The 60,601-nt window shown below is 40.2% G+C and overlaps 1 protein-coding gene across 3 annotated transcripts; it reads left to right on the top strand.

Annotated features, from left to right (window-relative positions):
* The first annotated feature begins 4,846 nt into the window (after window positions 1-4,846).
* Window positions 4,847-53,942, top strand: PXYLP1 (2-phosphoxylose phosphatase 1). 3 transcript variants are annotated; one of them, XM_065074162.1, is made up of 6 exons: window positions 4,847-4,983; window positions 18,614-18,745; window positions 38,613-38,774; window positions 39,694-39,820; window positions 48,898-49,037; window positions 51,606-53,942. In XM_065074162.1, exons 2-6 carry the CDS (start codon window positions 18,667-18,669, stop codon window positions 52,535-52,537), a joined length of 1,440 nt encoding a protein of 479 aa, XP_064930234.1. In that variant the 5' UTR covers window positions 4,847-4,983; window positions 18,614-18,666; the 3' UTR covers window positions 52,538-53,942. The 3 variants fall into 3 exon arrangements, with proteins under 3 accessions (XP_064930234.1, XP_064930235.1, XP_064930236.1); XM_065074163.1 differs by lacking the exon at window positions 4,847-4,983 and adding an exon at window positions 5,162-5,229; XM_065074164.1 differs by lacking the exons at window positions 4,847-4,983; window positions 18,614-18,745 and adding an exon at window positions 33,049-33,320.
* Window positions 53,943-60,601: the final 6,659 nt, after the last annotated feature.

Raw genomic sequence — 60,601 nt, 5'->3', positions numbered from 1 at the left:
TAAGTGTTCAGAGTAACACCTGGATAAAAATCTATGAAGACAGTAACTGATTGCCGATGTAACCAATGCTCATTAAATACTCTTAGCTGGTAACGAAAGCTAGAGCTTGAGTCCCTTGTTTATGCTCTAAAATGAGTGTAGGATCTTATTTAAAACTGCTTTGAAATGTGACTTATGAACAGGAGCTCTTTGATCAGAACTGATATATGATGTGTCATAAGGCATTGTGCCAAAAAAAAGCCCTTCTTTTCCAGTGGCACTGAGTGACATGGAACTACGGTTCTCATGTTGTGTCTTATGCTAGCATGTCCATACTCAAGAAATTTGTCTGTAAAGGCTACTGCCTAACCTCTGCAAAGTGGAAACAGGTGCTGGGTTTTCTGTTGGGGAGAAATCAGCAATGTGTGATATGGGTATTTTCTTAGCATACTTATAAAGTCTATTTATATTGCACACATTCCTCCATGAGTGTAGTCCCACACAGACTTCCTCTTTCAAAATCTTCAGCCCCAAATTTAGTTTGTGGTTTCTGCTGTTCTCAGTAACTTCTACATAAAGAAGTAACAACAAGCTGTTTTCTTCAAAATATGACACCCTGTTTGCACATTTAGAAAAAACACAATTGGAATGTGATGTGTAATATTGTCATTTGGTGATACCTATTGCATGAATACTAAGGCTACCTTGGTAGGTAGCCGACCTCATTGCTGCTGAATGACTTAATTAACCAGTCTTTGCTATTCTGACATGCACTGGCAATCCTCTTGTGACCATGTAGGGTCTTGTTGGAATAAAATGTGGACCTGCTGGGATGAAATGCCTGTATTTTAATCCCATGGTTGGTACGCATTCGTCTGTGTGACAGTGGGGCTTGGAAAAGGAAGGAGGAGGAAGTAATGGACCAAAGTAACTGTTCAAGCTATATTTGTTCAGAGGCCCTAATTTATTTATTTTTTTAAATCTTCCATCTAAATCAGATGATTTTCCAAATGAAAGAGTTTTATATGCCTGTTTATACTTGAGCACATAGTCATGTGCAAACAGCAGTCTTCTGTTCACTCTGAAAAATAAACAGGGTTTTTTATGATGCTATTCAGAAGAAAGGGAAATATTGGCAAGTTCAGCTAGATAAGGTATCTTCTGCTGTGCTCTTTAATATCACCTAGAAACAATGTAGAATTTGTAATTATTATTTGGGGTTTAATCAACTAGTGAAAGAGTAGAGGAAAAAGAATGGAATATGTCGTAATATTCCTAGTATATACTTTAATTGTTGGTTGCTTGATTACTGCTGAAACTGATGGCTGAGTGTGATGATATTCTTAGGAAGTTAAGCCTGAGAGCAAGAGGTGAAAACATAGTATTTAACATGTACAAGATACACTGCAAAATAGCATATTTAAGGGTTGAATTGAGTGACTCCCTGCAGAGATAATTTAAATGCTGTAAAGCCATGTACGTAGAAATGCCGACAAATAAGATAATAGGCATCCTCTGAAGAAAACAGAAGCTGCTGTAATGTAATATAAGAGTTATAGAAATCTGTGTGAGTGGCTGTGGCACTGTGTCCAGACCAATGGTTATGACCTTATTAAAATATTCCAAAAGATCCGATGAGACTCAGAGTGAGGTAATTTAATGGGTAACAATATGGTAATCCCAGAGGCTTATAGAAATTTAATGTTGAAATAAACACAAGTGATCAAGGCATCCAAAGCTATAAAACCAGGGCTGACTTTGGCAGGCATTGCATAGATATGCCACGTGACACTTGGAATGACGCAGGAACATGCACAGAGCAACTGAAAGAAGTGACGTGAGACTTCAGGTATGTGGTGGCAAAAAGCAGGCATAAATAATGGTTTTCAAAGGGGTTTCCTTCCAGAGCTGTCAGCAGTTTCCTTAAATACTTAACAGCAGTAGGACTGAGGCACAAAGCATCTCAGGCAGTAATTAGCAAACTGAAAACAGTGCTTGCAAAGAATGGCATGTTGTCACAAGTGACCTTTTGCTAGATAGAGAGTAAGGACTCTCTAAAGCATTCAGGCATGTAGCTGAGAAATGTGGCCAAAGTCGAACAATGGAACTGAAAGAATGATTCAGGTGGCTGAAACTCTTGTGTTCCTAAAAGAAGAAAAAAATACACCAACCCACAAATGTGTAGGGCCTGAAACCGTCAGGGTGAAGTAACCATAGAACTGAAATACCATATTCAAATATTACCTTGTATAAAATATTATCGTAGTTCTAATGTACAATATCTCAGAAGTGCCTGAAACCCTCCTTAATGAGCCAAACTGACTGCAAACTTGTCTGTAGAGCAGTGACTTGCCTCTTTCTCCACTCACTCATGCTCAGGTACTTGTACTCCATTGCTGCCACAGCCTTCAGGAGCTGGGGTCTAGCTAGTATTTGGGGTAAGGTTTTTAGGCTTACTTCCTGATTCTCATTTCTTGCAGAACTGTTGACTAATGAGAAATCTGAATTATTTTATGCTGTGAAATGTAATTGGTGTGTACTTAGTGTGTTAGAATTTGTCTGCTGGACAGCCCTGAACCAACACACACCTTCTCCCAAGAATCTGATTCAGAAACTCTGGCAAACAGAAGAATGTGTTGTTGTTGTGACTCAGTGGCTAGAAATGGAGAGATTAAAATAAACACCTAACAGATGAGATATACGTAATTCTCAAAAAAAAAAAAAAGTAGGCTTAAGACCAGGAGCTCAGAAATCTAGGTAAACCATAACATTAGAACTGTCCTCCCTGGGTGACAGGGCTGTGTTTCACCGTGATCTGTCCTCTAAAATGCAGATTGCCAGTTTACTTCTTGGGATGGAGGTCAGACAGAGGAACACTACAGTGTTTTGACCACATGTAACTGTAGATTTTCTCAGTAGCAGCTGGTGGATGTTTGTGAGCAAGCTTAGAGCTTTAGCATCTGCACATGCTCAGGCCTAATGTTTGGTTAATGCAACAGGATTTTTGTTAGTTCATAGCTGACTCACTCTACAGTAAGGACACCCCTCCAATACTTGCTGGAAGAGCAAATTCTGATGATACAAAGCAGTGCTAGCACTATGAGAAGGCCATTTGATTTGTAATGGTGTGTGTAGAAGAAGGATCCAATTGACAAAAATACCAAGTGAGGTGATGTGGTGAGACTCTGCGTAACTCCAAGTCTTCTCCAAAGACAGCTGTTGCAGTTGCTCTGCCCTGCAAGTATTCTGTTGGTCTCCACTAATTTCATCTTTCAAATCTGCAGAGAAATTTTCAGGCTACTAACAAGTTTTGAGTACATAGTCTTGTATTATAAATATCACGACTTTATCTCTAACAAAGTTGATTTCTTTTGTCACATAGACAACTTTATTTTCCAAAGCAAAAACATTCTGTGAAGAAAATTAAATCCTTTTATCACACGGAGAACAGATTGACAGTTCTTGAATCCCAAATCCTTTGTGAATTGCACTTTGTTCTGGATGCAGGTGGAATGTAACTGCCCTGGCAAGCATTTACTATCATGGTAAATTATTTTTTTTCTATATGAAGGCAATTTTTCTGTGAAGTAGGTATTCTGCATTCTAGATAGGGCAAGGCCAGATTTCTTTAAGCTAATGTTGGGCATTATGCAATCTTAAAATGCCCGGAAGTGACATAGCAAAGGGCAGACAGAAGTCCCACTGATCCACATCTAGCATCCCATAGTTTGTCTACTCTCCTGCAAACCATGCTTTTTCAGATGTTCAGCACTGATTTTCTAAGAAATAAGAAAACCGTTATGATGGATTAGCTCTAATCTGATATGATGCTGGTGGCTGTGTATTTGATGTGCAGCTGCCATTTGCCAGGCCAGGCACCGCGCTGCTGAGCATCTCTGGGTGTGGTTTGTCAAGAGCAGCAGTCGATAAAGGCTCCAGTCTTCTGACTGGCAGCTGGATGACTGTTTCCCATGCTGCTCTGTGGTCCGTTGGTTAAAACTAGATTAATTCCTACTTCTTATCCCTAAAGGAAAGAAGATGGAGGACCTGAGCACGTTTACAGGTGAAATCGTACCAGTCAGGCAAAAGTACCAGTCTAACTAGAAAAACATACCCAACCATTTTACTGGGTATGTTGGCTCTGTGGCTGGGCAGTATCAAAGCAAGCAAATTTGGCTTCGTGCTGCTATTTACAGGGCAGTGACCACTGGTCACCGTGACCAGAGAGTAGAGGCCATGCAGAGAAGTCGCTTCGCTGGTAGAGCAGCGTGACAACACAGTTAGAAGCTGGCAGAAGTATCCAGCTTCTATGACGGGAAAAGCTGATGAGCTGAGAGCTTCTTTGTTGGCAACAAATCCTGGCAAATGATTTGCAAGTTATGAAATCACTTCACTTGCACCAGCTATACAAAGGAATATGATTATTTTATCCTTTTAAAATTGAAATTTGTAGAATTCGTCTTTAGCAAGGACTTGAAATTGACATCTTTTACGAAGGGCTATGACAACTTCCAGCTGTACTTCTCAGTATACGCGGGGAACTGCTGGCCACCCACTCCAAGGCTGGAAGGAGCAGGAAGGTGAAAAGCGGGACTCTGATGTGGGGGACTCGGACACGGTGGCCGCTGTTGGTCACGGAGTCTCTCGCTGGTCTCCCACAACTGCGGTTAGGAAAGCAGCGGTCGGCAGAGGGTGAAGCCGCCCGGGGATCGCATGTGCCGCGGGCAGCAGCGAGCGAGCGAGCTCTGCCCCCGCTCCCCGGGCCCGGCTGCGGGAAGGGGGACCGGGCAGCCTGTTCCGTACCGGGGCAGGGAGCGGCGGCGCGGGCCGGGCCGGGGGCAGCACCGCCCCGCGGGGCGGCAGTTACGGCCGGGCGGGGCGGGGCGGCCGCTCGGGGGCGGTGCTGGCGGGACTCGGGCGCTCGGCGGGCTGCCGAGCCGGAGCCGTGGCGTGGCGGCGGGCAGTGGCCCCGGCCCGGCGGAGGTGCTGAGCGCGGCAGGGCAGGTAAGGGGGTGCGGCGGGCGGGGTTGTCCCCCCGGCCGGGCAGGCGGGAGGGCGCTCTGTTTGCGCTGCCGGGGAGCGCTCGGGCTGGTGCCCCAGCGCGACCCGGCTGGATCTGCGGCGCTTCCCTCCCCCCGTTAAATACTCGGCGGCTCCGGCAGGCGGTCGCTGTCGACGCCCGGGGGGGGACGGGGTGCGGCCCGGGCGTTTACGGCGCGGCGGGAGAGGCTGTTTCGAAGGCCGGGAAAGGTCCGTGCGCTCCCGCCTGCCCGGCGCACCGGGGAGACCCGGGGCAGCGGCGGTCTCGGCCGCGTTGGCTGAAGCGGCCAGGCGGGAGGGCTCGGCGGGCGGCGAACTGCCCCCGCACCCAGCCTGGCCGCTCCGTGAGGCCTCGGCGGGAGGAACTTCGCCTGCAGCATGGTACCCGCGGGCACACACCCGGGGCTTGGTACTCACGGGCTTGCTCCGGTGTGTGTGAGCGGTCCGTGCAGTCCGGCGTGGGGGCGGGGGTGCACGCATCGTGCACGGCGAGAGCCCCAAATGGGCTCTTCAGTCTCTCAAAGCCTCTGTGGTGACAGACGTGGTGTTTACCAGCCTTGGCTGGCAGATAGAACAGCGCTGTTGCGGAGCTGCTCTGCTTCTCCACTGGACTGACACTTTGTCATCTATTGTTGGCTGACCTACTGTGGCTGGAGTGGAGTAACTTACCTGAATTGCTCTTTTTTTTTTTCTTTTGATGTCCGTTATCCTTAGAGTAGCTGATAGCAGTCCCTTTCATTGTATATACTTTAATCTGAATATTTTTAGAGCCTTGAACAGACTTCTTAGTGTATTTCTGCATGGCAGGTTCCTGAAGAATAATGCTGAACCTTTTGACGAGCACGGACTTTTCATTGGAAATGTGTTCTGACATGGAGGTTGTCATGGCCTTCATGCAGAATGTTGCACTTAAAAAAAATATTACAATATGTGAAAGTATTTCAAAAATATATATATATACGCTAGGATGTAAGGGATTAAACTATGTATTTGTAATACTGTAACCTGAATTTCTGGACAGATCACTTTACATAAAGGCTGGAACAATGGAAATTACAGGGTTGGAAGAGTGTGTGTGATGACCTTATAAGCCTTTATTTTGTCTGGCACTGTAGTCTGAGATGAGCATCTGGTTCAGACCTTAAATTTTCTCTTTTACAAGTTTTACAAATGTAGTTTCATGTTGATGAAAAGACTACAGATTAAGTGGCTCTATCCTTGACTAACTGCAAAAGCTGTCACATATAATAAGTTATTGTGCCAGTATTACAATAGTAATGGGATATTAAATGAACACATTTTGGCAGTAAGTAGCTGTAATACTTATGCCCTGTTTTGACGTCTGTGGAAGGAGGATTAGTTCAGACAGAATTTGTAGTGGGAGGGTGTGAGTGGGATGAAAGCAAAAGCTGCTTAATTTTAATCTTCTGAAAAAGGTAACTAAAAGTAGTGCACATGGTTAAAACACATATGCTCCTCTCTCTAATGGCTTTTAATTGTAGTCTCTTAAATATTTTATGTAAACTCAGTAGTGCTGAAACATTAATTTTTATAAGATTCAATACATATGAGCTCCCCGTTCTGCAAAAACCCCAAAATATTGAGGAATAGCAGGGTCTCATGTGAAGGGCTGACAACAACAGAGCTGTAAAGCTGCATTGGTGTAACTGACCCCTGTGTCTGTACCTGTGAACTCACACAGAGGTGCAGCTCTGCTTAGACTTCAGGCGTTTAGTGATACTGTTTCCCTTTCATAATGGTGAGATTGCTTTTCTCTGTCAGCCTTCATTTGTCTTTTGGGCTTTTTTTTTTAGTTTAAAAAGTGGGCATCTTGGAATTAATGCACACAAAAAGCAATGCTTCAGGGTGTGCAAAAGTACTCTCCCCCATGGAATTTGCTTTCTGCAGTGGTTTTACAATAGAGTGTACATTAAGCATCCTGTGAGGTTTCTTATGTAGGTCTTTGTTCATTTTCAAAATCTCATAGGAGACCTTTGAAACTAAACTTTGGTTGAATTTTACTGGGTGCTTTTTCTGCTGAAGTTGCAGAATATATTTTTAATTTATTTATTTATTTGTTATAAAAGGCTTGTATCTTAAGTGTATCTGTGTTTTATTGCCTGAAAGATGAATTCATGTGGTCCTAAGTTTGGCTTTTATCTGGATTTATGGTCAGTTCTAGTTGCGTATTCTCTTACTCTCCCTAAGGTTTTTATTCTCTTTTAACTAATGAAGAAACATTGGCAATTAGTATGCAAAAAACCACAATGAGATATCTATTGCTCACAAACATACATCAAATGAATGTAGGAATTAAATGTTAAGCCACCTGCTAATGTATGCTTTATGATTTAGATGGGATTAGATTGGTTTATGATGGATGCTACAAAGGAGGTGGTGCTACCTTAACTGTTGGGACGGGTGGAGACTTCAAGTCTCCCTCTACCAAAAATCAGTGAGGGTTTCTCTCAAGGAGTATTGGAAAGTGCATGTGAAACATGCAGCTATTGCTTGAGGTTTTAAAGGGATTGTTTGGTGACGGAAGTATGGGAGGATTAAAGAAGATGGAGTTTGTTATAGGTAATACAAGAAGGTTGTGGGAGTTACTGGTAGATGCACGAGATAGTTACTGAGAAGACACATGACAAGACAGGATGGCAGCTCAGCTGGGCTGGCAGGCACTTGACTGGCACACACAAGGGCTGCCAGACAGCAGCCTCAACAGTGAGGAAAGATTTGCATAAAAAGAACCTCAGGGGTCCAAATGCTGGACAAACAGGGTGGTTTGGGTCAGGACTGTTCCTGCAGGGAGTTGCATCCGGGGAGTGTTTGAACGTAGCCTGGGATCTTGGCTCGCTGGGAGGGGGAGTCAGTAAGCGACCTGTGCCTTGATTCACATTCAGAAGGTTGTATTTAAAAATACTCTAGCTTGAGTGGCAAATTATATATAAAAATGAAAACTTACATTGTGTAGCAAAAGGGGAAGAAATGCCAAATGCCCGAGAGGAGACTTTAAATGTAGATTTCATGCAAGACTTCTGCTTGCATGGCATTTAGTGCTGTGGTAATTTTACTGGAATTGTGTTAAAATATTGCAGTACTGATAAAAATATTGTGCTTTAAAATAAGTTTTTTTTTTTTTTTTTTTGAAATGCTTTCTAGAATTCTTTCCATAGTGAATGCAGGCCAATATATGGTATAAATTACACAGAAGTAGAAATAGTAATTGAAACAGTTGATTGTAAAGCTGCATATAGGATGCTGATGACTGAGGGCTTATGTAGCAGCTCTCCAGAAAGATATTTGAAATGTACAGATCGTGACATGCTTCATGTTCTGTTAACATCAGGCTGCGCTTTGTTAAAACCCAAACAGACTCCCCTTAAGCAGCATTTGGCTTTGCAAACCCTTTAGGGTAGAAAGTTTTAGAAACGTTATTGTCTGAAAATCATATCGGAGGATACATGGGTCTTGACTTATATCTGCACAGAGCATGTGAGGTTCGCCCATGCGACTCCCTTTGTGGCACTGGGTTTAGGTTAGAACTCAAAATTAATGTTCTTGTTTGTCTTGAAAGTATGAGGTGGTCTCTGGTTACCGCTGGATGAGACATGCTCTTGCTCAGTGAAGAAATAAAGAGTGGGAAGGTGTACTGTGAGAATCAGTGTTTATGATTCATTTTTAAGAAATCTGATAATGTCATTTTACTGTGTTCAGAAAATGCCTGAATCACAAATGTAATGGTTCATCATAAGCAGCAAAAAAGAGCAATTTTTTCTTTGTGCAAGATGATAATAAGAACATTTGCCAGGAGCACTAAAAAGGTGGATGGTAAGTCTGTGATTATGCACCAAGTGGTTCTGATCACAGGCAAAGGATTCAGAGCTAGACGGACAGACTATTTTTGTATTGATTAGAGAGATAAACGTGACATTGAAAAGCTAGATAGCTGTCCTATTTCTTAAAAAGAACTGATGTTTGGAAGCTGAAACAATTAGGCTGATTTGTTTGTGCCACATGGCGAAGACTTTGTTCGGAAATGCTATTTGGAAATACTAGTCAGTGACTGTTTTCCAGATGTTTCATCCAGAGTTTCTACAGCCACCTGAAACTTTTCATGTACCAAGAATGAAGTCAGTCTCCCACGGAAAGTTTTCATGTGATTCATGGCTTCCCTTGTAAAAATAAGAAAATTAAACACCGTAACTTTTTCTCAATGTCTGCTATGATAAATTCCACAATTACTTACGCAGTGGAAGATACCGTACTTTGTTTTCCTAATGCCGATAGTCTTTGGTGGTGGAAAGAGAGATGGTGTGAATACCTGGTTTACTCTGTTGTTAATGATGACTTTGAAAGGACAAAGCGAAGCTGACACTGGACCTTGCACTTTGCCATATTTTTCATGCTTTGTTCATCTTCCTCACATCTATGGTTATGATGTGGGTTCACGGATTGCCCCTGAAGCAGCAGTCTGACCACAGGCTTGCCTTTCTGTCTGTGAAGACTTTTTGGTGCCCTCATGAGGAGCTCCTGTGGGGCCGATAAGTTGTGAAAACAACTTTGTGGAACTAAGCAACAAAAATGTGGACAAAGGGCCTGTCAAATGAAGCATTAGGACATCGTGTAATGCCAGCACTGGTTGCCTAAACCCATTCTTATTTTTCCTTTGGAAGAAATAACTCTTCTGCTTGCACCTTCATGTTCAGGTTGTCTCAGACTGTAGCATGGTGTGTTTCCAGAGGTGACCTTGTGCTGCTGCCAGGAGGGCCGAGGGAAGAACCAGACGTGCCCTTCTGCCAGCAGCACGATGGTGTCCCCGCTCTGCTGCCTGTGTTAGTCCCCATTCAGCTCTGCAGAGCTGGGACAGTTGGCAGCTGTACGGAGTGTCGTGGGGGAGAAAGGGTGGCAGAAAATGCTGACTGTCTGCTATTGCATCTGTGTAATCACTATTCTAGGGTTAGATTGCAGGAAGATGACAAGATTGCTGAATAAAGTCTGTTTAGCCTTTTTTTTTTTTAAATTCAGTATGACCTGCCAGCTGCCGGCGCTGCAATGGGTGACAGTGTAACCTGCGGAGAGAAACAAAAGCCTTCCGTTTGGAAGACGGGACACAGAAGTGTGTCTAACCTGTGATTTGGAATCTCTGTGATTGTATAGAGGCAGTTGATTACTGAAGAGTTGGGTGACCTGGCAGATGATGGCAGAATGGAACAAATCTCGTAGCTGGGCCATAGGAGAAAAAATATTTGAGGATGAGGGTCAAAATATAGCTGGAGCACAAGGATAAAATAGAAATGTAATTGGTAATGAAATAAACGTCAGCCCAGCCATCCCTTTTGTACAAACAATTCTAACATCAGGTTGTTGCACTGCCATTTTTCACACGTGTAACATGGTAAAATGGTGTTTAACTTCATGGAAAGCTCCCAGTAATGCCCGGATTACCTGAAAACATAGCTTTTTACATCTGGTAAGCAGAAGGTGTAGCTAGCTGATGGTTACAGGTGGAATAATGGGTGAGTTGCTGGGGATCTCAGTGCATTCAGATTCTGGCAGTTTTCCAGAGGGTGAGGGATAAAGTACCAGCTGAGCAGGGATGCAAGATGGGACGGTGAGTAGGCTGAAGAGACTGGCGTAATTAAGTCAGCAAGCTCTTAACAGCTTGACTGGAATCTCCCTAGATCCATTCGATTTGAATACCGTGAGCAAATCAAGGTGTGTGAACCCCTGAGAGCGGTGGGTGTGTGACCTTTCAGCATTAGAATACATACGTGTGCAGGCAGGTTATAAACAGACCCAGGATAAGATCATCTGGAATTAAAAGAATAAAGGCAGATTTAGGAGCTCACGTCCTATTCTCAAATCCATCTAACCTGAGTGGAAGGGCAGACGTGCAGAGGAAAATATTGTCCTTCATACTAACATAATCTCAAACGTTGAATAGGATACATTTGACCTAGTGTGGGAAGATAAACATTTTCCTACACTTGTGAGCTTCTTCACTGATGTCTTTATTGAATGTGGCTTCACTGGTTGACGGCAAATAGCTTTGATGGCGTCTCCACAATGTTTGCGTTCAAAGTTAGTGCCAGGAGAAGGTGTTTGCAGCAGAATGCAGCCCCTGACACTGGGACAGAGGGAGCAGGTGCCTGTTCAGAGGCATGCTCTAGGCTCTGTATTGGAAATGCACGCGGAGGGGAGTGTTACAGTAGGAGAGGGAGTTCTTCAAATAATTAAAACTGTAAGAAGTAATAACAATTCAAGCACGTGAACTGCTTTGCCTTTGTGTGCTTTTTGGAGCTGTGATGTTATCTGATCAGCCACTGGCTGTGATCTGTCTGTGATGAGAATCTATGCTGATGCAATTACAAGCAGATGGCATAGCGTTTAAAAATTGTAAGTTTAAAATAATTACATTCTGGTGCTGTTTTTTAAGAATTGTTTAATTGTCTGTATGTTCTGGAATGGTTTTGCTGCCAATTAACATTCAGTTCTGGCCTGGAGCCATCAAAATCATAAGGTTTCTTTCAAGTTTCATAATAATGTTAAAAAAGAGTTGCTCAGTTTCCTTTAGGAAGTAAAAGCACTTCCTTGTTTTTGTTTTTACTTTTCGCTGCAGTTCAGGAACATGTATGACACATCATTGCCACAGGGAAAGGAGGAGGAATAAGGTGACATTCCTCAAGTGGATGATGAAGAGTTGGGCTCGTGACAGATTTTCCTAGATATTAAAATTTTGTTTCCACAGGGCCTCCAAAATGATGTTACATCACATTAACTACAACATTAATGCACTAAACATAACTTGGATATAGATGTCTCGATATAGAAGTCTCTACATGACTGTGTTTATTTCCTGATTTTAAGTGTTTCATAGACTTGTAGGTTCCAATTTAAATAATAGAAATGCATTCGAGAGGATGGGGACTGAGAAAAATCAAATGCAAACCTGAACTATGTAAAAACTTGTTCTGCTCGCATCTCTTGGCTGCTGATCTCTGAAAGAAGGTAATTCATAATGTTGGGGATTTGAGTAGGACAGAATTGAAAAGCTGGAAACTGTCCTTTGAAGGATGTAAGCCGAAATTGTAAGCTGAAGACTGTTTTCCCAGAATTTCCAGTGTAAAACTGTATGACAGTCCTGCTCAAACCTGAAAGCTGGATAAGAGAATGTTTAAAATGTTCACTGTGTTATCTGCTTGCACACCTTGAGATTGAAAAGCTAAGATCTCCAAGTCAAGTGGACCTTTTGTTGTGAGAACCGCGGATTATCTTCAAGGTGCAGTGACATTTCAGTGTGGCTAATGGCCTCTTCATCACTTCTGGATGCTAAGTAACTCTTCACCTTTACTTATTCAATCCAGCATTAAATTTGCTGCGCAGTGAAAATAATGAGCGCCATAGAGAGGGACAAAATTGTTTGAGGAAGAACTCAGTTTGATCCCCTGGCTTCAATGAAGTGAGAGCTTGTGTTGGCTGCTTTGACAGACTGGGCAATACCGCCGTGCCATTTTCAGTAGCTATTGCACATCTCAAGAGCAGCTGCGCCACTATGGGGATTTTGGAACTGAGCAGATAAAGAAGAAACTTGGAATAGGAGAAAAGAGAAATGTAGATGTAGATATTTTAATGTTCCAAATACCAAAATATATTAAACTTGGGCAACTTAGCTGTGTGGTTTGTTGTTGTGTGTGTTTTTGTTTTTATGTTTGTTTTGTTTGTTTGTTTTAAATCAGATGCTTACTGCTAAAATGTTAAGTAATTTGAAAATAAAAATATCTTCAGTTTTACATATCAAGATGTAGCTATGCTCTGTTGGATAGCTGCTGCGTCCTCCTGTTTCCATGCACAATTACTGTGGAGTGGTACATGTTGCCTTTTTACCATGGCTTTCCTTACCTTCACATGCTCTTTTCTATGAGGCCGCTGACCTGTTTGTACTTTCAGTCAAGTTCTGTGTTTCCTGTGGCTGCTGACTTCCAGATGAAGTCATGGGCTGGGTTAACATGAGTGACATTACTGAGCAGGTTTTATTTAATTTTTTCAGTGATGAGCTGGTTTTACTTTTTCAGAAATGCAATTTTTTTACGCCAGGTGATGTGACCTATTTCTCATAAAAGCTTTTCTAAAAAAAATGGAATGCTTTTTTCTTTCTGATGGGAAAACGAAGACTTATGATTAACAATATCGCAGATGCTAGCTTTGTTACTTTGTGGTGCTATGCAAAATGTAACTGTGGTGTTGCAGGAATCATATGTCCAGTTCAAATTGCTGACACTACAGTCACCTGCAGGGGTTTTGTGAGGGTGCTGACTGGAGAATTGGTTCTGCTGCGTGTTCCCGTTTCCTCTCTGTTCTGCTACTGCCCTTAGATCTTTGTAGTGATGGTTCATTTGGTCATCACCGCAAGATCCCAGCCACTCTTTTTCATTCCTGCAGGGAAAAAAAAGCAAATCTTTTGAAGCACCAAAGAAAAGGTTTGGCAGGCACCACTTGGTGACATGACTATTTGCTGCAATTTCCTATTCAAGAATATGAAGTTCTTCAGCTGTGGGACAATGTCGGGGTGCTGGACTTGTGGGTTTTAATAGATGAAGAATGTACTACCTGGTAGGCTGCTGCCAAAGGGCTGGGGAATAATTGATGAAGCATCATGAGTTAAAATGGAAGTAAAGGCAGAAGTCTTCATTATAATTGTATCGGGAGCCATCACCTTCATTTCAGATGCCTTCAAAACAGGTTTTGTCAGAAAATAAGCCTGCAGATGTAGATGAAAGATAAAAGGTGGATCAAGAAGCAATTAAACTTTTCTGCAGTATAGAGACATCCGACTAGTAAGTGGGTCCTTGTGTTCTTCCATGGCTTTTTCTAAAAGTATCTATGAGTGTTACTGCATATCAGCCTTATGTTGCCTGTAGGCTTTTTGCTTTCCCTCCTATATTCTATAAGATTGCTACAAAATATAGCTCTATCTTTCTTGGGCGTATAATTAGGTACAGACTTAATGCCACTTTCCTTTTACAGCAAAGTCACATTTCTCTTTGCTGTTTCTTTGCGACCACTTTTGCTCACTTATATTTCGGTAGACAGTGTCATTTTGATGTACCACATCAGATAAATACAGTCATTTTATTGAGGCAGACTTTGAAAAGTACTATTGATTATTTATGGAGACATGCTATTTTAATCAAGTAAATTCATTTAAGCTGTCGTGGTGAGTCAGTGTAACAGTGTGCTTCTGCTTCATGCTAGATCCAGGTTTGTATTCTAGATGGATACAGGTGGCTTAGAGGATCTAGCAGTATCAGACAGCTTGCACAGAAGTTTAGCAGCAGTGGTTTAGTGTCGTGTCTGCCCTCACAGGCGCTTTGAAAGCATCGATGTCAAGTTATTTTTAGCATCTGACTTAATCAAAAGAAATATCTTAGCTACTCAACCCTGCAAAAAATATCTTTCTATTTTGCCCAAGAGGAAGGGATGCTGGGGGAGGTTCCACGTGCAGCACCAGCCAGCACTTCCCAGCTAGTTCTGAACAAAAAGCGGGTTAGTCACGCCAGCTGCTCTGCTGGGAGCTGTGTGCTCAGGCTGGGCTCTTTGCAGACGTGCTGCTCTCCCAGCATTTCTAGGTAGCTGCTGATTTTTGTAGTGAAATGGCCTAAACTAGATAATGTGACTTGACCAAATTTTCAACTTGGCTAGTCTCCTGACTCCCTGGCCTGGCCGTCAGTCGTAAGACTATTTTTGATCCTTGTGCGAGCGTGCAAGAGCCAAGCACCTTCCACCAGCACGTGCGGGCACCGTCTGGTGAGATCAGGTCAGAGCTGAGGGTGCTCTAAATGCTGTGAGGCATTCTGGTGTGTTTTGATGAGTTGAGGCTTTTGGATCATGTTTAAAAGAAAAAGGTAAATTCTGTGGGTAGGTAGGTAGGCTGCAAAAGGTGGTACAGAAGTAGCCTTTTAATTACATGCACTTTGATAGAGGATGCTGTATTAGTGGCTATCCTTCAGAGTATCTAGACTGGTTATGTGTGTCACGCTTATAATTAGTGTTGCCAAAATAAATTTGGGGTTTGTAGGTCGTCTTTATGAAGTTCTGCATTCATAGAATCATTTAGGTTGGAAAGGATCTTCAAGATAATCAAGTTTAACCATTAATCTAACACTGTCAAGTCCACTGCTAAACCATGTCTCTCAATGCCACATGTACATGTTTTTTAAACCCCTCCAGGGATGGTGATTCCACCACTTTCCTGGGCAGCCCGTTCCAATGCCTGACAACCCTTTCTGTGAAGAAATTTTTCCTAATAACCAGTCTAACCCTCCCCTGGTGCAGCCTGGGGTTGTTTTGGTCTTGAGCACAAGACTTCTCAGGGATGAGCATAAATCGCTGCTTTCCTGGCATGTGTCGGAAGCTGCTACCAGAACGCTGCTGCTCCCAGCACTGAGTTCCACCTCTTCTGCAGTGGTGTGGTGCTTACTCACCTTTACAAGCAATAAGTACTTAAACTATTTACTTATCTCCAGAGCAAAGGACTCAGGCCCCTGCGTGGAGACGAGCAAGGCAGTGATATCGGTTGCTGATACAACTGACCTTGGAGTGCTGAGCCCTTGCAGCGTGGCGATGGCGAGGCCAGGCCCTGACCCGCACTCTGCCCTGTGCCCAGAGCAAACAGATAAGATCAATGTTCTCTACATGTCACATCGCAGCAGATGCTCTGTGATGCCGCAGCTTCTTGCTACGTGGTAGTATATTCTGAAGACCCCAAATGTGTTCTGCTAGGTGGTTTGTTTTTTGATGTGTCTGCATATAAAAATATTTTTGTGTGGAGATAAGGTTGGTTAACTTTTTATTCTCCCAACCTCAATTTTATCATTTTTAGCTTAGCGATGCTCGCTTCAGTGAGTGCTCACGCTCCTCCTTGCACTCCCTTGGCTGTGTATGTGCTGGCCCAGTGCGGTTTGCCTGGGAGCAGCTGCTGTGCCAGCCCAGGGGAGCAGCGGCTGCCGCGCTCCCTTGGACGCACGTTCACCGGGTTCCCGCAGCTTGGTATCGAGTAAGAACTGATGAGAAATTGCATTTACAGGGTCTTATTTAACAGCTACTCAACAGGGCTGTTCCTATCCCTCATAAGCTGTAACACAGCAACTTTGAATTTGTTTGCAGGTTAAAGTATATTTAAAAAGAATAGTCTTCCTACGTTGTTTATAATTCATTGAATATTGCATTTAAAACAAAATGTTTTAAAACTTGTGATCTTGCAATTAAGGTTTAAAACTCATTAAGCTTTTTCTCTAAAACATTTTGCTAATATGAAGTGTGTATGCTGTCCTCTTTTCCAATCTTGTAGTATTTCCTTTTTTATGGCAACTTTTTAAATGCAGCAACAATATTAATGAGTGTAGTCTTTGCACAAGACCTCTTATTCCTGAGAGCTTTTTAATAGATTTTACCTCATCCTCCCTGCTAAGTCTAATTTTGCTTTTTCCTGTGGTTCCCCTTCTGTTCTTCCATCTGTTTGGTTTAACTGCTTTATTATCTCCCAGTGTCTTGTATACACTAATCCTTATACCTTCTACCCTTCAAAGCTTTGTTTAGTTTCAGTGGTTTAGTTTAGTTTAGTTTCAGCATACCTTTCAATAGGATGTTCCAGGATGAACTATGATTTTTGTGAAACAGACTGTTAAAATAATTCCTTCTGCCTTGTGTCTCTTTCTTTAAAATAAAACAAAACCAAAAAAAACCAAACAAAACACACACACAAATGAAAAAAAAAAACCTCATGCAAAACCAACAAAAAACCACAAAAACACAAAAAGCCCAACAAAAAACCCCAAACCAAATCAAACCAAAAAAACCAAACCCCATAGCCTTTATTTTTATTACTGCTTGCACATGTCGTTTGTGGTGCTGTTGGCATTTTGGAAAAATACTGTAATGGCTCTGGTTTCTTGCTTCTCAGAATCTCTAGTTCTTTCCATTTTCCCATAGTTTCCAAAAGCTGTAAAGGTAGTTATCCAAGTAAAATGAGATGGGAAGACCTCAGCCCTGCAAAATGTACGTGCATAATACATTTCACTTGCTGCAAGCCCCGCTGCCTCTGTTTCTGGAGCATCACTGCTTACGCTGTGGGTCCCACTGCTTCGTGCTGTGGAGGTCACCTCGGGCCAACTCCTCCATCCCACAACTCTTCTTAAGACTAACCACAATACATGAAATAAGTTCAGTGATTCACGAGACATTTTCAAATACTGATGGCAAAATGAATTAGGGAAAAAAAGCTCTGAATTTTGAGATTGTGATTTTACGTGGTTTATTAGTGCTCAGAGATGGAGATTAACATCTTGCTAAGATGCTTAGTTTTTGGAATGCAGAAGAGTTTTGATAAACAAATTCACATTAATTATATGTGTATGCAAGCCTTGAAAGCAGGAAAGAAGCAAGAGAGATCTTTCCTTGACCAAATAAGTGCCAGGACAAAAAGAAACAGTGGTGGGCGAAAGAAGTTATTTTCTGTCAATGTGTTTGAATGTGCCATCATAAACAGAGCTCAGTTCAAAGGATCTGGGAATGTCAGAAGATTTCTTTCAAGGCTAACCAGTTTCCTGCAACACGCTGTCGGTGCTGGGAAAAGGGCTCTCTTGCATATAAGAATGGCTGGTTGTTTAAAAAAATAAGTGTGTGTGTGTGAGAACATCTCCCATCCCTTACATAGAGCCATTTTCCAGTGGAAAATGGACATCTTTGAAAACAGGGGACTTCAGCAAATTTGGTGCACTTTCAGATGTCATTTTGCAGGGAAGAGTGTGATTTTACTAATGGTGCGTGCTTCTTGTTTGGCTGTTTTCAGGAGAGGGTTGTGGTTTATTTTTGGTCTTCATCTTTTGCAATGAGTTATTTGAGTTTTGAAGTTTTATTAAATACTATTAACTTGAAATATATTGTTCTGGTCTTCATCACAGTAGTTGTTTAAAAATATTGTTACACAGAGTTATCCCAGGTGTTAATCTTAAATCAATATACTTTTCCATTTTCTGCGTAGTGGTGTTGGTAATTTTTCTTACTCTTTATTCTCTTAAACTAGAGTTGTGAACTTGTATCAGTGAAAGGGCGACCAGTTGAGAAACTTTTTTTTAACCTATATCTAAAAGTGTGTGTGTATGTGAACCTTTTAAAGACCTTACGGCATTATTTTTTTGGCTAGGGATAATTTACCAAATTGTTCTTGAGAGCCCCTAAATAATAATATTTGTGTTGTGATTTGCTTTGCACAGGGGCAAGAGGCTTTTGTTAAAGAACTGTTGACCATGTTCTGACATGAGCATTAACCCTGTGTTAGCAGGAGAAAACTTAATTTTATGCTAAATGGCTTTTTTTAATTTTTTTTTTTTAATTAGAAAGTTCAGTCTTGTGGAAATGTAGTTAGTCTCATAACAAGGGTGAAGAGAACTTACCGATACCATTGTTGCCAATTTGAATTGCTCGTGTTTGCCTTTAAGAAATAACTTGACAGTGTCAAAATACTTGAATTTTCTTTCCTATAGTTGATGCTTCAACATCTGAAATATATTTGCCAATGTTTTGTTGTTTGCAGGAACCATTGATATATGAAGATGAAACCATGAAGAGAAAGCAGAACGAATAATAATGCTTTTCCGAAACCGCTTTCTGTTCTTGCTGGCTTTGGCAGCCTTATTAGCCTTTTTGAGCCTCAGTCTACAATTCTGTAAGTGTCCCCCTCTTTTGTTTTCTATATGTAGTGGCCTACATGTGTGTTTTAAAATAGCCATGCTTACATGTTTTTGAAGCATTCTTTCTGTGTTGTGTTGTTTGTTTTTTTTTTTTTTTCAAAAATAGGAAAATAAATGTAAGAATAAAATGTTTTATGTGTCATAGAGGAATTATGCAATCTAGAGACTTTTTCAAATCAGGCTATCTCAGAAAAAATCTTGATTTACTAGTGCAATTAAGTAATTGAATGTGATTGAATCTTTCCATGGAAATAGACGAAACACATTTGAGTAAGAACTGCTGCAATTCCTATTTTATGTGGCATGAGAACAGACAGGATTGAGAAACCTGCTGTGAAAGGGTTGAGCATTGGAATGTCTTATTTGTACCCTCACATTAGGAAACTTTAAAAAGTTCAGTTGGCTCATCACACTTGGCTGGTTTGTTTAAGAAAAGATAAATTATGCTGTGCTTCCACTCAGTTGATCATGGGTCAGTCCAGAGGCCAGTTACGTACTGATGGCAAAGGCAGAGGGTTGTACTGAGCGCAGGTCAGTGTGTGCTGCCATGTAAGCCTGGTGCCATATGGCTGCTTATTGCCTCCGTCCTGCACATAAAGGGGTGTTTAGTGTAAATAGAATACGTACTAATGCACACCGATGTAAGTAGTTGCTGTTAGAAGGCAAGGAAAAACACATATCTGTAGTACAGGATAACAATCTTTGTACAGAAGAGGTGGGAGAATACAGGAAAGGGAAAGAAGCTTTGTGGTTTTGTGTTATTTTCTGTATGTTTAAACTTGTCTGCATGTAACACAGGGACCTGTGGCTCTGAATTGCTTTTTTTCAGCCTCCTATGGGTACATGCCAGTGGTTCTGTTTCTTTTTGTCCTGGCATGTTTTTGCTCAAGGAAAGATCTCTCTTGCTTCTTTCCTCTTTTCGATAATGAAAAGTCTTACATAGACATACAATTAATGTGTATTTGTTTATTGTTTGGCCCGTTAGGCTCTTTATGGCTCTGCCCTTGATGTTATGTGGTTGGTTTTGAATTGTGTATAGGGTGAAGGTCCTAGAGGAACTTCAGCTGAAATATGAAACTGAATTGTTGACAAAAATGAACTTTATAGAGATGAGGAGGTGGGCATATAGGAGAGTGAATCACATTTCATCAAAAGAGGAAGTTATTTTCCACTTAATTAGAAGATAACATTTGTGCGAGAGGAATTCCAGGAGGCAGAGATGTTTGAGGGGACCTTTAAAAAGCACTTAAGCTCCAGCAGGCAGCCGTTATGAAGCTTAGTGTCAATACCAAAATACATATAGAAATTTTTATCAAATAAGAACTGCAATACAGACCAGCAGGAACCAAGTATTTGAAGACATACCGGTAACCTGATATTTTAACTTCTACCAGCCTCAGCTTTTAGAGAGATTAGTTCAGACTTGGAACAAAAAACCTCCAAAGCAAACACCAAACTCTCTTCTTCTATCATCACATACAACTATTATGGAAACAAGCTGGACTTTGGAGAATTTAAAAACCAAACTGAAGTCTTAAAGCCAAAACCAATATTTCTGCTCCAACTGTAAAACAATCCACTACCTGCAAAATTATATTAGAATTTGCAAGTGCTTGATGAGCTGATGTCAAATTAAACATAGCTGTAAATTTTTGATCTTCTCCAAATTATAGTTCCTGACTAGTTTAACATTTGTTATTTGTATTCTGTTGCTATGTTGGGGGTCCTTCCTTGCACTGAATCTGCTCCTTTTAACATGTGATGTGGTTCAGAGGCATGTACCCATCGCAGTTTGATTCTCACTGTTGCGCTAAGTGGTAGTAATGTAGTCTTTATTTCATGTATAAAGCTTTTTTTCTGAAAACAGTATGCTTATTTTCTTTTTATTCAGACTGTAAAATTTGGTTTCCAAATTTTGGTCCCTTCTGAGCTGCTTGGAGAAATAATTTGGTCATACTGCTTTATAATAATCGAATACTGTGTTCTGTTTTGGGCCCCTCATGAGAACAAAGACATTAAGGTGCTGGAGAGAGTTCAGAGAAGGGCAGTGAAGCTGGTGAGGGGCCTGGAGCAGAAGTGTGATGAGGAGCAGCTGAGGGATCTGGGGCTGTTTAACCGTGAGAAAAGGAGGCTGAGGGGAGACCTTGTCGCTGTCCATAACTACCTGAGAGGAGGTTGTAGCATGGAGGGGATTGGTCTCTTCTCCCATGTATCAAGGGAGAGGGTGAGAGGGGGTGGCCTCAAGTTGCTCCACAGGAGGTTCAGATTGGATATTAGGAAAAGTTTCCTCCTGGAAAGGGTTGTCAGGCATTGGACCAGGCTGCCCAGGGAAGTGGTGTCACCATCTCTGGAGGATGGTATAGATGTGGCACTTAGTGACATGGTTTACTGGTGGACTTGGCAGTGCCAGGATAACAGTTGGAGTTGACGACCTTAAAGGTCCTTTCCAAGCTAAATGATTCTATGATTCTGTAGTTTATGACAGATTATGGAATGGAAATAAGAGTTTATACATTTAGACTCAGGAAAATGCCCAAGCCATTGATTTGTTTTTTGTTTGTTTGTGTGTTTTTGTTTGAAGGGAGTTACATCCTGAAGCATTTGGAGTGGAAATGGATGTTTTATGCTGTTGTGAGATTGTGATTCTCTGTTAGCACGCAGCGCTCGGCTTTGTGGAGGAGGGCTGGCCATTTTAAAAGATATTACTGCTTTTCGAAGAAGTGAATGTTGAAGATGTCTCTTCTGTGCTAAATTTGTTCAAAGAGTAAATGATTAATGGTACAAGTGGTACACATCTTCCTTCTTTAAACTTCTGCTTTAGGGCAGCGCATCACTCCTATTATAAATGCTTTATATTTTATCCTGTCTTGTCCTTGCATGAAAGTGTGGTGTTTTGAAGCCAGACTTGTGAGTTGTAGCTGACTCTGAAGCGAAGGGAGTAGTGAAGGCCAAGTTCAGCTGGATTTCCATAGGTTCTAATTCAATATTACAGACAGCCTGACAGGTTTGCAGTCTGGCCCATGTTGAGTTGTGAGGATTCAGGAATTGCTTGCAGCAGTTCGCTGCCCAGTTAAGCAGAAGTTGGTGCTGCTTTCCTTTAACTGACTGTGCCGTGAAGGGTCTGGCACTACTCTTTGAGCAGCCATTCCTGCAGCTGTGCTGAAGTGGAGGTGATGGGTGTCGTGTCAGCAGCCCTAATGTAGGCCTGTCCTTCCTTGTAAGACAAACTGCCAAGGCAATTGTGTCAGAGCTAACAGTTGTCACATCTTGGGTTTAATCATAAGGAGAGAAACTGGGGGTTTCATTCAGCGTATTAGACCTCGATCTTCAGTATTGGTAGGTTGGGGGTGGACCTAGGATCTACAGAAAACTGTGCCCTGCTTTGATGTTTGTTCTTGGTTTCTTTGTCTTCTATTGTGGTTTCCAAGTTTTGATCGAAACTTGTCTGCTTTCCTGTGTTGCTTTTTCACTCCGAGGCTAGTGCTTTACATGGGTACTAATGCTGCTTAACTTACGGGGTAAATAATTGAGAAAGTATCCCCCAAATCTCTTTTGCCAGCAAACGACAGCTCTGAGCACTGAAAGTGTTGTACCCCCCAGCTGCAGTGTATGGACTTGTCCTGGCGCAGAGGCTGCCCCTGCCCTGCCGCTGCAGGGCCGCAGTACCAGAGGGACAGGAGGCAGCTCTGTGGAGCGGTTGGTTCACATTTGTCAAACATTGTGTTGCTGGATCAAATGCCAGCTGAATTGTTTTAATTCTCTTATCCTGAGAGAGACATGTAAGCAGACTGTACTTTGCCAAACAGTTGGAGAAAGGACATTCTTTTTGAACTGTAATAGTCCTTCTTCAAGGTGATGTAGTTGCTGTGGATCCCATACGACACCTTCCTTCCTGCTGCCAGCATCCTCTGTCACGTAGGTTTTGGGCAATGGAGGACTTGACCCGTTCTGCTCTTTATGCCCTCGCACAGGAGCCAAAGGCCCAGGGTCTGAGCACCATCTTTTCACGTGCTGCTTCCCACAGCATCAGGGGCCAGGCTTGGCTGCCTGGGGGGGCTCGCTGGCTTCCTTGTGTTCCACTTGGAGCAGCAGGGAAGGCAACTTTCTCCTAGAAGTCCTACTGTTTTCAAGCTATAGGTATTTATTTACACAAATGATGCCTCAAGTTCTGTTTCTGAACATATCTGGTGGATGAAAGGAGAATGAGATTTGAGCTCTAGTAAGTTTGAAAACCTATTCATAGTTTTGACAGGGTTGTTTACCATTTCTAGTGGGCACATAGAAGACTTTTATAAAGAAGTTTATACTTGATGAAAACACAGAAGTCTTCGTGATTTTAACTGTGTGGCCTGGACTTTGAAGCAAAAGAATGGGAGCCAGATGTGTTGCTCAGATTCGTTTTGACTATTAGTAAATTGTACAGTGTGAAACCTGGACCAGATCAGCAATAGAGGGAAACTCTCTTGAATGGAAAATGCCTCTGAATTTTGTACATGTTTTCATTTTAAATCATATAGAAAAATGACAGTGTTAAAAGTTAAAACTCAAAAAATGATCCACTGCTGGCTGAAAGCATTCTGTGATGTCTCTGCTGGATAGCTATAGCCATGAGAGTTTTTGTTTGGGAAACCCATTGGACAGGGTGACTGGATGACTTCCAAACTAAATACGACTGGCAGCTTAAAGTTTTATTGGGAATTGTCATTGTTTCCCTCTGGTTTTATGTTTTGGGCCAGATCTACAGAAAGCACTGGAGAAGTATTTTCCTTGTAGTAGTTAACACTCCACGCATGTTTTTATTTTTCCTCTCTTTCTTTGTTTATGTAAATGGTCATGGTTCTAAAATGATTTAAAACTTTGTTACTAAAGGCAGAAGGAGAACTGGTTTTGATAGACTTTTCAGTTAGACTGGTCTAAAGTGGAATTACGTTGTTTTTCTCTTAGAAGACTTCAGTGTTTTGCTTTGTCAGAAAAACTGCAGAATGGAAAAATGACCTGGGCTATTAGATTGTGGGTATATTTTTGTCTCTGTAAATATTATCTGTCATGCTGTTGACTAAAACCAGGCAGTTTACTTCCATACAGAGTGAATGCAAGTTGGGATACTTTATTCTTTTCTGCCAGAGGAAAAGGTTGCAGTGGTTGAGGTCTTCCTTCCTACTCTGTGCTGTGTGAAATGCCCAGAGCACTGCAAAGGGATTGTAAATGCAGCACTTGGGGGAGTTTCTATAGCACAGAGAGCGAGGATGGTAGCACAGCGAGATTTGAGTGTGTTGTAAAGGATGTGTCAGAATCCGACTGTGGTCCTGCAGCCTCACACTGCAGGGAAAACACATAATTTAGGACCCTGTCAATGTTAATTACATTGCTTAGCCCTTGGGTCAGCTTAGGAACAAGAGGTTGTAACTGTGCCTGAAGAGCTGCTTTCTTTTTTCCCCTTCAGACTGGTGTAGTACAGGAGAACCCAGTTACTGGGCAAGCACAGACCTTCCAGTACATTAGAACATCTGTGACTGACTGCGGAAGCCTGGAAGTGGCTCTCCTCAGGATGTTCCAACTATTTATCTTTGAGTTACCTTGAATAAACCAAACTGAAAGGAAATTCAAAAGCTAGCTGTTAAGATGCCATAAGTAATCCCTGTAAAGTTTACTTGACAATGACTGTGGGGTTTGATTTTTTTTTTTTTTAATTGCATGCATGTAAATAAAATTTTTACAACGAAGTAAATTCCTTTGTTTTACTTTGTGGTGGTTTTTTTGTTTATTTATTTTTTATTTTTGTTTTCATTTACTGAAAACCTAAGGAAAGTAGCAGTCAACAGAGAAGGACTATAACTATAGTGGGAAAGCATTTCTTTTTACTCGCGGTCTAAGCCTGTGGCAGGCAGAAACGCCAGCCTTCCCTTTGGAGCCTGCTGCAGGCACTCGCACAATCGCCAAGCCCTTGGCTCTCAGGCAGATCCTGCACATGGAGCTTCTCTTCGGGTTTCAGGGCTGTTTCCTTAAATACTTTGATAGTGTGGTCAGTGGCTCAGGCCTGTTACTCGATTAATTTTAGTATGTGCCACTGCTTTTTAGGATGTCAGCAGCAACCCAGGCAGGGTGCTGGTTCTTGTGTAAGGTGTGGGGAGTGGTTTGATGGTGTGTTTCGTTTTGTTTTGTTTGGTTGGTTGTTTGTATTTTTTCTTGTTTTGTTTTGTTGTTGTTGTTTTCTTTTGTTTTGTTCCCCCTCTCCCTTCCATGCTATCTCTGCCTTTATGGTCAGGCTGGGTGTTGGCATTTCGGCGTGTCTGGAGATGACATTTTGCTTTTCCAATAATAATTTCCCTCTACTTTCTGTCATCTTGTTTTGCACTGGAGGTTTTTGTTTTACAGATGAGTCACAGGAAACAGAAATCGGGATTCTCCACATGGAGAAGTAGTAGAGTTTTATTTTATTGGATTGAGGGCTCTTATTTTCTGAGGACAGTGTGGGCACCATCAGCAACCCCAGCAGTGTGCTGCCAGGAGGAGGCAATTGCTGTGTTCCTGCACAGCCCCCTTGGCAGCCCCTCCGCTTCAGTGGTGCTGCCCCTCTCCTGGGGGGCTGCTCTCTGCATCCCTGCTTGCTGGCCCAGTGTGGCTGTTCAGGAATAACACTGAAGGATTTGGGGCTTAGCTGATGGAATCACAGAATGTTAGGGATTGGAAGGGACCTCAAAAGATCATCTAGTCCAGTCCCCCTGCTGGCGCAGGAACACCCAGATGAGGCTACACAGGAAGGTGTCCAGGTGGGTTTTGAATGTCTCCAGAGTAGGAGACTCCACAGCCCCCCTGGGCAGCCTGTTCCAGTGTCTGTCACCCTCACTGAGACGAAGTTTCTTATCAATATTTAAGTGGAACCTCTTGTGTTCCAGTCTGAACCCATTACCCCTTGTTCTACCACTGGTTGTCACTGAGAAGAGCCTGGCTCCATCCTTGTGACACTCACCCTTTGTACTACAGGAGATGCTCCACTCCCTTCGTCATCTTCATGGCTCTGCGCTGGACTCTGTCCAGCAGTTCCCTGTCCTGCTGGAACTGAGGGGCCACAACTGGACACAATATTTCAGATGTGGTTTCACCAGGGCAGAATAGAGGGAAAGGAGAACCTCTCTCGACCTTCTCACCACTGCTGTGAGAGCAGCCGTGGCACAGGGGTGCTGGGCTGCTCTGGGGGGAGGCTCACGGGGAGTGTGTCCCAGTGCCAAATGCTCAGCAGGGACTGGCAGGTGGGAACAGAGGTGGAGGCCGAGGGGGTTGCAGCATCCAGTTCAGCCTTTCTTGTGCAAAGCAGGATGTGCTTCCTCAACATATGTGGAGCTGTAGCTGTGGCACCACAGAGCTGCCAATGTCCCCCCTTCTCCACCCCAAAGCAGAACAGGGTGTGAGCTGCACGTGCAGCACCTTGCCCAGAGACTGCCAGTGGGATGCTGAGAACAGCTGGTATATGAGAAGTCTGTGGAAAAAATGGGTGAGTTGGATTTTTCTAGAATTTAATTTCTGAAGGAGTAGGGGAAAAGTCCCCAGGGTATTTGGTAAAAAGATAATATAAACTTCTGTCTGTTTCTGGACAGAAAATGTATCTTTACCATCTCTCTAAAGTGAATTCCTTGCCATCTCTTACTCCTCCTCACCAACAAACAATAACTACTTATATTTTACATTATAAGAATATTTTTTTTTCAGTGGAAGAAAAAAAAAATAGAGCTGCATTTTGCTGATTTATACAGCTAACTATATTTAAAAAGCCACGACTTTAGAATTCTTGATGAATTCGGTTTTGTCATGTGTTACAAGCATACCAAATTAAAAGGAGACCAGATATCTTCCTTCCTGAATTTTGCCTTCAAGCTCATAAGCATGGCAGATTTTCCACTAATGAGAAGTCTCTCTGGGTTTTTTGAAAGTACTAATTTAATCTGAATTTAAGATTAAAGGGAGAAACAACCCATAAATAATATATTCAAGGCTGTGAACACTTTAGTAGTGGGTGAAGAAAACTAACTGTAAATATACAGATTTTTGTTAAAGATGCTTTTTGTGTTGTCATTGGAGATTTAAATAACTTTTTTTTGTGATTCTCAAAAGTGGTGGTATAATGTACCCGTCCAGAAATTATTCCTTGAAGAGGGAGGAGACATGACAAATACTTGAGAATGATACTATGGGACAGTCTTGTTTTCTTCTACAAAAATAAAGCAATAATTTTAAAATATCTGCTTTAGATATAGGTCAAGTTGCTTCGTACAAGATTTGCCCAGTAGAAGATACTTGGCAGGCTACAGAACTTTAGACATTTTCTTTAAATATATATTTTGGCTTTTTCTATGATGATTAATTGAACCGTGTTTAAGCAGAGATTAATATGAGCTGTTAAAACATACAGTTGAAGGTTACTGTAAATAAAGCCTCACACTTCACAAAAACTAACAACAAGTTATTAGTTAGGCTTCTGCAAATCCTTAATGCAGTGTTGAGTGAAATCCTAGAGGGAAGATATAAGACTGGGAAATAATAAGCATTTTTAACATAATTTCTCTCAAAATCCAACTGAAATCTTGGTCCTAATACATGCAAGAAAGTTTGGGAGTGTTGAAATTTGTGCTTCAGTCTTTTAATAATTGTGGTAATGCATATTGCAAGTATTTTAAACATGTGAAAGTGTCAATGGCCTTTTGTGGGGACAGTCTCGTGGGTGTGTACCTGTCCTTAATTGTTTGAGTTTTGAACGGGTAGTAAACAGCAAAGAAAAACAAATATTCTCAGTAGGTGAAAAAATGATGTGCTTATAGTAATCAATGTTTCTGACAGTATTTATGTAGACTAATGCACTGATTTTAATTCTCTCTCTGTATATTTAACCTGGGAGTGAACTCTGGTTTGTTGCTCATAGATAAGCTACTTTTAGATACCTGTGCTATAGTTAATCCTTCCTGTTCTGGCTTGCTGCCAGAAGATGACTTATGTGTAGTTGTGTGTTATTTAAACAAATGTAACCTACATTTCTTTCAAGGATGTGCATAATACCTTTGTCTTTCTACGTACCATGGAATCCTGCTATCTTGAGATACTTGGGTTTATCATCAGAAAAGTAAATGAGGGTAGAACATGAAATGGTAGAATTAGGTCTAGACCAAGAGGCTCCCTGAGGGGTGGGTGTTTTCCTTAGTGATCTGGACTACTCACTTTTTTGCAAAGCAATGATGTGCCAATGTAACTGCTAGAAGCTCTGTTGCAGCTGAACTTTTATAACCATGTGCATGGACGGTCGCCTTGCATGGATGTCTGTGGAAGTGTAGTAGACTTTTGGGGGAGCTCATGGAAGATTGCACAGTGTTTTCTTCTGCTGACCCACAATTTTTTGTAGTTTTTTTTCCTATCTCTTCAGATCCTGCAGTCATTTTACAGTCCCGTGAGCTTGTTTACATTGCATTAGTCTATTATGAATTCAGTAGTGTTTTTTTGGAATCATTGCGTAGGACCGTCTGGTGTTGCAGACAATTTGATAAATAGTGCATAGGAGAAGTAGCTCAGATTTTCTGTAGAGCTTTAAGAAATGCTCTGATTTTTTTAAAAAAGTATGGAGTATTCCTCCTGTTCCTTTGCCACTTTTTCTTCCTTATTTTTTTCCTTCTGTGAGCCAGTAGTTGCTTGGCTCTCTGTGTCCATTGAATTTCAGAAAAGGGCAGTTTGTACTTTAATGTGTATCAGCTTGATGATGGCCAATTTCACTTAAGACATGGGGCAATGAGGAAATCTGGACTTTCTGTTTTCTTTTAAGAGTTGCTTAGTCATAACCAAGCTTTAGGCTGTCTACTCTGGTTCTAAGTTGTAGGTGGTTTTAGCCAACGTGTAACTTTTAAACCGTTTATAGCTGACTGCACAATGCCGTGGCCTGAGTTAGCCCTGCTTTGAGTTTTGGGGTGGAGCAGATGACTTGCAGATGTCTGTTCCAACCCAAATGATTAGTTTATTCTGTAGCAGTAGATCAGGTGAAATATATATATTAGCAATTTCTTTTTTGTTGATATTTCACGAGTATTACCCTTATCAACTCAACAAAAGCTCATTAATCCAGTTCTCTGCTGTTCCTTTTTCATGCCTTGCAGATAACTGCAGATGTATTTTAGATTGGCATGTCAGTCTTTTAAAGCCAAAAATTTGTTCATAGTTTTTTTTCCATAGGTTCATTGTATAATGACCTGAACTGTGGTGTTTTTTTTTAATTACTTTTTTTTAAAGTAATCTCTGTTCCTGAACTTTATTCCCTTTTAAATTTTCAAAGCCCACTCACTGAGAGAACAGCAGTGCGTGCACACATTAAATGGCATTGTGGTTTATTTGTTAACCAGGTGGGCTTGCTGCAGTGAAATATGAAGTCTTGGAAAAGTGGAACTGATGTCCCTTTGTGATTTTGTTTGTGAGATGATCAGATTAAGAGAGCTAGAAGCCCTGGGGATCTGGTGTAATTTTGGCTTTACCAACTGTGCACATTAATGTTGGACAAAGACAAGAAATGTGATTCACCATCTTAATCTAAGCTGGTTTACAGCAAGAGTCCCAAAGACACCAATGGTTCTCTGATCCAGAGAACACTTCTCAATTTCTGAGGCTGACTACGTCTGCCGTTACAGGCTTCTCCAGCACGAAAGCTGTCAGGCTGTATTAAATATGTTGTTTCGGGGTTTGCTGCTAGCAAATCCACGGCAGCTTTCTGTGCCTTCGTGCTGACAAGGACAAGCAAGCGGGCAGACTTGGCGTGGCTAAGCAGTGGCATATGGTGCGGATATCCCTTCCCTGAGCGGGTCAGTTCGTGGATGGAAAACAGTTTGGATTAGATATGAAACAGAAAAGTGCTAATTTAATGCGGTAGTTTAAATATTGATTTGAATGTGTAAGGCTTTTTATCTTGGAAGGACACTGATGTAGGGAAGTGCCAGATGTCTGTGGATTGTGTCTGACTGATGTCATTAACATATTAAACGCTTTTTGTCCTGTGCCTTTGCAGAGGCTGTGGCTGAACTGCCGACGTGCTGGGTTTTCCTGCCTTTTGGTCGCTGCCCTTTGAGGAAAAGGGAGGTGACTTGTTCTGCCCCAGGTGTGCAGACGCAGAGACACTGCTGAGAAGTGTGGAAAGTAGCTCTGTTGAGAAGTGACAGAAAGACGCTTGTACTAGTGAGCGAATGTACAGAATTTGTTGCGGCCCAAAAAGCCACCGCCTTGGTGTTCTGAAACCAGGGGATGTAATAAAGATGTAGTGGGCAGAGTAAAGGTGTGATTTTAATGTCCTTTTATTTCTGTGGGGTTTTTTTCCTGGTGTATTTTGTGATTTCTGTTTCAATATCTTAGTCTTCTAGTACATGCCCTAATAAAAGTTGACTTGAGTTTGAAAAGCTATTCTGAGTGTTTTGGGATGCTGTCTGAAGGAGAGACTTAAGGAAGAGGCAATGACATGTACTTGAAGCTCTGGATGTCTATACACTCCTGTCAGCTGGTCTTTTAAAGGAGGGAAAAACATTTTGTGTAGGATTATAGAGAAGAATTGTGCACACTTCCTCTTCATATTCATTTGAAGAGCAAGACCTAGTGGTAAGAATCAGTGAATTCCTTACAGCACAGGCGCCAGGGAGCAGCCGTGTTCCAGCAGCAGAGAACCCTTGTCAGAGATGTGAAGCCTTAGTGACAGATTGCTGGAGAACAGAACAGGAGCAATTGTTGAACTGTCTTGAACTCTACTGTATTGGCCGTATTTTTGTATCATTCTCAACTGCTGTAGATGAAAAGATCACAGAAGCCAGAGGATTTGCTGTCCGTGTTCCTGGGAAAATACTTTTTGCCATGTTTTCTTCTGCTTTGTTGAACACTGAGTGTAGTTGGCTTCTATGTTCGTGTTCAGTTCACATGTGGAATCTGCCAAGTGCCTTTTTTTCAGTCCTGATGTAATCTCTGCTGCACAGCTTCCCACTCCAGTATTTGTGAGATCCAAAAATGATACAAGACAAAATGAAAAAACAAAGGTCACCACCCACAGGCAAATTATGGCAGTAGCATTCGGTATATTGTGTCCTGCAGGTACCTTTTCACGTTGACCTTTATTTTGAGACAATGCTATGGAAATGGGAACGGTTGCCAACAGTTTCTGAACACAGCTGATAAAAGCTGTTTTGAAAATCTGTTCCAGGACAGTTCAGCTGGATTAGTTCATTTACCAGTTGCTGAGTTCTGTAGACAGAAGCAGGACAGAGCTTAAAAATTTTACTGTAGTGGTCATGAATCTTGTTAAATAAGTAACAATGGCTGGATCTACTGTATTTATAAAAATCATGCTTTCAAGCCTTAAAAAACACCGATTTAGTCTTTGTATACTTAAGCCTTGTTTGGTAGCCTTTGGGACACTGATCTGATGTAGAGATGTGGCAGCTATGCAGATACACCGACAGGAATGACTTCATGTGTATCATCGTGGTGCCATTTGTGTAACACACCTCGGCGTGAATCCTGACAAGGCCATGGTAGGCAATGGGCCACCAGAACCACTGCTTTGTAAGCATTGATAGGGCTTTTTTAATGATTTGCATCTTTTCACTAAATAATGGGGAGCACGAGCAATGTCTGACTTGAGTGACGTGTTTATAGAGCAGGAAACCTATATGCTTGTCTAGATGTTGAATAGGAACCTCCCCCCCGCTTCAAACTGACTGGAGAGCCAAGCAGTGAGCTAATTAGTGAGAAGCTGGTATGGAAAGTCTTGATTATACATCTATATTTATTTTAAAGGAAGGAGTGCATTTAATTGATGGAAATATAAATCTTTCCCATGTTAAACAATGTAGTGTTTCATTGTAGAAGGAAAACAGAATAATATATACAGAGTAATTTTTCACTTTGGGAGGAAAAGTAGAAAATTACTGTCTTCTCTAGAACTTGGAAAAGGCTCGGACTTGCAGTCAGCATTACTGTTACTGCTGTCACGCCAAAAATCCTGGAAGCTATTTAAACAGTGCCATATGCCCTCTGAATTGTCAATTGAAAAACAATTGAGGGGGGAACAACCCTAAAACTATAAAACTCTTTTCAGAGCCACATCTGGACTCAATACATGCAGGCATCCATTGTATAGTTTAATGTGTTTGATTAAATTTGGTCTGAAAAACATAACACAACAAGGTCTGCCATATTGTGCTTTGGTGCAAAAAAGATTTTCCTAAAATATATTTTTCCTTGTGCAAGTCAGATTGGGACCCTGTAAAAAATCAGCAAAGCATGCAGCTAATGCAGCTGGAAATAAGGGACTTGTTCTCAGAAATCCTGGCCTAAGGCCTGGTGGTCAGGTGTACTTGTTCTTATTCTTGAACATGAATACGCAGACAAGGCAATCTGGCCTTTTCCCCTGTGTCTGATAAGGAATAAGGCCCTGGGTCAATACCTGCTGGCTATAGCTCTGTGGGCAGAAGGTTACTTTGGCATTTGTCCCCAAATGAGGAAAATTTTTAAAAAATTGCCATCTTTTGATCCCAAAAATAGGCAGACAAGTAGGCCTTGACCCACTCCTGGAAATGGCTAGTCCAGGGGTGTCAAACTCATTTTCGCATCAGCCTTGCAATTGCCTTCAAAGAGCTGAATGTAATTTTAGGACTGTATAAATGTAGAAGTAGCTGTAACTAAAATTACCTTTGGCTCTTTGAAGGCAACCAGGAGGCTAATGTGGCCCCCGGTGAAAATGAGTTTGACACCCCTGGGGTAGGGGTTTTTATTATTTCTGACCAAGTCTGTGAAAAACAGGTAAAAAAAGCAGCCAGTTTACAGTAGTTCTTGATCTCCATATGGAGATCTGCATCTCCAGCGGAGAACTTCAGGGATCTGGAAACCAAGAAGGCTGAAAATTCAGCTTGTGTTAGACTGAAGAATAAGCTTTTGGTTGCATGTCATGCAGCAAAATTATGTCAATATCAGTTACTGAAGTTAAGAGTTTGCTTTTCTGCTGCGCACATCTCCACCTTCTTCCCTCATCTCGGTTGTTTTGAAGCATTGCTGCCTCTTTCTCCTCGTTTTTCCTGATGCTCCTTTTCGAGCTTCCATTTTTTTTCCAGAGAGAGAGCGACCAGAAGAGGAGTCTACATTTGTCATCAGAATTTCAGAAGTTCTTCTCTGTGCTAGGCAGCCTTGTTAGTGCCCTGCTAGGAGCAGAAAGAGGAGGGGGCTGGAAAAAAAAGGTGAAAGAGGGATAAATAACTTTTTGTGCTCTCTGACATGCGCATTTGCTTTTCTTTACCCATTAGCGTAAGGTTACCTACAGTGGTTTGGGGTTTTTTTGCATTTCTGCTGTGTTGCTTCATTTCCATGTGACTGTTTTAAATAGTATGTTTGCGTGGGGCTGAAAGGACCTTCTGTTATAAGATGAAAATTTCAGGTTTCTGTTTAGTCAGAAAACTGAGACTAACATGGCTGCTTGTGCTGCTGCTTCTCAGGCTGGTTGGAGCTACAGGGGAAAATGGAAAATGGTTTTGTTGCCTCTCTTTCTGGTTTTAGGTAAATGCTAGTGATTTTTTTTAAAATTATTTTTCATGGATAAATCTTTTTATTCTTGGTAAACAGTGGTGATACCTTTTGTTTTCCAAGCTGAAACTAGGACTGCAAGGAGGGAGAAAAGCTGGTAATGGAGTGATTTAGCATTTGATTTGGTGTTTCTTCTACGTGAACTGCAGTTTGCTTTGTCTTTGTTTTTCTGCTGTACTGAATTCTTGTCAAACTCATGTCAGTTTTGTAGCATGAATTCATAGCAGTCTGGCTCCCTGCTTGGGCTTCTGAGTACAATAATTGATTTGGTAAACTTGACGTTCCTCCAGAGGGGATTAGTTGCTATGTAGTGATTGTTACAATCATTATACTGAAAGCACTTCTGAATTTTTCTCTCTGTCTTAGAAACTACTTGTCTAATATTTGTCTTTTTGGCATATATCGTGGCATTTAGGAACTGGGCAGTGTATGGAAGTCAGACAAATTAGCTTCTTGTCTGTTAAGTAGGTCATATTTAATGTACACTGGGAATAAAACCATATGTCATAATATTTCGGATGCCATTGGTTTTGTTCATAAAGACTATTCTTAGCCAAACTGTTAAATTAGTTTTAAAATTTGGTTGTCAGGTTGTGTGGTTTGAATTAAAATAAAAGTTACGGGATGTTTTTTGTTTAACTTAGTATCAGAGATTGGATTTTATTTCCTCTGAAGTTTGTCAACATAAAAAAAAACGGATTTCAGTTTGGAGCTGCAAAAATTCTTGAAGGGAGTGATTGTGCAGCAGCACTTGGCTGCTCCACCGTGTGGTCGGTGCCCCCTCGTCTCTCCCAGGGCTGCTTTTGCTGTTTGACTGTTCCATCTGCTCTTACTTTTGTCTGATACCAGCCCATGTATTTAGATGTTCTTCAATGTTTCAAGCAATTTTGACGTGGCGGGACACCAGGCAGAGTTCTGTTGGGCTTTCCTTTGTTTTGCTGTTTCTGTAAACCTTCTACTTTTTTCCTAGATATAACTTTTTCCAAAATAATGTTTCAAAGTAGTTTCTATGTAACTTCTGTAGTTTTAAAAATAAATATATGAATATTGGGAAATGAAATCTATTTTCTTTCCCTTTTTGTTGACAAGCTATGTCTATGATATGATGTTTGTATTGTTTATAGTTTCAGTGCTGGTAAAGCTTCCAGTTAGATCACCAAATATGTTTCAGATACATTTTATTAACTGCCCTGGCTGTGGGAAATGCACATCAAAATAATCTATTTCATTTCTGTTTCACATTCTTGTATTCCTGTCACAGTAAAACATGAGCTTTGAAAGGCACAGCAGTGTAAAAATCCTGTTCAAAAATTCCCTTAATCAAAGATGTGTGTCTATATACACATCGGCAGACTTCTGTTTTAGGCAAGTGCATGTTACCGTGAACTAATAGAACAAGTCATGTGAAATAGTGGTAAGCTATAAAAAAAATCATGTGAAAACTACATAATAGAATTCTGATCTTTTAATGATTTACAGCTGCAAGAGCAGAACAGAGTTTGGATGAAAAGATTAATTTCAACTCCATATGAGCATACAAGGGACTTTCAGATGATTACCTTTCCCCCTCTGAGCTGTGTTGGTCCAATATTATTTGTAGGTTTGCTGGTTACATATGGACCAGAAAACCCACTTGGGAGACAAAGGTGGGATTGGCACTATAGAGGACTTCCAGTAAGGAAATACTTGGATACAGAGAGTCAGCCACCTCTTCAGAGAGCTTTGAGTAACTGCCCTGTGTGGTATAAAAGGTACTGAAATGGTGGAACAAGCTGAACCTTTTGTGCATTAGGGAGCTGGGAGGATGAGGTGTGCAAAGAAGGACTCGAAAGCCTGGAGGCAGGATAAAGGAAGACAGCAGGGAGCATGAACCCAAGGACTTGAACGGAAAAGGGAGGCAGAAAGGAGAAAGCATCATAACATGAGGCACATCCAGGGAATGGCAGAAGATAAGAAAACCATTGAGAGACAACGCAGGCTTCAGCTGTCAGAGTGGAAGGTACCTCTGGCGTTGGCTGGAGCAGGCAGAAGAACGAAGAGGGACTGCGTCACTTGGGATCCTCATCCCAAAGCGCTGGAACCGTGGGGTCCTCAGGGCGGTGAGGAGTTTTGCCCAGGGGAGGAGGCGCAGCCTGGCTGGGGGCGCTGGGCTCCTCAGCCCACCCTGCTGACAGCGCTGGCACACACAAGGCAGCTTTCCAGCTGGAAGGCATCTCTCCTTGGTCTTGTTTTCCCCCTCTTCTGGAATACTTGCTATCTGTATGTGTATGCATTTGGTGGAAATTTCCAGTGGATTGCCTAGACTGGTGCCCAGATCACATAATTTTCTTTTTTTTCTATTTAACATAGTTAAATATTATAGAAGACCCAGATTATTTCCCTCACCAGTATGTGTTCTTTCAAGTGTGCTAAAAGTAAATAGCACTTGTTGTGACAGTGCTTATTTAGATGACTGGAGTTTCTTGACCTTCTGGATTATTTTCTTTGTCAAACCTACAAACAATTTGAATCATTTAAGTTGAATTTTAGAATGGTTTATGTTGGAAGTGACCTTTTAAAGATTCAAATGCTATGGGCAGGGACATTTTTCACTAGATCCAGTTGCTCAAATATGTTCAGAAATCCAGACAACATGGTCATACCCCTGGTGGATTCAATGATTCTGTGAAAGTTAGAAGCTCCTCTAGCCCGTCTCTGAGATACTTGGATGTGGGCAGGGTGCTGGTAGTTGAGGGAGGAAATGTGTCCCTTCTTTCCTGCTATAAGCCAGGCTTATTCACTATACAGTACGGACAATATTTACTGGCTATTACTAGGTAATTAATAAATGTAGTTAGCAGCAGCATTTAGAATGGGATAGTTTTTAATAAACTATTTATTTTTTTTAATTAATGACATGAACTATTATTATTCCTAATCTCAGAGTCCATTTCCAGTCCACGGAATAATCTTACAGTGCACCCGTAACTGCTGTGTTGACTTAAGAGTCTTCTTTAAGGGTGTTCTGTCAGTGGCTTTCTAAACTTCGGACATGTAATGTGATAATCCTCTAGGTGGTGTTTTTAATATTCAATTTTATTTTTACTATTTTAATTAGAGTAGATTCTTCTCTGTAAGATTTAGTGCTTTTCCTTATTTGTCCGGGAGTGTTAAAGTATTTGTTCAACTAGTTTGATTAGAAATGAGACTTGTTATCTCCAAACAAAATATTTGGCCCCATGAATCATAGCTATTTGATCTGAATAAGATAACATATGCATCTGTTGAGTGCTGTACTTAATAGTCTCGGTGCAAAAATGTGATCTGTTCAGTCTCTTGTAGTTAAAACTGCCTTGGATAAAAAATTAGCTTCCTTATTTTGATTTTAAATCTCCCAACCAAATTTTAGCACCAGAGTTTGTGGCTGTTGTTATTGGTGGATGGTTTCCCCATCTTCTGAAACGCTCTTGGGTCAAAGTTGATTGGAGTTACGTTGCCTCCATGAGGACTTAAGCCAACTCTGGTTTTGTGGCATTAAGTAAGCAGTAGAAATGTTGTAAGTTGCTCTAGAGACAATTTGTTAACAGAAAGCTGAAAGTTGTTTTTCCCAACCTTTTCTGGCTAGGAAACTTGACCAATGTAACATAACTGCTGTCATTTCCCATTTATTCTCTTTAGGCCACTACTGTCTTGTAATGCTGTTTATTTGTAGAGTCAAGAAACTATTGTAACACATTCTTAGGTTTGAGATCTGTAGCCCAAATACAAATTTGCTGTAAGCCTACTTGAAGCCAGACTTAACCTCTGATAGATGTTGCCAAGGCTCTGTCTTACTGCTGGAGTTTCTTGGTCAGTGGTTTGCAGTGTCTCACAATAACGCGAGTCTTAGTATGGAAGGAGCTAAAAAATGAATCTGATAAATAAATGCTGGAATGACTGCTGAGCCCTGCACTTTAAGTGGCTGAAGTCAAAATTGCAGGTTAATGTTCTTGCCAAGCACAGTCCTGTGGGCAGTCATATGCAAAATCTGAAACAGTTTCAGGAAAAGTTTAAAGTCACTGCATTTTGCGGCTATTGGCCATGTCAACAGCACTAGCAAGGGTATGGAAAATGCTTGAATTCTGGCTTTGGCAGGCAAGGAGAAACCACATAATAATACTTAGTGTATTGTAGTTTAAGAATGAAGAATCTGTGTTATATTAATGACTATGTGCTCTTAAAAATCTTTGCATGCTTCACTTCAGTTTGTTGTTTTCATTGCTTTTCTTTGTCCACACAACTCTACTGCAGAACAAATTTGCCTCTAAAATTAAAACAGTCAGTCAAGATGCAACTGAGCAACTGACCCAGAAGCATTAGTAAAATTCTGCCTTGAAATTTGCTCTCTCTTGCCACTCCCCGCCCTGCTCTCACCACGGAAAACTAGTGGGGTAAAAACACAAACACTTTTCCTCCTCTTTTTCACCTCTAAATCTGACCCTGAAAACACTAATAGAAAAAAATGTGGGCATTCATTATGACAAATGTAGTTTTGTAAGGCTGATAAATTAAGTAGTGGTTTTGCATCCAGGCACGGTAAAAAGACATTATCAGTACAACTCTGGCCTTAAATTCAGATTTGCTTCAGCGTCCTCTACATGCTGGAAGACTGGCGGTGGTATTTCTGTTAATTTTCCTTGTGTGTGTAAGCGTTAACTGCATTTCTTTGTATTTAACATTTTTTGTGGTAGGCTTCATTAGATACATACCATATATTTTGTGTGTGTTTTCTTTAGATAAGTCAGACTATTTAAGGCTGGCAAGGTAGCCGTGTGAGGATTTGTAAGGAAAATGATGGACTGTCCAGCACTTTTCCCAGTGGTTTGTAGTACCATCATAACTGTGCTGTGTCTTTTGCTGGGGTCCTTCAACATCAGTTTTCAAGTTGGAATGATGAGAGACAGCTGGGTTTGCCATGGCCCTCTTCTTCTCATTAATACTCCTAGAGCTTCCTGAGGGACTGACAGAAAGCGCAGTTCTGAGCAGAGTACAAGAGGCAGTTGTCCTACATCCAGATGGATTTCTGCACTCTTAGCCGAGCACTGACTTTGCTAAAGAGCTCTCTGAGCTTGTCTTCTAGGCTGTGTAAATAATGAAAAATTCACAAGAAAGGTCTGTACTGCAGAGTGGCATTTTTTCATGGAAACTGTACTCTGTGCATGGTTACATTAAAAAAAAAAAACAGTCATAGTCCTATATGTCCTTAAAGCCTCCAAGAGTATATGGTATATGTTCTGTATCTTTCAGTGCATTTAATCCCAGTAAACCCCATCAGGGAAGATGGGTTGAATCCGAAGAGCCGAAAGAGAATCATGCCCGATTTGCTGACTGAGCCTCCTGTAATAGATCCTGTTTATGAAGCTCGTGTTTACTGCAATATTCCCACCATTGCTGAGCGCAGTATGGAAGGTAAGCTTTGTGAATGCAAACAGCTTAGTTGTGTGTTTCTACCTGCTCTCATTGGAAACGATAACTTTGTGCATTGTCAGTTCTTTGGTGCTTGGAGAAGGCACAACAAATGCCAGCTGGTTGCTGAATTATGTTAAATCATTCAAGATATGCTGTTCTTCTTTCCTTCCGTTTGTATCCTGTTATCCTGATTTTTGGAAGCTCTTCTGTTTCTAATCAGTGGTCAACTGGAGGTCTAAAGTTGAAAGGGACAGGAGAGATAGATATTTAATATTTGAATTGTAATTCTTATTACAAGTGAGCTGCATTGCGAACAGTTGACTTGGAATACTGGAAAAAAAAAAAAAGACCCAGAAGTAATTAAATTTGGAGCTCCAATCCACTAGACATGGCAAGAAGGCACATTTGTGTTCTTCACTCCACAGTGGCTGCAGCAGCAAGTTAGTCTGAATGAATTCCCTCATGAGCGTATCCCACTAATGCATATAAAATAAATCACAAACTAATGTATCATAAAGCTCCAAATTAGACATGCTGCAAAATCCATCATTATGATAGGGATCTGGAAGAGACGTATCATAAAAGTGGGGTGACCTTGTCATGTTGGCAGAGTTCAGTGCTTGAATGATGTCTGTATGGTTGTTGAACTTCAAATGTACTATGGAGAACGTGCTAAGAACCTGAGTCTTGTATAAGTTAGCTTGTGATTTCAAGTGAAATCTTTCTTGGGACAGTGAGTTACCATTTCTTACAGGGATTTTCTTTCATTGCAACACCAAAGCTATCAAGCTAATTATACCTGTTTTTTTGTTTTTTTTTTTTTTTCTCCTTAAAGAAAGGAAGAAGATTTAGGTAATATTTACTTAACTTTTTACTTTTCCTTTTTCTCTCTCTCTTTTTTTTTTTCCCTTCACTTTAGGTCATGCGCCTCATTATTTTAAGCTAGTGTCAGTTCAAGTGTTGATTCGACATGGTGATAGGTATCCGCTGTATGCCATTCCCAAGACAAAGAGACCTGATATTGACTGTATGTTGGTGCCTAGCAGGTAAAATTCTTGGCATTTATCATTACTAACTGTGTGTTTTGCCTGATAATTATTTTGTTCCTCTTCAGGGAAGAATTTGTACATTAGGACTTCTGATCTTTGTGTATTGTCATGGGTTAAAAAAAACCCAAACACCTATTTCAGTGGTGTACAACTTTTCCTTTGAAAGAGGAACTATTACCTGTTATCAGTTCAGAGCAGTAGGAATATTTGGTATTTCTTTAAAAAGCAAAAGCTGTGTAATTGAATATTTAGGTTACTGTTCCTCTTCCGCTTCTACACATTTTCAAAATGTAAGTGCAGTGTTTGGGAATGTCTCTTCCATTTCAGCTAAGCGTGCTTCCTTTTATGTGAATACAAAAAGGTCGCAGTTCGTCATTGCCATTCAAAAATTGCTGTTTGTGTTCTATGTTATTCTTTCATGCATTTTTTAAGAAATACAGGTTGTCAGAGTTCCCTGAAATTAAGATTTGTGTTAAAGTTCCGGAAAAAAATGGGGATTGCAGATTTAATTATTAAAATACAAGTTTAACAGAAAGCACAGTGTTTACTATTTGAAAATCACCCTTTCCTTGTAGTTACTACTCGCTGTTTAAAACTGTCACACACAAATTATTTGTGTCTGACTGCCATTAAAACATCATTTACCTTTCTGTTTCAATATAGTGCGCTTCTGTCTAACATCATGTCTTTGTAGCTTGCTGATTCTTGTCTTCATACCTGAACCAGTGTGAGCTGTAGATACGATCTGAATTGCTGCTCTTGTGGAAGAACCTTTCTTTCTCGGTTAGAGCTTACTCATTGATAAAGGTGAATTATTATGTAGAGCAGCAGAAATAAACAGCAATGATGTAAATTATCAACCTTTGTCCCAGATTGCTTGATTACATATGTTGTTTATTTTTTTTCTCCTTTTAAGTAGGATCTGTGTTTTTATTTCTTTTATTTTTCTTTCCTGAGGACTTCCCAGTGATGCTACTGAAAACTTAGAGTTAAAAGGAAAATATCTAGAAAAACCATCAGAGGTGTTAGCAAAAGCTCTGGGCAAATCCACAGCTGGATGTTGCTGCCCACTCAGGAGTGTCACGTGTGGAGATTTCAGTGGCTGGGGCTGCATCAGCTCCCAGTAGCCACAGTGCTCAGGGAAAGGGACACAGTGGGTCTCCTGATCTGGTACACAAAGCAGTGTGGATATACCCGAAGTACCTTTTTCCTAGAATAGCATGGAATCTTCTCTGTCTTTAAAGAAAGGATGTATGTATATATTTTTAAGAGCAAAATGGAAAGCAAAATGAACACGAGGAATCTGTTTTTTATAGCTGACATGTCACTGGAATTGTCAAGATTCAAATAGCGTCTAATTTCACTGATTTAGAGTGCATATATGTACTTACATCTTTCTTAGCCCCTTGGTGCAAGCATCAAAATAGGAAATTGTGCAAAACCACATCCTCCTTTTTTGAAAGGAGACTCCTCTTTTGGAATCCTTGTCTATGAATGCAACCCAAAATACCTGATTTCCTGGTAACACTGAAAAACCTTTCTAAGTGATAGTGGTCTGGGACTTTTTACATAGTGCATTAAAAAAAAAAAAGTTTGCTATGATGTTGGCTGTCGCTTTTCTGTGTTCATACTTGAACTTCCAGAAAATACTTGTTTTGTCAAGAATTCTTATCCTCCAACAAAAATTTGAATTCTTTGAGAGGTGCCCAAGCCCAAGAGCGCTCTGTGCCCACTGTGAGCTGACTGGCTTTCTGAAATGAGTTATGCAGCCCTGGGATTGCAGACATGAGACCAAACTCCAGTTATCTCTGCAATAAAGTCGAGTGGGCAATTAATGTCTCTAAAAGATGAAAAATTAATAATTTGCTAACAGTTATGATAACATTTTTAATGACGTGCCTTTAAGGGGTGAGATTATTTTCAGCATGAAATACTAAGTAAAGAAATATCCAGGTTCCTTCTGGAGTTCCTAAAGGCTCTCATCTTCTGATCTTGCTTAGTATCTGTCATGTTAGAATGTGTGTGAGAAAACTTTATTGCAGAGATGTTAACTGCAAGGGACGAAGTTGGGTGAGTAGCTGTATTTCTCAGTACTAAAGTGCCACGTGAGACTTCAGTTTTGTATTTGTCACAGAAGCTTTTATAGCTATTTCCACTTCAGTTTCAGGCAAGGAATGCAATATAAAGGCCCTGAAGTCAGGAAAACTATCCATAAAAGGCAAGCAAGTAGTGCAACTTTTGACACTGCCAGCAGAATGACCAAGTCAAGCAGTTAAGGGAATGGAGGAGGCCAGCAGTGTAGATGCCTTTGACTGTTACTTATTTATGAAGCATTAGACTATAAGTATATAGATGGTACTTCCACTACCATTCACAGCCACTAGAAATGAGCGGAGAACCAAAAAGACCTTGTGTCCTTGAGAACAAAGCTTATGTAAAATAGAATCTCCTGGCCAGCTTTGAAAGGGCAGCAGAAAGATGAAAGGAGTTGGCTCTGGACCATGCTGCCCAGATGTGTTAAAGCTGACCTTTCTGAATACAGCTGGAATTGTTACACTTTCTGCCATTGCTTTGAAAGGAACATTTATTACTTCAACATCAGGAAGCTATTTGCTCCCTTTGGCTGTCAGCCTTATATTCCTTTGTGATGTAAATTTGGTACTTGATTGTAAACCTCTTTATATTGAGGGTAATATAAGGTAAATAATTGCTACCTTTGAACTGAAGGTTTCTCAATACTGTATAATTTAGTGGAGATGTCTGAATGTCTGGCTTGTTTAAGCTTTCTGGACTTAGTTTCAGATAAGTATGCTGCTCATATTCAGTCTGTGCTTTATTTGACTTGGCATTCAGCTGATGGAATTCATTAATTAAGCAGATTATGCTACAGCCTCATGGATTTCTAATGGGTATGCAAAATAGCCTTGAGGTCACGCTTTGGTTTTGTGAGTTATGGATTGTGACATATGAGTGTGGAATGAAAATAAGCAAATGGATTAAATGCTTTGGAGATTTCTTCCATCTAAAACTTCAGTTATTATTACTTTCATTGTTCAGGATGCAAATTTCCAAAGGGAACTGAATAATATATACTATTTTCCTCTAGAAAATGAATTGAATGATGGTATGAAAATCCTTTCAGTGTAATGTTTGCTTATGGGGGGAATAAATTAATCTGCCACTTCTTTTTCCTTTTTATCTTACATTTATAGTGTCAAAAGTAAAAAAATATGCAGTGTTTCTTCATTGAGTTTGTATGCAATATAGAAAAGAAATGCTTTTTGTAAGATGCTACAATTATTTCAGAAGACTATTATAATTTGGTAGTATGCTAGGTAAATTGGCATATGCTTTAAGGCATTTTGAGAGGTGTTGATGTTAATCATAAGCTTAGTAACACATATTTGAATTTTAGGTTCAATACGCATGTCTTGAAACTGCCAGAAAAATGATTAAAGAAGGTGTGGGAGAGGCAGGTATCACACTCTGAGCTAAAGGAGGTGTGGACTGGACTTAGAGTGAGGTCTAAGCATGATCCAGACCAGAATTAGGTGAAGAAAGGTCTCCTGAGGCTTCTTCTGACTTCTCTGGAGACTCAGAAGGGCAGTGAAGTAGACTAGAGCACTAGGGTTTGTTATAGAAATGTAAAAACCATAAGACTTTTATGCATAAATAAGCCCCAACAGTACTAAGGATCCTTAAGGATCTCTTCTGTAGACTACAGTAATCTGTTGGTTTTGTGTCTCTTTCCACTCATTTGCCTTCTGAAAAGGAAATGATCTAGACGTTTGATCTAACACCTTTTTTGTGTAATTAAAGAAAACACATTATTTTTGCCTTAAGTTATAATTTTTTGCATTTGAAGTAAAGAGAAAAGGCACTTGCTTTTGGTGTAGTTAGCAGACAGAATGTCGTGTCATACAATTACAAGAAGGTAACGTTCCTGTGCCAGAGCTTGGCATGTGCCCAGCGGGGTCACATTTCCTCACCAAGTGACACACTGAGGCTTCTGCAGCTCCTTGTGAGAAATGTGGTCCTCTTGGCTTTTGCTAACAAAAGTGATGTTTGCATAGATAAATGCCATTTGGGAAGAAAAAAGAAATCAATATCTCATTTGTGTCACCGTCTACCTCCACCAGTTCTTTCCTGAGGCACATAGACCCGTACAAATCTGGAGTGCAGTGCTGCGAGAGGACAGCACTGTGCAGTAAGGGACGTTAACATGAATAAAAGTTTACCCCTTCTTGTTTCTGTGAAGCATTCATAATCTGCTGCTAGTTTTCTGCTTGATTAACTATTCAGTTTTAGCTTTTAGATAAATGACTTTTCGTAATTTATCTCAATAATTAAAATATTTCTTCTATCACAGTTTGTCTTTCAATCATAACCTTGACCAACACATTATTTTTGCCTGTCAAATCTTATATGGTGATGCAGCTACATTATTTATGCCACTCTTGAATTTTTATGAACATGTAAATTATTAAATAAATTGTAGTTGCATGTAGTCTTGTCAAGATAATGTCTTTCCACATCTGTTTCTTAAATAGTGTACTTCATCTTAATTAGGCTACCTTTGCAATTTTTATAGATATGTAGTCTGAAATTTGTAGGTGGTTCAAAAGAGCATTCGGTTTAATTAACTGGAGGACAGATTGAATGCTGTGGTTTGACCATCATGTTTGTGGAAGAAACAGGGCTTACACTGTTCTTGATTTTACAGTATACGTAGTAGAAGTAAAGCAAAAGTTCAGTGGGTCCAATAGCTTTGATAGGAAAGAATGTTAAAGAAATCTCAGCCTATTCCTATCAAGGAATTAATTTCGATCAAAAGTAGTCCTAAAATTAATAAATGTAAAGATTAAGGGGTGGGAAATTTTTATCAAAATTGACCTGCTTGAGTCTGATTTGCAGCTTGGGTCTAAAAGAGGAACAAAACTCTGCTCTAGATCTAATTTCTATTTATGTTTCAAGTCTTCAGTAGAAACAGTTTTTGCTTACAATATAAATCAGTAGCACCAATAGTGGTCTTGAGAAGCAAGGATGATTTTCTTCTTGCTCTGTGAATTACCTATCAAGTCTAGCAATGTTCTTCATGCTGTGGTTCTTCTTATTATTATTACTATTATTTAAACAAAGGCAATTAGCTCAAAGAGCTAACCTCTTAGCAGAAGAGACTTTCACGCACTCACTCAGTCCGAGCGGCACTTTATCCAGGGGCAGGAAGCTCCGCTGTCTCCCAGAGCAATTCCTTGGAGTCCTGGATTGTCAGCCTCGCGGGGGCGGCTGCAAACATGCCCTAGAACAAAGTTTCTGTGCTGCTTTGCACCATTTGAGGCTTTTCTATATGATGCGTTTGGACTTAATATTGAACTGCACGAGTTATTTTTCATAGCTATGCACATATATAATAGATGGAATAAATGCGTTTTCCTGCGTGTTTCTGAGATGGTATATTGTGCCATTATAGCCAAGCCACCCAGAATCTATCGGGAGATGTTCTGAGGTGTTGTAGATTTCTCACTTTGCTGTGCTAATTCAGAACAACCAGCAAGTTAGTGGTTGCTTCTCATAACAAACAAACAAAACCCACCAAAAACCCAAACAAAAACCAACCAACCAACCAACCAAAACACAAAACAAAAAACCAAACACCCAAACCCACCAACAAACCAAACTAAACTAAAAACCAAAACCAACCAAACAACCAAAAAAAAAATGACACCAAAAAATACCTCTACGTTTTTCTATCTAAACTTCTCAAGGAAAAGAAATCTTTTAATTGAAGGATATCAGCTCAGTTACTGTCAGAAATATACATACAGTTCAAATAGTTGCATGGTATGATTTCTTTCCATGTAGGCTGGTTACAGAGTAGCAAAAAAGAGATGACATTTTGGTATTAGAGCTTTTTAGGACCTTTACAAATAAGATATTTAAATGTTGAATAAGGATTTAAATGTTGGTCTCTTTTAATGCTAGTGTATGAAAACTACACTATTAAATCTAGAATCTGTTATCCCAGTGTTTAGTTGGTAAATAACAAAAAGACAAGCTGAATTCATTATTTGAGGGAAAAGAAGCATCCTCAGTTTTATTACAGATAAAAATTGATGGGATTTTACAAAAATAAAATAATGAAGAGGCATATTTACAGACATTAAAAGTGGGAAATAAATGTTCAAACTTAGGAAAAAGGATGGTGTTAGGTGAAAAGCCATTCTATGTTCTGACAAAACTTGGAATATTAAGAAATATTGCATTAATGAATTGGATTGTTTATTAAGTAATTATTAATTATTGATTAATTGTATGAATAAGTCGTATTAATAAATAAACATCCAGCAAATTACACAAGGCTATCTCTTTAGCCCATTTTTATATTCTTGTTACTTTTAGGGAAGTAAAAATGTAAGGATATTTCAATCTTTTCAGCTCTCCAAGTGGGTGATTTTCTTTGCTTCCTGCTCCAGCAGCCCCAGCAGCCTCAGCTGTGTTGCCTGGATACCCCAGCTCCTGCGGCAGCTGTAAATTGGCCAATTCAACAGGAGGATTCAGATTCTAAAGAAAAGAGAAATCTTGGGGTGGGGAGGGAGGATCATTTGTTAGCTGGTAGCTTGAGTGGTGCTGTAGCTTTTGCTCTTAAGAAAAAGAATTTTTTATTTGCTCAGCTGCACGGGGTTAGTCAGGAGAATTGCTGGTATGTTCAGAATTGGGTTACATGCGTGAGGATTACATTGAGGAGAGAAGTATCTTGTAGCCTGAGATGTCTGAGCCCTTCAGGCAGAATAGTTCTTATTGCTATTGTTTGATTTTGATTTTTTTCTTCCCATGGAATATATTTAACAAGTAGTAAGATTTGAATTTATACCCAGAAATATGTCTAGCAGTTGTATTTCATAATTTGCTTTTGCAAACATGTGCTTAGCTTGTGCTTTTATAATTTTATCTTGGATTTTAGTTTATCTTGCCTGCCATTTTTAGATAAATCTTTTTGTAAAGCATTGATAAACACTTTTCTTGTTTCTTTCTTCACCTCCTTCCCACAAGTGACTGATGGCACTTTCATCAGTACAGGTTTGATTCCATTAGAGTTCAAGTTCTTGTGAGCAAAGCAGCAAAAGAAGCAGAATGGATAAATGCGCAAAGTTCAGAAAATTTATAGTTCAGCCTGCTATGTCTGTAATGAGCTTAAAAAGCTTTTTTGCTAACGGGTTTAATTTAATTTTCTCAAATGAATTCTTCCATTTTTAGATTGCACTGCTGGGCTGTGAAAACAGTACAATAAGTTCTTTTGGAAATTCACATCTGGAGCTGGATTAAGCTTTGTAATGTGTGCGTGGTACTACAGGAAGCTTCCGCTGCTTTAGAAAGGAACAAAGCCTTTTTATGTACCCCTGCTTCTCAAATATTAATCTTCGTTTGTGTTCTTAAAATTATAATATACAGAAGCAGCTGTGGATTTAGCATGGCATAAATTGACTGGTTTTCCTTTCAATTTGAGGTAAAAAGGAAAAAATTATTTTGATATTTTTCTCTCATTTTGCATTTTTTTTCTTATTGGCAGCTTTTCATAATTTATTGTAACATTTTCCTGCCAAGGTTGTGTGTGCTGTGGGTTGTTTAGTTTTTGGTTTTTCCTGGAGGTAAATTAAATACTGAAAAGTTCAAGTTTTTATCAAATGATACGACCATGAGGCTTTCTGTGACCAGAGGCACTGATTGTTATGAGAGCCCTGTATGTGTGTGCTGAGAGCACAGCTCTGCCCGAGGTGCTTTCCCATTCAGGAGAGTTTCTCCGTGTCTCCTGTGTTAGCAAGAATGCCTTTGTCCTGGTCAGCTCTGGTTCCAGGCACTTATTAATGCTTCAGCAGTGTTACTGCTCCCTCTTGTGGTTCCTGCAACTCTGAACGTTTTCTTTAGACCTGAGGTTTTTGAAGCAAAACAGTTTATCATTCTAGCAAAGTCTATACATGAACAATAAACACAACATAAAAAAATGTTTACTATAATCAGACTGAAAGTCCTATGAAAATGAGAACCATCTGGGGCAGAGCTGGGTTGCCAAACAGTTTCTGATTTAGTTCTGCACAAAAGTAGAGAGGTGACTGTGTGACATTTGTTGAGTATTGACATTTAACAAAGAAATCCCTACTTATGTATTTTTGCTGCAGAAGTGCAATCATAGATTTTTTTATTAAAGATTTATTTCATTTTGATTACATTGTGGACTCTTTCGTATATGTAGTTTTTAGCGCTGCAGTACGACAGTGAGCTGAGTCTGTAGCGTATTTGAAATTTGCAGAACAGTTTAGGACATCTGAGTGTTCTTCCACTGACCTGAATTCTGTTTCAGTGAATTAACTTAGATATTTTTGTATGCATTGCTTTTCCAGTTGTATTCATCACTTGCCTTGTGGGGAGATTGTATCTGTTTTAAGTGTCCAGCAGTGCTGGACTCTTTCTTCCTGGGTAATAGTAGAAAACCCAAACCAATGGCTTCCAATTGGAATGGGGCCACTGGATACTGCTTTCCGGATACCACTCAATGGAGGCTACATGTGCTATTTGATTGGAAGCCTGAAGTAATTAGAAATAAAGGCTGAGGTTGTAAACAGCATTGTATATTACAAAACTTGAGAATGCCTTCAAGATCATCTACTTAAAATACTGGCTGTATGAAGCCCTTTTGATTGTTAGTGCCTTGGGCTGTGGTGTTAAAGTGCTCTGGTACTTCAGAAAGTGGAGAGAGTGGTTTTCGTGGTAAGAATGTTTTTTCTTTTTAATTCGCAACAGTATCTGTAAAACCCCAAAAAATCTTCCCAAATTACTTGCCAAAAGGTATCATAATTTTAACACAACGCAACACTGGCTTCCCTATAGCACTTAGGTAGCAAGTAGTTAGATTTCTTTTGCAGACTTGTGAAAGTCCTGAATAAGAGCAGATGTCATCCTAGTGGGAAATAACCTCGCACCATGAAATCTCTGAGCTGACATGCTTCAAATACTTGACTTTCTTGAGCTGTTTTCTCATCTGCTTTTGGAAGTTTTCACATCTTGGTTTACCTTTCTAGGAAACCTTCTCATCCTCAGCTTGAAGCTTTCATCAAACAGATGTCCAAAGGCTCTGCAGCCCAAATGGATGGTCCCCTGAGCAGCCTGCCGCGCTACCCCAGCCATTCCTTGTGCGAGATGGGAGAGCTAACGCAGACGGGTGAGTTGCCACAGCAGCCTTAGCTTTTCCTCTGCTCTGTTAAATACAGCCTGCTCAAAATGGGATCTTCTCGTTTTCTTTAGATTGGAATAAATGCTTTTTTTATGGGAAGCTTACAATGTTGGTCACAGTCTAGGTTATGCTGGGGTATGAATGAAGTATTTGACTCTCTACCATAGCAGTGGTAACAGTTCTAGAACCATGCTTGCCACTTCTGTCACAGATTGATCACGCTTGGCATCTCTTTTATTTGCAACAAGTCAGAGCACCTTTCCTTGAGGTTGTTCCACACCACAAAATTACTTCGTCACCCTGGTGAAAAATGGCATTGCTCAGTCCCTCCTGAGGGAGATCTGGTACTCTGACTGGTTTATAATTCAAAGTGGCTCTGAACTGAACTTAATTGCTAGTTTTTAGCTGTGGTGTAACTACTGTGTCCCCTGCAAGAGATTCAGATGTAGCAAACTCATTTGATGCTTGTATTATGGAAATAGAAAAACATCTGCTGCTTTTTTCCTTCCTCCCGACCCCATCCTAAGCTTTGTAATGAAGTGCCCGAAGTGTGTTTTCTGGTGTACTTGTTTCTGTATAATTTCACCACAGGAAAATTAAGCTTATTTTCTTACCCTATCTGTCAGTTCTGCTGAGCTAGTTATTGGGAGAAAAGGTGGAAATATCAGCAATTAAATTCCGAAAAACTTATTTAAAAAATGAAGTTTTGAAACTTCATCAATACTACCACTGAGAGAAAGGCTGCTGAATCCTGCTGGTGAACATATTTAGTTTATCTGTAGCAAAAGAACACAGGAGATGGCAGGTAACTAGAAGTGTTGCAGTCAGGGATTTGACTATGTAGAAGGAAGTATGTGGAGAGCTGGGAGTATTGTGATGCTAGGGATACTGGAAATATGAGAAAGAAACAAACGGCTTGAGGTTGGAGAGGGAAAGTGCAGGTAGTTCTGGATCAGAGCAGTGATAAAAAAGCCTTTGGAAAGGATCTGGGACTGCCGTCAGCAGGTGATAGAAAATACGAGGGAACAAAAGTTAACGTTACACAAATATAGAAGCAAGTTGCCACTTGTGTGAAACAGATTTTCACAGATTCTACAGCTCTTGGAATTGTTTGTGTTCTCCATGCAGAACAGCCAGCTGAGCTGGTATGAACTGAAGTCTGTGTGTTTGTTTGCCACACTTATTTTTCCGTATGTATTCATATCAGTGCATCAAAAAAAAAAAATACAAAAGTGCCTTCTCACAAACATGTGGAAACATACTGTGCGTAGCTAGGTAGAAATGTGATTGTGAAAAGGATTATTCACATGGGGATTTTTCTCTTCAGCATTCATTAAATTATTTGAAAATTCACATTGATAATAATTTTATGTTCTCCTATATTTTCAAATTTTAACATTGATCCATTCAATTTTATTCCCACACCTTGTTTTTAACTGTGTTGCTCTTCTTATTTTAAATACCAGTGACTGAAAAGGCATATCACAGTGGATCTGGGTAGCCAATGGGTTTGGAGACTCGCTAGAGAGAATGAACATAGTGTTGAAGATTTGGGAAGCTGGCACCATTTTCCTTTTGCCAGCTGTCTTTCCAGGAATCTCCTGGTTTTTCTTAAGTCCAAAGCTTGTCTGTCAAATCCTTGTGAGTTCCGGGATCCCATCAGAAGAAATACTTGTATGGGACCAGTGTCAAGCATTGCAAAGGAACCTCGTGAGAAATCTGGGCAGGTTACTGAGGAACTCCTCCTAACACAGCACGTTGTGTGTGAAACTGGATTAATCACAGCATACAGCTTGTAACTGAGCTGGTATTAATATTTGGGGCTCCTATGGCATGCAGCAAGTTATACAGGTGTTCTAGTGCATAAAGGGTTCATGCCTGTTGCTTTGCTGCTGTGGGAGACAACACAAGCAAGGTGGGTGCTGGAGTAAAGGTTTTGGCGTGTGAGAAAGACACACCCCCTCCTCCTTGCCAGCTGGATGAGGCAGAGCTTTAGTGTAAGAATCATCAGGCTGTTTGAGTGCTTCCTGAAGGAAGATGGAGAAGGAAGCTTGAAGCCTTTGCCACACCTCACCACTCTGTTTTGTGAGTTTACACACGAGTTCACATTCTCTGTATTCGTTTCCTCACTGCTGGTAGTTCTACTGGCTGCCATAAATGTGCAGCGTTTATAGCCTGTCTGAAAACAGTCAGTCTGGGTCCATCTTCATAAGCATCTTACTTTTATAATCATATTAGACCCATTTAGACTATGTCTGTAATTGAAAAAACAGATTTTAAACCACTGAGGTTTTAAACAAATTTTATGGAACCAGTTTTTTCTATCTATATCAGTTTAGCTCCTAGAATTGGAGAGATACTGAATAGTAGCAGGTATCTCATATTTAATGCAGTTTTCCTAATAGTCAAGCATAGGTGAAGTTCAGTTTCTAATTTCATAACCTTTTAACTAATTGTGCATTTATCATTAAGACCGCTAGCTGTGTAGCTTATTTTTATCTCTAAAACTAAGAAGATTCTAATCATGTCTTGTAACTTTAAAAAATTCTCTTCCAGGGGTTGTACAACACTTGCGAAACGGACAACTATTAAGAGAAATTTATATAAACAAACATAAACTGCTTCTGAGCGACTGGACAGCAAAACAGCTCTACTTGGAGACAACAGGAAAAAGTCGAACCCTGCAGAGTGCCTTGGCGCTGCTCTACACTTTTTTGCCAGATTTTGACTGGAAGAAAATTAACATGAGGCATCAGTGGAGCACCATTTTTTGCTCTGGAAGCTGCGACTGTCCAATGCGAAACCACTACCTAGAAGAGGAACAGCGCAGACAGTACAGCTTAAGGGTGAAAAACAATGATTTGGAGAAAATATATGTGGATATGGCAAAGATTGTAGGCATTCCCACCAGGCAGCTGAGAGCTTCTAACCCAATAGATTCTCTCTTGTGCTATTTTTGCCACAATGTCAGTTTTCCGTGTACCAAAACTGGCTGCATTAGTATGGAACACTTCAAAGTAATCAAAAGACATCAGTTGGAGGATGAGAGGGAAAGACAGGAGAAGAAACTTTATTTCTTCTATGCACTATTGGCTACTCATCCCCTCCTCAACCAGACTGTTAATCGGCTGCAGCGTATTGCAGAAGGCAAGAAGGAAGAAGTATTCGTTCTTTACTCTGCACATGATGTCACATTGTCACCTGTTCTTAGTGCCTTGGGCATTACAGAGGCCAGATTTCCAAGATTTGCTGCCAGACTAGTTTTTGAGCTGTGGCAGGATGGGAAGAGACCCAAAGAACACTTTATCCGCATCCTGTATAATGGTGCCGATGTCACATTCCAGACCTCATTTTGCAAGGATTATTATAAACGTTCCAGCAAGCCAATGTGCCCACTAGAAAAATTTGTCAACTTTGTTAAGAGGGATATGTTCTTAGTTTTTAACAGCACTAGTTATTATGATGCATGTCGTAGAAGACCACTGTAGGGAAGGAAAGTGACAGGAAGCAGTGTTAGCTTATGTATCAGTAAAAGTCTGTTCCAGCTGAGGCACAGTTCAGTTCTGTTATTTCTTTTATTTTATGTGTAAGTACAAAAGGATATTGCTTGAAATATTCTTCAAATAGTTTTATTTTCATTCAGACTGCAGATGGTCTCCAACAGAAGAACGAATGCTGAGGAAGTGTTACGTATGTGTGTATGCTCACATGTGCTGTGTTAACTGTAATGAAATGATAAATCACGTGGGCTACTGTAACCTGGACGTTGCTTGGTAAAGGGTGAGAGAGCATAGACTTTGTTTCTCTGTATTCCAGAGCAATATTCGGATACCACAAGTTTAAAACCAAAACAATCTTTTTTTCACCACCTTCTCAGTCATTTTAAGAAGTTTGTATCAAAGGTATTTATGAATTCCAGGCATCTGCATTAAACCATTTGTAAGGAATTCTTGAAGATTCCTGCTCAGAAAGAAGCATTTTATTGTGTAGGAGCAGGTCTTGCAAGCAAAGTGCGTGTGTGTATCTGTGCGTGCTTACCGGAGTGTGTACAAATGAGCGTGTGCCTTTTTCACCTCACAGACCTGGAAATGCTGGGTTATTGTTGCCAGTGCCAGAGAAGGTTGTACTGGAAAATGGATACAAAACTCTGTTCTTTGATCGCACTTTCAGCACTTTGAATAGTTCAAACACAGTCTAGAAGTATGTAAAGGACTTGTGACATGAAAATAGATTGCAAATGCTAACGTTACCACTAAACTTGAGTGGGAAATTAGGATTAGAAGTCAGTTTTATAGTGGAGTGTTGGGTTTTTTCCCATTGTGAACATGTTCAAGCTGCTGTGCTATGGAATAAATACAGTGTTTTAGGAATTTGATATAGTGACTAAACACTAAGAAAATTTTGTAGTTGCGTTAGTATTTTTATGGACTAGAAAGCTCTTGTTTTGTAAGATCAGACTTGTACATGTTGTACTGTGTATATTTATAACACAGTAGATCTTTCTTACTTGTTTAGTTTGTAAAGACTTGTGAAGCTGACTTTTAGACATTTTTCCCTTTCATCAGGATGTTTAGACGTAAGAATGAACTGTCTTTTATGGGTAACTTGAACAATGAGTAGATAAAAAAACTTGTACTTCAAACTGCTTTCATCTCTTTAGGAGTAGTAATCTGAGGAACAATTTTTAATAGATCTTATAGGAATTTTATAATGGTGAAGGTTTTTTACACCTCTGGGAATAATTTAGTCTGTGACTTGTGATTCAATGGTGCTAGTTTATCAAAGAAAACGTAACTCAGCATAAGTTCTCTGACTATTTGCATTCCATTCTCTGTTTTCAATGCTGCATTTGAACGTGTTTCTTTAAATAAAATCTTGGGGACTCTTTGTATACTCATTTGTTATATTTATTCTGACTTCCTTTGCGATAAAAAGATAAGTGTATGTCGTTAAGCTGCTTGTTGCATTAGTAGTTTCTGCACTTTCTATGTTCTGGTTCCCAGTCTGACGGAGGAGCAGGTAAACATTTCATGAATACTGAAATAGAAATCATGACAGAAAATGTGGGGGTTTTGTGCCACATTAGAATGTGTAGCTTCTGGAAATGTTTTCTAAGAGACCAGCTCTCTTAGTCCTCACACGTTTGTGTGCTGGAGGGAAAACAGGAAGAGAGAATCTGCAAGTTGAGTTCGCTTTGTGTAAATTATATGAGCTGAACCATTTATCCAAGGTAAGTACGAGGTACTCCAAGGTGCTGTTGAGCTGTCTGTAAAAGGCAGATGGAGCTCTGCAGAGTGTTATTCGGTGGAGCTTTGATGCTGTTCAGTGACCATTTGTGGGAATGATGTTGACGTGCAGAAAACATTACCTCAGGCATATATCACTGGTGTTTCTAGTGTGGTATTTAGAAACTTTACAGATGTAAACCTTAACAGCTTCTGCAAATGCCAGATCATGTCTTCAAAAGCCTGTGCTAGGAATAGCATCTAACCTTGCATCATCTTCTTCATCAACACAGAAGTGTTTTGTTTTGATTTCCTTCTGCAGAAAGATCGCCTTGGTCTGTTGTAAGGATTTTGAGATGCAGCTGTGGATTAGAGGACGTGTAAATTGCGATGGATTTCTAATTTGTTTGGCTCAAAGAAGCAGAGATCCCAGATAATAATGGATATTGCAGCTGTTTTCCAACCTTCTATTTGACTTTCTTGTGGAGCAGCAAAAATGCACTGATTTTGTGGACCTTTGGTTGCTGGTCAACTGACAAGCATTCTGCTTGAAGCCTCAAGTAGACCTTGGGGTTAATCCTCAGTAAATCAGTTCAGTTGGGTGCCAGGAAATCTGTTCATCTGTAAAGTCATACATCAAGAAGAAAGTGAGACAAATGCAGAAGATCAGATTCTGTTAGTTGCTGCAGTTTCTCCGATTGCCCCAGATGTCAACTTTTTGTCCTTTCTGGATGTCTAATCTCAATCAATGCTGCTATGTTGAAGGGTGTCCCTGATAATGATGAACATGAAGTATTGCTGTCCTCTTCATGCCTAGAGAGGCATGGCAACTGGTATTTCATTCCTCATTTCTGTTCTCCATTCCTCAGCCTTTGCTTCACCATGACCTGTAAACTTGTTGTGTTTAAGGAGGGTGGAAGAGTGGGTTTAGGAATACGTCATGCTCTTTCCAGCATTGTTCATGCCAAGCAGCCCCCCTGCCGTCACTGCATGCTGCATGGGCTCTGAATAAAGGAATGATCCTTAACATAATGTTTTTTAAGAAAGCCAGTGTGGTGCTGCGTGGCTTATAAAGAACAAACAAGTATACAGTATATAAATGGAGGAGTGCAGGCTGAATGTATAAGAAAAGAGGTGTGAGGCCATAAAGGAATGTAACAAGGTGAAAACAGAAGTGGTTTAGTAGTTGTTGATGTCTTTGTCAGTGTTTCCTCTGGCATTCAGTCTGTAACAGTTTGTACAACCAGGGCCACGTGCATGCAGTGTAGTGAAAATGTACCCATGATATTTTGACTGTTTCCAGTTGTTGCTCTTCCTGCATGCTTTATCCTTGCTGTGAAGAAGAATCAAGGTTACATGAAAATTAACACATAAGTAATTACTTTTTTGATTTCTAGGGGAAATACAGATCATTGTAGTATATTCTTACAGTTTGCTTACTTTAAACATATGTATACTTTGCTGAACTCCAATAGGAATTAATACTTTGGTAATCCTGCAGTATTTCTCCTGTCCCAACAGCTTTTGATTATTTCTAGGGGTAAAGACCCCACAACTTCTGTGGGCAACCAACCAACCAACCAAAAAAAACCATCACAACCTTCCTTATGTTCAGGTGGAACCTCCTGTGTTTCAGTTTGTGCCCAGTGCTCTTGTCGTGTCACTGGGCACCACTAAAAGATCCCGCTTCTTTACAGCCGCCCTTCAGATACTCACATGCATTAATGAGATTCCCTTGAGCCTTCTCTTCACTGGGCTAACCAGTCCCAGCTCTTTCAGCCTTCTCCCATATTAAGAGATGCTTCAGTCCCTTCATCACCATGGCCTTCTGTGGGGACTCTCCAGTAGCTCCATTGCTCTTGTACTGGGCGTGATAAAGGGCAAACTGACCTTCTGTTGTGGTCAGGGCAGAGGTAAGAAACATGGACTGGGGAATTTAAGGAAAATTTGGAGCAAAATTTCCAAAGGGTTACAAGGATCATATTCTTCATATTGTTTAGATGGCTGAAGATGCAGATCAGCTGCAGCACAAGGTATCTTTTCCTGTCTCTCCATGTTTTTGTGACAATGTCATAAATAATTTCCTTTTTTTCCTGTATCAGTCAGTGTGAACAAGAACTAACTTACCATGTTGCTACCACCTGCTTAACTGTATGCCTGAGGGTCAGTGGATGGGTATTACCAAATCTCTAAGGTAAAAACCCCAGCTAATTATTCTTCTGTAAATGCATAGTTCATTAAGATATGCTCATCTCTTCTAAGCCACATACTCAGGGGATCTGCAGCAATGAAAGACTTGGTACATCTCCAGTGCCACTGGAAGAGCTAAAACAAAGAGCTGCAGGGCTGAGATCCGTCCCACTAAACCACTGACTTGGAGACAAAATGATAAGCAAAATGCATTAACAAACTTAATAATGAATCATGTTTTAAAATTTGACCTAATTTATGATTCAATTTGCAGTTACAAGTGGATTTATACTTGGACTAAGACGATAAATTTAACTACCTGAACAATGGAAAGGGGAATGGTGGGAATTTATTTATCCGGGAGTCGATGAATGCTCTTTCTATAGGCATGCGTTGATGAATTAGACCTACCAACTGAGGAACATTGACTTGTGCAGTTGTACAGTTTAAACAAATGACAGAGCAGAAATAAAAACTTCTGCTTTAAGGAATGCTGTTTGAGATCTTGGTGTTGCCTTGAAAATGATGTAGGAGTGGGATGTTTTGTGTGTTAAAAACAGTATTTAGAAACTGATGTGTAAACACGTTGAGTATTGGTAGTATGTGTGAAATGTGTGTGGCGTTTCCTCAAAAAATTCAGCTTATTTTTTTAGCATACTGCTGATGTGTCATCTCTCCCTTTATTTCAGTCCTGATAGGTATAATAGCTTCAGTTTCAAATACTCCTTGAACATTCTGAATACCGTGTATCTTGGTTTGAACTGTCATATTGTGTTTTTGTATTTGGGAGTAGCTGAGAAGGCATCTAAATGCAAAATAATCAGGTGCAAAGTAGTACAGAAAGAAGGTTCTCTTTGAAAAAGTTGAGAGTAAGAGATTTGAGGAAAGAAAGAAAGAAAAAGGATTCCCTCTTGTGGCAGGTTTTTGTTATACAAAATTGATTTGTGTGACCTAAACTGGAAAAAAGACACCTTTGCTCTGACATCATGACACTGGAAAAGTAGAGTTAAACCCAGGTAAGTTGTAGATGGATTTAATCCTGCAGTCTGAAAAAGAGGCCTCCTTCTCCATGGTTTGAGTGAGTGGTTATTTATTTACAGAAGATGCTCAAAACTTTGTGGGGTAATAGGAATAATGTAGGAATAACGATGACAACTGTGATAGTTATTTTGAAGCAAATCATTCATATGACAGAACACAGATTTGTTCTCCAGGTCACTACAGCTTTGCTATCATCTGTACCAAATTCAGTCCTAGTCTTTGCAGCAGAGCAATTTTTGAAGTTATTAAAGCCTGTAGTATATGGAATTACGAAGCAGAATATTTATTTCCCTGTCAGTTTGCTGGTTTGGTTTTGGGTAGTTTGCTTGCCTTGTGGTTTGGTTTCTTCCCCTTTTCCTCATGAAAGGAGCTGTGCTAAATGTGTGTCCAGGGCCAGTTACGGGATAATTAATGGCTACTGATATTACTAGCTGTCAAGTTTGGCAACAATAATGTCTTGAGTGTGTTCATATTCCTGTCCCAAGTGCCAAAGAGGTATCTTTCCACTTAAACCTCATTCATAGGGGTTAAATGATGTCCATTACTATGTAACAGTACTGGTGTAAGACGACATTTGTCAGCAATTACTGTGCTCTCAGCTGCACTCCCAACCCATGAGATATGAACCCACAGTTAAGTAGGATTATGGAAAGTTTTGCCTGTTAATTATTAACTTCTCCTTCAGTCTGTGATGTGGTAATTGGGTTTTTGGTAAGAAAGAACACTGAAATACATCAACTTGCAGAAGAGTCATAAAAATATTTTTGCTTTTAATAGGGGACTGGAAGCAGCCAATCATGCTCTGAAGTGGTGGTTGTGAGGAGCAAAGCAGCCGGTTTAAATACAGAGGGACAGACAGGGTCTCATTAACTGTAAGAGCTTGTTGTGCATTTATGCTAGTGCGGACTGATTATTCTGATTGGCATAAAACAGGAGTTAATTGTCATGGCACTATACATGTGTCCTGACATCCGTGTGAACCTGCAGCCATGTTTCATCCTATCTATATTCATTATATAGAAGTACATAGGACTGAAAAATGTGATCTGGATTCTGCACTGAGAAAATAAAATACCATTTAAAAAAGAAATTAGAACAACACCATACCTCCCCTTCAGTCTGAATTATTTTAATTTTTAGTCAGCTGAAGGTTGATAGGCTGTCAGGTGTAAAGTGACATAGTTTGAAATGTAGGGAGTTGGTCAACCAATGGGATCCCTCTTGTGGAAGACCTGAATTTGGGTCAATTCATTTAATGACTGATTTCATCTAGAGATTCTTCTCTTCTAGTGTGATTCTAATATAGTCTAACACTGTTAATCATTTAAATTGGAATGAGTGATTTTTCTGGAGACTACTATATTGAACAGTGTTTCTGGGAAGAATCCTGTGTATATCAAGGGGAAACTTTCCTAGTTATTGTCATATCGAGATTTGCTCTGGCTGTTTGGCTCCAGACCCCAGTTTCCTACTCTTAAGCTGACAGAGCAGGGAAACCGTGTCTGTTTCTCCAGGAGAGGGTGTCCCATCACTGCGGGCCAGAAAGATCTTAGATCTTACATGGGGAAGTGCAAAGACAGCAAACCTCAGTTGAAGAATAAAGTGTTTGAAAATATTGATGGAAACACTGTGTGTTTGGCTCTTCCGCTTAACTTGTGGGAATATCCCTACTGATGAGTCCTGTTAATGGGCACAGAATGTAGCTTGAATGCACTGGGGGCAATTGTACCTATCATCATTCTTTTTCCTTTTCATTTATGTATTTTATGGTGTATTTTAATAATTCCATAGTGAAATCTAACAGCTGATTTGTGGGCCATAGTTCTGCCCTTGTTGCGTTTTTTTGTTTTGTTTTCAGAAACAAGGTGTGTTCTGTATAGCAACTACTTTTTTATGTTCACCTGTGCTGTGAAGTACCTTTATTTGATTTTAGTTTCCTCTTCAACATGAAAGCAAGGTGCCTTTTTATTATTTTCTCTTCAAGTAGTGACTCATTATTCAGATGCACATCAGCTTTAATGAAAATTTGCGTGAGCCTATAGAAGTCTGCTTAGCTGATAGTTATGGAATGGAATTCTGCAAAATTTATTTGGGACTTCAAGTTATTTGTTAGAGTTTTGGTTGCTATTGCTCTTGCAAAATCCTGGCAGCTGAAGAATGAGAAGAAGAAAAAGCAGAGAGAGGATCAATAACAGGAAAATTAACTTCTAATATAAAATGGCAGCTTGACAGTGAATGTATTTGGCATGAATCACAAATGCAGCAAAAACTGGGAATTGTAATCTGGTCTTTTTTTTTTTTTCCTGATTTTATATCATTATTTTATAGAATATCTTATATGTGCTAACACCACTTGTGTCATAAGAACTTTAATATAATCAATATTGTGCCTCAAAAGCATTCCCTGGATAGTCACATGTGTCTCATGCCTCTTCAGTGACATTTGCAATTCATGTTTGCAGTAGCAAATGTTAATTTTGGGGGAATCCACGTAAGTTTTAAATCAAGGAACTCTTCTGTACCTGATTGAGTCACCTCATAAGAATAGATAATCTCAAGAGTTCTGTTATTTGGTGCTCAGATGTCACAGAAGTAGCTTAAGTTGGTATTATTAGAACTGAATCAAAGCACTTGCCCAGACTTGGATGATTTGTAGCTGCAGCCCAATTACAACCCAGATCTTCAACACTTCAAGGGACGGCTCATAGGAATGGATGTGTTGTGTTCAATTTCTGCACTGTGGACCTGGCAACTGTGTTTCAGTTGTTCTGTGTAGTATTTGGGTTTCTTTTCCAGCTGATTCTAGTTGTGTTTGCTAGACAGTCTCAAAGGTCCACTTGCAGAATATTCCGAGGTTCCTACAAAACAGCCACTAGTCATTTGAGATATTTCCTACAACTGTAGAACATTCATTTGGACCAAGTGAACTTGATTGAAAACTAGGGTGATGTTTAGTTTAGAAGCAATAAAAGGGTAATGGTCTAACCTAAAATAAGGATTAGAACTAAATGTGGTTTTGTGACATGAGCCTGTTTTGTGTCTGAAGCTTAACATTTTATTGAATGCTGAGAGACTCACCTTGCTGTGGTACCAAAC

The sequence above is a fragment of the Columba livia genome, chromosome 9, assembly GCF_036013475.1.
Source record: "Columba livia isolate bColLiv1 breed racing homer chromosome 9, bColLiv1.pat.W.v2, whole genome shotgun sequence".
In the NCBI taxonomy this organism is placed as follows: Eukaryota; Metazoa; Chordata; class Aves; order Columbiformes; family Columbidae; genus Columba; species Columba livia.
Note: the sequence above shows the minus strand (reverse complement) of the source record. Positions and strands in the feature narration are given on the sequence as shown.

Excerpts from the sequence above, each read along its gene's own strand:
- PXYLP1 (XM_065074164.1), top strand. The coding sequence starts at position 33,233 with ATGGCTGCTTGTGCTGCTGCTTCTCAGGCTGGTTGGAGCTACAGGGGA. Across the intron at positions 38,775-39,693 it reads TGCTGAGCGCAGTATGGAAG|GTCATGCGCCTCATTATTTT; the intron begins GTAAGCTTTGTG and ends CCTTCACTTTAG. Across the intron at positions 39,821-48,897 it reads TGTATGTTGGTGCCTAGCAG|GAAACCTTCTCATCCTCAGC; the intron begins GTAAAATTCTTG and ends TTACCTTTCTAG.